Source organism: Lycium barbarum, chromosome 12 (genome assembly GCF_019175385.1).
Source record: "Lycium barbarum isolate Lr01 chromosome 12, ASM1917538v2, whole genome shotgun sequence".
Taxonomy (NCBI): domain Eukaryota; kingdom Viridiplantae; phylum Streptophyta; class Magnoliopsida; order Solanales; family Solanaceae; genus Lycium; species Lycium barbarum.
Window position 1 is genome coordinate 88723828 of NC_083348.1, and position 72089 is coordinate 88795916.

The 72089-nt window shown below is 34.4% G+C and overlaps 6 protein-coding genes and 1 long non-coding RNA gene across 8 annotated transcripts; 5 read left to right on the plus strand and 2 right to left on the minus strand.

The window, feature by feature from the left end:
- Positions 1-13101: 13101 nt before the first annotated feature.
- LOC132623901 (probable xyloglucan endotransglucosylase/hydrolase protein 8) lies at positions 13102-15383 on the minus strand. The gene is made up of 4 exons (XM_060338710.1): positions 15113-15383; positions 14932-15032; positions 14349-14551; positions 13102-13683 (listed from the first exon to the last, which is right to left on the minus strand). The coding sequence occupies exons 1-4, from the start codon at positions 15300-15302 to the stop codon at positions 13281-13283; spliced, it is 897 nt and encodes a 298-aa protein (XP_060194693.1). The 5' UTR covers positions 15303-15383; the 3' UTR covers positions 13102-13280.
- Positions 15384-26963: 11580 nt separating this feature from the next.
- Positions 26964-29819, plus strand: LOC132623238 (pentatricopeptide repeat-containing protein At4g21170). The gene is made up of 2 exons (XM_060337969.1): positions 26964-28966; positions 29507-29819. The coding sequence occupies exon 1, from the start codon at positions 27059-27061 to the stop codon at positions 28811-28813; it is 1755 nt and encodes a 584-aa protein (XP_060193952.1). The 5' UTR covers positions 26964-27058; the 3' UTR covers positions 28814-28966; positions 29507-29819.
- Positions 29820-33432: 3613 nt separating this feature from the next.
- On the plus strand, positions 33433-34769 carry LOC132623365 (probable dolichyl-diphosphooligosaccharide--protein glycosyltransferase subunit 3B). Its single transcript, XM_060338116.1, has one exon. It carries the CDS (start codon positions 33498-33500, stop codon positions 34494-34496), a length of 999 nt encoding a protein of 332 aa, XP_060194099.1. The 5' UTR covers positions 33433-33497; the 3' UTR covers positions 34497-34769.
- Positions 34770-42318: 7549 nt separating this feature from the next.
- Positions 42319-43603, plus strand: LOC132622896 (nuclear transport factor 2B). 2 transcript variants are annotated; one of them, XM_060337578.1, is made up of 3 exons: positions 42319-42501; positions 42643-42993; positions 43278-43603. In XM_060337578.1, the coding sequence occupies exons 2-3, from the start codon at positions 42691-42693 to the stop codon at positions 43350-43352; spliced, it is 378 nt and encodes a 125-aa protein (XP_060193561.1). In that variant the 5' UTR covers positions 42319-42501; positions 42643-42690; the 3' UTR covers positions 43353-43603. The 2 variants fall into 2 exon arrangements, with proteins under 2 accessions (XP_060193561.1, XP_060193560.1); XM_060337577.1 differs by lacking the exon at positions 42319-42501 and having other exon boundaries at positions 42533-42993.
- A 165-nt stretch (positions 43604-43768) lies between these two features.
- On the minus strand, positions 43769-46120 carry LOC132622895 (pectinesterase-like). The gene is made up of 2 exons (XM_060337576.1): positions 45113-46120; positions 43769-44639 (listed from the first exon to the last, which is right to left on the minus strand). Exons 1-2 carry the CDS (start codon positions 46065-46067, stop codon positions 43948-43950), a joined length of 1647 nt encoding a protein of 548 aa, XP_060193559.1. The 5' UTR covers positions 46068-46120; the 3' UTR covers positions 43769-43947.
- Positions 46121-49349: 3229 nt separating this feature from the next.
- LOC132622430 (uncharacterized) lies at positions 49350-52526 on the plus strand. The gene is made up of 3 exons (XR_009575897.1): positions 49350-49660; positions 50606-50656; positions 52144-52526. It is a non-coding gene; the product is annotated as an uncharacterized LOC132622430 (long non-coding RNA).
- Positions 52527-60055: 7529 nt separating this feature from the next.
- Positions 60056-62300, plus strand: LOC132623219 (pectinesterase-like). The gene is made up of 2 exons (XM_060337953.1): positions 60056-61067; positions 61494-62300. Exons 1-2 carry the CDS (start codon positions 60113-60115, stop codon positions 62183-62185), a joined length of 1647 nt encoding a protein of 548 aa, XP_060193936.1. The 5' UTR covers positions 60056-60112; the 3' UTR covers positions 62186-62300.
- The last annotated feature ends 9789 nt before the right edge of the window (positions 62301-72089 follow it).

A 72089-nucleotide genomic window follows, 5' to 3' on the forward strand; every position in this document is an offset into this window, starting at 1 on the left:
TTAGCCATATTTTCTTAGGGAGGAGATAAAATTCACACACCAACAGGGGAATGTTCATATTCCAATCACATAGCAGAATTTCAAGTGTTCACTAATTAATCTCGACAAAGTGTAGAATAAACTTAAAAGGGGCAGAATTAACTTTGAATACTTTTACCCATTTAAAGGAACATATTCTGAGATGTTTAGACATTAAAACCAACATCTAATTAACAACATCAGCCACATAGTTTAAACAACACTCTTAAAGAACATGCAAACAGTCTGGATCAAATATCCTTCTCAACTCAGAGGTCTAAACTTTATACAATCATAGCTTCAGATAGACCAAACTGAAACTTAAACACAGAGATACTATCATGCATCAAGCTGAAAATTAAACCAAATTAAGATAGGCACAGATAGATATCATTAACTGCCCAATCAAGATTAAATTAACTGGAAGAAAACAGTAGCATGCATAATACTACTAAGGTACTGAACTGAACCTAACCAACTAGAAGTGGAACAAGGTTTAATACACAACTTGTTAAGGGAACTAAACACAGAATTCGGATTTAGAACCAAACAGAATTCAGCAGCCAATACCAACATATTGTATAATCATTTTATCGTATTTAAATCTAAATGGATTACGTTCATGACAGGGTATAGTATTTAAACAATATAGAGTAAAGAAGAGACAATGCTGGCCTGTTCTAATCATATAAATAATATACCTAAGATATACACACGGGGGTGTGTATATCAGGTGTATATCATATGTATATCGAATGTATATTCTCTTTCTTACCTTGGCATCCCACTGTATATCCTATGTATATTCGATTTTAAATAAGTTCTAAGTTCTGGAATTTCAGTCTGAGCATCCGAATTACAGTATAACTTTCAAATTCATTTAGCAGTTAATATCTATCCTAACAGCACCCAAACATCGAAGAAATAATACAACGACCCAGAAAACTACATAACTACTAAATAGCAGAATCAGTTAAAATTTAACTAAAAGCAGAAATTAAAGACTAGAAGTGATAAATGTATCGAGGTTCACCTGTTTTGTGCGCAATGAACTGAGGCGTCGAAGTCATCGAATCTACACTCTCGTTATGAATAGACCCGAACGCGAGCGAACCTCAACTCGTCTATGCTTGGAATCGAAATTTAGTAGCAGGGGGAGAAAAAGAGCAAAAATATGGTTTGCTATTTTGAATCTCTACCCCAAAGCGTTAAGGTTTAAGAATATTAATGTTTTCAGAGGAATCTAAGTGGCTAAAAAAACAGAATTCCCAGCCCAGGAATTCTCAAAATCGTGTTCAATCCCTTTTTTATTTGATTTCCGGGTTCTTCTCGATTTGTTGTGTTTCCTTTTTCTCTGAAAACCTGAGTCCAAATCCCCCCTCTCTCAAACCCTGAATACTCATATATATATAGGACTAAGAGTAGGGTTTTGATTCCAGTTTAAGAAAGGAGAGAGAGGAGCGTATGAGACAAGGATGAGTGGGTGACAGAGGCGCGAGGTGAGTGGGAATGGCAGAGGCGTGCAAAAGGAGTATGGGAGAGACAGAGAAGGTGGGGAACAGGGTAAGTGGAGGTGGCAGGGATGAAGTGGGTGTCACGTGAAGTGGGGGGAGATGTGTGGAACGTGAGGGGCAGAGAGATGAGGGAGGCGAAAGAGAAGAGGGGTAGGGAAAGAGATGGAGGGAGGCGGCGGGCGTAGAGAAAGGGCGAGAAGAGAGAGAGATGAGGCGGAAGATGAGAGGAAAGAAAGAGAGAGGGAGGAAGGGTTAGGGTAAAGAAAAAGAATAAGTGGGCCGGGTAAAAATAGGATTGGGCTGGTCCGTTTGGGCTGGCCCATTAATTTAAATATGGGTTGAAAGAAATGTGGGTTGGGTATAAAATAGGATTGGGCTGGTCCGTTTGGGCTGGCCCATTAATTTAAATATGGGTTGAAAGAAATGTGGGTTGGGTATAAAATGTGGGTTGTTTATTTGGATAGGGAATAATATTGTATTTGTATTTCGGGTCATTAATTTGGCTGAAAATTGTTGGTCTTTCCTCCTCTATTTAATTATTTTTTGGGCTTCTAATTTAAGTACTAGTACAATATATGCTATGTAAAGACGATAAAGTTTTTTTACAAAGTGTTGTCTTGTAATTAATTTGACGATTCCAAACCCGAACATGAAACGATGACTAACCGTTTAAAATTTGTGATAAAGTAATGCTCATAATGTTGAAAATAAAAGTAGTGATATTAGTAATAGCAATAAAATATTATAAAAAAATAAAACATTTAGCTCGTCAAGTTAATCTAGAAACCCCGAGTAAATTAAATAAAAGAGGGACAAAATTGGGTGTCAACACCCTATGTGGACAAGTATTTAGTTTTAAGCAAGGAACTGGTAAGGATGGTGGAACGGGTACACTAAATGCTCATATGAGAACCAAACATATGGATGTTTGGGGAGAGCAAACGGGTTCAAATGTGGGGGGGATTCAAATGACGATAGACCCACGAATCGGTAGAAATTTTAAGTATGACAAGAAAAAAGAACGCGTAGAAATAGCTAAAATGGTAGCTTATGTCACGACCCAACCCCGTAGGCCGCCACTAGTGTCCGTGTTGGACACCCATACGTACCCAATAACCCAAACCAACATATTAACAGAATATATCAATACAATGATCAATTGGCACTGCTAGTTGTCACAGATGAACAGTTATAGCACAAGGAAGCCGATAAGGCTATCACAGATCATATCAACCCAAAACATATACAGAACCCACACAAGTATGTCTACAGACCTCTACAGAACATGACAGAATCATAAGGCGGGACAGGGCCCCGTCATACCCCTGAATAGCATACATATATACAACAGCAGCAGACTGTACCAAGGTATAGGCTCTGGACAAAAGAGCTCTCCAGAATAGCAGAATAGATGTCCTAGACAGGCAGGTCCGCAAATCTGTTGTCAGTACCTGCGCGGCATGAAAACGCAACCCCCGAAGAAAGGGGGTCAGTACGAAATATGTACTGAGTATGTAAAGCACGGAACGTAATAAACAAAGTCATAATCAAATTAGAAGATACAGAAAATGAACGAAATATCCAGATTAGCAAAATGCTGATCATAAAGCATAAGTAGTACTTGCAGAAAACGTTTGTCATACCTGGTTCCATTACGGAACAAAATCATAACCGGAACAGAACGTACAGAAAAGTGAGTGTGATATCCAGAGTATTAAATGCATATTTTCAAAACATAAAGAGTGAGTACAGAAACATATGCCATATCATATCCGGCCCCTGCCAAGGGACTCGGCAGACAGAACGTGCTCACCCCCCGACGCTGGTGCCACAACACATAAGGATCAGAAAAGGGGGAATAAGCCCGTAACATAACATATCATATCAGATGGCCATATCAGATCATATCAGATCATAATGTGTGTACATGGCACATCATACTCCACAACCCATGTACATGTATACCTGCCCCCTCACATCGAGGCATGGCGAACAATGCAGAGGAATACGCTTGAGAACATATCCTGGCCCGGGCTCAGTGGGGGAAAACATTGAGGCATCCACGAACAGAGTAGTGAGAAACTAAATGCAATAAAAATACCATCTAATTCCAGAGACTCAATGAGACATATCGAATGGCAAGTCGAAATGATAAAACCGGACAGAATTATAGTAAGCGTATTTCGGATGTCATAATGGATTACGGAGGCATAATTTTTCTGAAATCAATTCCAAGTTCCAAAACAATTTACAAGACTTAACGGAACATTTAAAACAGTTTTTAATTAATAGCTAGAGGAGTAGTTAAAACATTTCCTTTAAAGCCGCTCGTAGACAAGTCATAAACACAAAAGGGTAAAATCGGAAATAGTGGACCCACCTCGGGACAAACGAAGCGGTGGGCTCAAATTACGTATTTTAAGCTTATAAAGTCACCTACGGAGGTTCTGGGGACATTCCATGATTTTCTAGGCAATTTGCGGAAGTTTGCACAATTCTTTCAATAAAGCATACTTATAGGGTTCAATATAGGACACAATATAACACAACTAGTCTCTTTCCGACATAATGCAAGAACTTTCATTCCGACTTCCCATTTCCAAACCAATCTCAATGTTTTCATATTCATTATTAATCTAGATTATCACAATATAATTTGGAAGCATTTCATATCATTTTCACAAAATATTCACAAGATATACAAAATATACAAACTTTCCACCAAAGTCATAATTCATCCAAAACTTCTAATATTCAACCTACATATCCATAACATATTTCCATCTTCCAATTTCATCAACCATAATCATAATTCACATCTTAACAACTTCATTTCCATAATATCACAAAATCATTCTAAAATGACATAATCTTCTACATTCCAACTTCAACCAAAATTCATTCAACTTTCATTCCCAATATAATTTTCACCATAACCACAACTAGAATACAACATAAAATTCAACTCATATATGTATACAACATATATACACTCACGGCTACATATATATATGTATATATACACTTTGTAAACTTCCATATTTCCATAGTTTCTACTCATTTCCATATACTACAACACAAACAAACCTTCATAACATAATGAAAAGGTATGAATTCTTACCTTTTTCTCCAATCTTCTTCACTTGTCCAAAGTGTGAGATTGATGAAACTAATGCTCAATCTTCCAAAACAACTACACCAAGTTGTAGAGGGACCTTGAATTAGTAGGAATTCAACAAGAAAATAATTTTAGAGGCAAGATTTTGAGGGATGATTTTTCTATGACCAAACCCGAAATGGTCCTTATGTTGTTGCTCTTGTTTTTCTTCTTCTATGCTCTCTTTGTTTCTTGAAAGTTCTAATAGATAAGGCCTTATATAATTAATTAGGCACATGAGAAATATAATTAAACCATGGGTTGGGCCTCACTTGGCCGGCCACCCCTTAAACATTGGGCCTAATTTTTTTTCTTTTCATTTTTTTGGGCCAACTCGGTTGGTCCCGAGTTGGGCCTAGCCCACTGACCTTTCGACCTTAAAACGTTCATATCTCCTTGTGCCGACGTCACCGGGGAACCCACGACCTATGGATGGAAAGCTAATTCAATTATCTACAACTTCTATTTCTTGGTATTTTTCCAAATTACAAACTTATAATACCGTTTTTACCCCTCAAAGTCAGGTCACCCGAAAACGTTTTCTTAAAAATATTCGTTTGGAGGGCTTCCACTTTGATTTGGCCCAAGGGCACTTCATGAGTCGTGTTTAACTTTACATATGTGATTCATATAACTTTTCAGATGTTCCAAAAAAATCTCGGTGTGTGGGCCCCACTCCAGCAGATACTCCGAGGTTCAAAAATATGGGATATAACAGCTTATGATTGTTTACCATTTTCCCTTCCCTCGGGTTTGGGGTTTGTTACTTACATTCAACGTTGTTATAACCCGTTATTTGAGGGTATTCCTAGAAGTACTTGTAGAGCCGATGTTATAGATTTGTTTAAAAAATATAGATTTTATTTGCGCCATGTATTTAATTCTTTAAATTGTAATGTTTGTCTTACCGCTGATTTGGGTCTTAGTATTAACCATTTAGATTTTTTTGCTATTACATGTCATTGGGTTGATGACAACTGGGTTATGCAAAAAAGAATTATAGCTTTTTTATATGACGAAGGAAAAGGTCGTCACGATGGAAATTTTTTAGCCGATTCAATGTCTACTATAATGAGATTTTTTAACATTTATAGAAAAACACTTTGTATTGCTTTAGATAATGCTTCTAATAATACAAAGGCAATTGGTCTTTTAAAAAGAGAAATAAACCCTCCTCTAAGAAATATTTTTCATGTAAGATGTAGTTGTCACATTTTAAATTTAATTGTTAAAGATGGTCTTGTGCATTTTGATGATTCTGTTCAAAAAGTTAGAAATGTTGTTGTGTTTCTTTTTGTAATGCTAATAGGGGAAGAATTAGAGATTTTAAGAATGCTTGTGTGGAAAATAACCTTAGACCTAGAAAAATTCAAGTAGAAATTGAGACTAGGTGGAACTACACTTACATTATGCTACAACAAGCATATGAGTATAGGATTCCCATACAACAAGTTCACAACAAATATAATACTGATAGTGAGGATTGGTTAACCTTCAGGCATTGGAAAGATGTTAAAGAATGTATTGAACTCTTAGAATTTTTTTATAATGCAACTCTTGCTTTTTCTAGACAATTATATCCCACGGTAACCGGAATTTTAGCCTACTTAGCGGAAATAGCTAGAGTTTTACAAGAGTATAAATATAAACCCGATTATCAAGTGGCTATTTTTGAAATGATAATCAAATTTAAGAAGTATTTTTTTCCCATCCCAACTTTATTTATATTGGGTTCCCTTTTAAATCCTTGTTTAAAAGTGTCTTATACTAAAAATTTGGTTAGTCAAATTTATACATTTTTAGAAATTGAAGAGGGAGTTCAACCATCTTTAGCTGAAGCCGATCTCGCTATTGATGATGAGTTTAGAAGAGTTTTTACTCATTATTCTAGTTTGGAAGAACGTGCTACACCCGTTGCTCCACGCCCTACTACTTCTCAGAGTAGCAAAAAGGGCTTGTCGGGTTTAAAAGTTTTACATTCACAGCCAACTTCTTCTTCTACTGCAAACTTTGATGAATATAACTTTTATTTGATGCAGCCAAATGTGGATATCAACCAACTGGATGAGGTGGACGTCTTAGCATGGTGGAAGAAGTACAAGGCAAGCTATCCGGTACTTTCAAGAATGGCTCGAGATATCCTTACGGTTCAAGTATCAACCGTGGCTTCGGAGAGCGCATTTAGCCAAGGAAGACAGCAAATTGGAGACCATAGACATTCATTATCCGGCTTTAGCTTGCAAGTACTAGTGTGCATTCGAGATTGGATTAGATCGGAGCGACGCAACCAAAACTCAGAAGCGGAGGAAGGCGAAGAGGAAGAAATTGAAGATTTGATAGCTAGTGGACCGGACCAAATGGAAGACTTTGAAGATATTTCCATGACCGAATATGATGTGGGGGAAATTAACGAAATGGTTCAAAATTGGTGATTTTATTATTCTACTATTTTTGTACAACTCATGTATTATTTGCAAGTTAAAAAAAAATACAACTTGCAAATAAATGTTATCCAAGAATGATTAAAATATATGACTCATTGAGCTTTCTTCTATTTACTTGTGTTCATATTTTTACTTTTATTAAGTTAGGAATATACCTAAAATATACTAAGAATATACTTATAAGTATATTAAGTTATATAGTATACTTAAACATATATAAGTATATATAGAAAAAATAGTATATATAGTATATAAGTATATATAGTATATATACTATATAAGTAAGTATACATATATATAAGTATATATAGTATATATAGTAGATATATTATATATAAATATATATACTATAGTACATATATATATAGTACATATACTATATATAAGTATATATAGTATATAGTACATATATATACATATATATAGTATATATATTAAGTTATACATATATTTAGTATATAAGTATATGTAAGTTATACATATATATGTATACGAAAAGCACTATTCTGTATTGCTGACTTGCTGTTAGGCTGTTAGTCAGTAAATATTTAAACTTTAATTATAAAGTTGTATAACATATGTAAATATACCTACAATATACAAATAAATACTATAATATATATATATATATATATATATATAATACAAAAAACAAAAAAAAAAGATTTTAAGCACTCCAAACCGGACCGGTTCCGGTTTGGAGTTTAAAACCGGTTAAGCGGTTCCGGTTTTTTAACCGGAACCGGCCGGTTAACTAATCGGTTACCGGTCCGGTTCCGGTTGGAACCGGTTAACACCTTTATATGTAATTATATGCATTTATTTTATGAGTTATAAAAATGTAGATAATAAAACATAATCTTTTCTAATTATTGAAAAACTTAGTTTAACATGCGAAATCAGAGGTTAAATTATACTATTTTCTTTCTCTTTGTGATTTTCTTAATGACATTCTTTGTGCATGATTCATTTGTGTCAGATATTCGTGATTTAGTTTCTTCGTGAAGTGTTTCGTCCAAATATTGTTCAGTAGTGACCAAATATTCTTCGACAATAGGAATAATATTTGTTATTTCAAGAGTAGAATAATATTCTTCATGGAGTATTATTAGTTATAATGAATATAAGTTTCTTTTCGCACATCTAAGTAAATCTCAAAAAGTTAGTGTGCTTCTGCCATAGCAATTGAAGATCGTGTCCATAAGATATTATTGCTGGCAGTCAAATTACATTTATTTAAGTTCATGAGGTATAGATTATAAGTATGTTATCTAGTTCTATCTCACCTAATAATTTTCAAAGAGGTATATGTTTACCAACACAACTTCTACAAACTTTAATTAAATAGGATTTGACTATTTTGAATATGTGTTTATATCAATAACTGACTACGTTTGTGGCCTTTTTTCAGTGATAATTCTGTTCTGTTTTAGTAGAAGTTAAAAGTACCAGTTATTGAGTTATGAAATAGAAATCGAAATATGTAGTAGTAGTACAAATCTAACTTCATAAACTTCAACCTTCTCTCATTCAAATTAATGATAGAATACATGTGCTTATTTCCTTACTTGATAGAGTTTGTCATGCTATAGTTGTCGTTAATTGGTATCATCTCCACCTTCGTTCTAGTGCGAAGTTCAATAAAGATAGAAAGTTTTACAAAGTTGGTAGATCTCTTTATGTTTTCTTATTTATGGAATAAGTGGAATATCATTTAAAACAAAAAAATATATATATAATCAAGAAGATGCATGTGTCTCTTTAATTTTTACTCTAATTCGGGAAAGACTTGTGAAAATAATAGGTCTCTTTAGTTTTTACTATAATTCTAACTCGATTTTATTTGTGTGCCTAAAGTGTCATTTTTTTCCAGTCAATTGAATATCAAACATAATGAATATATCTACTTGAGTGAATGGTTTATTTTTTAAAAGGTATAAAAAATCATCAATTACGGCGGTATAACATAACTGCATGTAAGGACCTTTAAATTTTAAATTATTTATTTTATATGAACTTTTTAGCAGTGAAGATGAATTAGTCCTCCAAATTTCAGCACGTAATGGTTCAATTATTTTCATAGAGTAGCACAACCACCGAGGAAAAAAACTTAGAATGTTTTATCTCATTTCCATAGCAACAATGCACAAAATTTATCAATATCTATTAGAGTGTCTCATGAGATTACACAACTGAAAAGCATACAAATAAATATCTAACTATAGATCCCGGCTTTTCCCTAGAAACAAATATCTAAAACAAGAATACCTCCAACTCTCCAAGTAAAAACAGTAATTAATTAACGATTAAAAAAACAAATGCATGACAAAGCTACAAAGAAAAAATAAAACCACATGTAAATAAAAACTAAATGAATTTAGCAATCAAAAGGGATTGAAAACTTACCAAAGTACGTGTTTGGAATATTGGCCAACAACCTATTAACTGTTGGTGTGAAAGAGGAAGAAAGCATGAAGTGAAATATATACTAATTAATATCTACAATGCTTCCTAATTGAATTGGACTCCTTAGGCATTTAGAGATTTAAAACGTAACCTATAACAAATTTGACGTAGTGACTTGCGGCACCAGGAAGAGTGAAAAGAATGTTGTGTCTCATTAGATTTAGAATTCTTGTTATAAAGCACTTTGTAATTCTTTTATCACAATTTTAATTAATTTTAATGTCTTAAATATTAGTACAATTCTATCTTCAAAGGGTATAAAAGTCGTTCAATATTTGAAGGATATTTTGGTCAACCAACATTTATATTCATACTTTTAAAATAATATAGATAGATTAAGTTTGGGATACATTTCCTGTATTTTAAAATTAACAAATACTCATTATACTATGAAAATCATACACTTATACCATTATATATATATATATATATATATATATATATATATATATATATATATATATATATACAGAGTATTGTTAAAGGATAAATTAAAAATGATAAATAAAAGTTTTTACGCACTTATTCTAATGAAATTTTAAGAAGAAGATACATATTTATTTGTTGACGAAACATATAACATCCAAAATTCATAAATAGGAAAATGAACACAAATTTCTTAGTAAGAACCCAACTTTCTTGCACTTTAAACGTGTAAGTTATTTTTTTTTTATTATATAGAAATTTCTTGTATTTATTTTAGTTTGTTTATTTATTCTTCCCTTTCAAATTTTCTTAAATTGATTTGGTTAGATAAAGTTTTATTATATAAGAGGTTTAAATATTTTCTAGAAAAACAGGGATAACATCATTATATTTAAGAGTTTCAAAAGTCAAAATATTTTGCCAAATACGTAAAAAGTCTGGTCATCTTATTAAATAATTTTTGTCATTTCCTATTTAAGAATTTTAAAAGATACGTATGTCAAAGAATATTCATTCTCTTTTCTAATCAAAGTCGATCGTGAATAAAAAATTTAAGCAGATATGGTTATCTTCTTTCTAAAATTATATGTACACAAAATTTTTTGTTTATAGTTTTAATTTATCTTTAAAATACTTAGTTACGAATATATCTCACAGGGGTATAAGTGTAGGATTTTTATTGCATATGATTTATGTAATTAACCCATTTTTAATCTCCTATCTTAAAGTTTTACTTAGAGACAACAAATCTAAATCACACTATATATCCAACATTTTTTTCTATAACATATATCAAAAGAAAAAACAAAAAAAAAGAGGTCCAAATGTATAAGTATTGTTAATGCGAACAAGAGATGGAGGAATTTGCTCTCCTCAATACCAACTTTCACTGCTTTTAGGCTGTACTGATGGAACTACTGGGTAAAGAAAGTAGGAAGAAAGGGTAAGACAAGTTTCTCACTATTATGAAAAGGTTAACACGCATGTCTACTACAGTCTCACATTAAAAATAGGGAAAAGGGTCAAAAATATTTCTTTACTTTGGGAAAAGAGCTAAAAATATCTTCCGTTATGAATTTGGGAAAAGGGCTAATAATCCATACGATCCCCTTATTTCCCCCAATTCTCTCAATGTATTCTATGAGTTATTATTTAGTTGAGTCGGGTTTAAATGATAGAGCGGGCTTAAAAAATGAAATCGGGTCATTTTGGGGGATTTGGGAATTTCCGTCAAGACAGGAGCATATTTGAAAAACTTTAATGTCGGGAGGGGTATTTTTGACCCAAATTCATAATGAATGATATTTTTAGTCCTTTTCCCAAAGTAGAAGGATATTTTTGACCCTTTTCCCTTAAAAATAAAGAGAAGTGTCCTAAAACTAAGAGTGAGACTCTTTTGGGACCAACATGTGTTGTGAGGTCTATTTGACAAATGATCCTACCTTTTAACTATAGGATAGCCCCAAGGTCAGGAGATAAATAAAGAACCATATCTCATTATACTATTCTTGTCGTCTAACATGAAAGATTAATTAATATAGTAATTGAATATGTTCTGTCCGATAAAACTCAAAACTAAATGAACTTCATAGTTGTCTCAATGTTGCTTTTAAGAAAATTTCACCGAATGTCCTTGTAAGCCGGTGTTTAACTATTGCTCTCGTTTTTAAAAAAATTGCAAATATATCCCCAGCAACAGATGACCACTCCTATCTTCACGCTCTTCTTCTTCATCCTCCTTGTTTGAATGAGACACCGGAATGTGGATTTCAAAGGCAATAACTTTGAGTTCATACCTTTTGGTGCTGTTAAAAGGGCATATCCAAGAATTTGGTTTGCAAAATCTCGAATTTGGAAAGTCAAGCTTATAGCATAGATTTATCGAGGCCCATACTAGGCATGTACCATTGTATCTCCGTGACAAGGAAATTGTTTGTTTATGAACACATGAGATGGTGACAAAGAAGTAAATTGTGTGGTCCTCCCCTCCCCATAATTATGATATTCAACAAAAAAATACAAGTTAGGAAATTATAACAACTCACTTTGGTAGGCTCCTCAAATCTAGTGGCGGAGCCAGGATTTCGGCCAAGGGGTTCAAAATATAAAAAAATAAATATACGAAGAAGCCTAAGGGGTTCAACATCTAATATATATATATATATATATAATTTTAACCTTATAAAAACGGTGTTTTTTTCTGCCGAGGAAATTCGGATGAACACCCGTAGTGTAATAACTACTTACAAAATTAATCTTGAAAACCAACATCCACAAGCCGGTGGCATGCGATATGATATCAAGTTGAGTGTGCTAATTAATACGGCTAGATGAATTCATTATTCCAACTGAGAATCATCATTTCCCGAACTTAAAATCTTCATCTAGGTAGGTGAAATGTCCCTGTCATTAAATTTGTACAGCAACTTCTGGTTGTTTTAATGCCATGTGACATGTCTCTTGAAACTCATCAATTCATCTCACAAGTGTAATCAATGTACTCATCAATTTCACGGTGTTCTTCACTCGTCCGAATACACCTAAAGTTTGAATTGGAAAGATAATAATCAAGAACTTCAACTTCCAACTCTTTCTCACAAGGAAAAGCAAAAGTTATTGAATGCATTCTCGAGCAAAATTCCCAGTAGAACCTAGAAATCTACAGTTTATCTAACCTTTAAAATTCAAAATTGAAATATGAAAGTTACATATTCTGTTTCGTTCCGCCCCCCTCCTGTGTTTCTCTAGCATGTTGCCCTTTGTCTAAATGCATCTAGGATCTTCTGGCAAAGTAAACCACATACTATGACAAAACAATACTGTTCTTCTGTTAAAAAAAAAAAAAATATGCCACGATCCAGAGTAGGAATCTTTACATCTAATCTTTGATATAAAATGATAATGCTCTTGTGGAATTATTCAGGCTCTTTCGTAAACTTACGAGATGTTATTTTATAGAAGTCGATCAGAGGAACCCTTCTTAAACGATTTTGGGATTTTGATATCTTAACTTCTTTGAATAAAACATCAGTACGTATTTATTGAATAAAAGTATCTTAAAACATTTGTAAACATGTAAAGCAAAAACTCTTTCACTTCCCAAGAGTAGTAATGTCATTCTTTTTCTTAATAGATGGAGTACAACATATCAATCGATCGATGGATCCACCGTGGCTCAATTCTATACACTCAAAATTAAGATCAAAATACTACTACAAGTTTCCTCTTCCAAAAGAATTTTATCTATCTTTAATATTAGTCCAATGGATTTAACCAACACTCCTGAGGCTTGTACCTGTTCCTCACAGTATCCAGGCAATAATTATAAACAACAAAGTTTCTCTGCACCCAAGCATAATCAATCTTCTGTTTGCTTGACAAGTGCCAAGTACTGTACTGATCCCACCAGCGCTGTGTGGCGGTGGAAACACAAGCAGGGTAAGGATTTTTCCATTGACAAGCATCAATAGTAAAATCCTCATAAGACGCTACAAATGGTGCATTTTTCCAGTTTATCTTGTCCAAACCTCCTCTAGTAGCCCAATTATCTGCGTTCCATATGCTAGAAAACACGTACATTGGCCTCTGGGCTGGAAAGAAATTGTTCGTGTGATTCGCGTTCTTGTATACCCTTATCGGTACCTTGTCCACAAAAAACCTGCATTTACAAGAATGCAGATTGAGTCATCAACTATGTCTAAATCATAAATCGGTTGTGCTCAACTTTATGAATATTCTATATCCATTTCATTATGTTCAAATCTATTTCACAAGAATCTTGATGTTAGTTGTAATTGTAAATGGATGTTCTCTCATCAAACAATACTTTCTCATGTAAATCTCTTTATCAAAAAATTGTTACCATAGAGTTGTGGAACCCATATATATGATTAGTGAAACAACAATTATCACCGAGCGATGTGGTGGGTGGTTGAAATCCCTCCGCTCTTATTCCTGAGCAGCGACGGAGCTACTCTGGTCTAGAGGGTGTCAATTGACAACCTTTGCTGGAAAATTCCACTACGTAGATAGGTAAAAAAAAATTGTACGTGTACTATATATTGAAATCCCCTTTGATTTTCTGTGTAACTTTATTTATATATATATATATATATTTATTGACCTGCCTTATTAAAAATACTGAAATGATAAAATACTGAAATGATCCATATGTCTTAGATTTGCACCTTAGGAATGAGAATATTTCAATATAAAACTTTTACCCCTTAATGGACCTACCTGGCATACCGATGCAAATGAACCAATAAATTTCAAATATCGAATGGTTAAACAGAAAAAAGATGAAATGAAAAAAGGACTTACACAATTTGGTGAGAGTTCCAAAGAATGGAATAGGTATGGAAGTCAAGAGTAGGATCAAACCAGAGTTGATGCCTCATCTCACGTCCACCACTCCCATTATTGTACACATTTGTCTGAATAAGGTAAGGTTGTCCTGTTCTGTTTCCCAAGAACTCCAAATCTATCTCATCTCTCAATGGCCCTGCCTCTACTTCCGAGCACATCTGCACCCAATGTGGAAAAAAAAAATCCCCATTACACTATTGCCAAAATTCCCATAACAATAAGGGCCCGTTTGGCCCTGAAATTTTTTCCGGAAAACATTTTCACTTTATTTGGAAATCAACGTTTGACCATGGAAATTTCAAATACAAGTTGTATTAGGAATTTGGAAAACACCAAAAAACTTATTTTCACTTTCAACACATTCAAACAACCACATTCTTTGCAAAAACTATAACCAAACAACTCCAACTCCAAAATACCAAATAAAGTGAAAAATATTTGGTTTTCATGGCCATCCAAAATACCAAATAAAGTGATTCATGGCCAAACGCCTACTAAATATGCACAAAATGTTCAGACTTTTTTCTTCTAAACTTACATAAAATGCTGTCACAACACCAGCAGAGTCACCTCCTACCAATTTCAACTTTGTGCTAAACCAACCAAATCTATAGCTCTGCTTAGTCATAAACCCGCAATCTAACATACCAAGAACATGAACATTAAGAAAAATGTAAGAAATAAATAAAAATGCATTTGAATTCTTGGAGTTTAATCACCTGATACTTGGTCTAATGTGAGATACCAGATCTGTCCATCTTGAGAAGTCTTGAAATGAGTACCAGGACAACTTTTACTGAAGTTCTCTTCGAATGCACCTTTGAGTTGAGCATGTGATGATGAAAAAAGGGTAGCTAAAAGTGCTAACATTAAAAGAAAATCAAAAATTGAAGAAGCATTTCTCTCCATGTTTTTTTCTCTTTTTGAATGAAGCTCTTCTTGGAAGAGAGCTTGATGAGAAGTGAGAAAATAGGCTTCTAAGCTGGATCTTTTAGGAATGATGACGTTTTATATTTAATTATACGCGGCTTGTGACCTTGGTAATGGTGAGGGCAAAAATGGAAATGACCATCTTTTGCTCATTTTTATTTACTACTCTATCTTTTAACCTCGAGAGACGAAATGAGGTTAGGATATACTCCAAAAAGGAATGGACAAAAAACTCTTTTTGCTAACAATTCTAGAGTCTAGACAATAAAAACTTCAACTCATTTGAGAATATTTTTCTATTTGCACTAGAAAAATATTTCAAAATTGAGAAACACCATATTTTTGGAAACTTGATCCAAAATGGCTTTTAGAAACCAAACAATTCAATTGTAGATCTAACCATACAAATAACGTATTTGGTCAAGCTGTCAAGATTTGCTTATTTTGAAAAATATTTTATGTCAAAATTAGTTTTGGTGAATAGCAGTTGTAATTGACTAAACAATTTGACAACATTAGAGCCGTGATTAGTTTTGATCAAAGTTCCAAAAATACTTTGGTTGAAAAACTACTTTTTTCATCTTCTACTATTACTCAAAAACTCCAATTTTTTCATAAAAGCTCTCGAAATACCTCTATTCTCTAAAATAATAAATTATTTTAAAGAAAATAAACACTTGTTTTTCTGAAGCTTTGATCAAACAGGTGGAATATTAATATAACTAACTAGAGAAAAAAAAACTAAAAGAAGGAAATAATGTGCATGATTCTTCTAGTAATAAGTTAATGTTAGTAAATCTTTAGAGGCGACGAATACTCTACTCGGCGACGAATACTCTACTCAATGTTTCAAATTTTAAAAGTGAGGAATTTAGGGATTGATTCCCAATAGCACACATATCCAGAAAGACCTGCAGCAAGCATGAGCCATGCAATTAAAGAATAGCACGAAGAGAGTGAGAGGGTATCCATACTGCCAATTACCAACTGATTTTGGTGACAGAAAATAAAAGTGGGTACCGTGGGGTCTAAGGTGCTTTTATAATATCGCAATATGGCTCCTTCCGAAGAGTCCGGAACAAAATCCCCTCAAAAAAACCACTTTGAACCAAAATACCCTAATAAAAACAAATTATCAAAGTATGTTTAGCGCAGTAAAATACTGCGCTATAGCACTTCACGGAGACGAAATCGTTAAGTGCTATAGCGCAGTATTTTACTGCGTTATAGGAAAAAAAATTCTTTCTATAACGCAGTAAAATACTGCGTTATAGAAACAGTACAAAAAAAAAATTTATAACGCAGTAAGTAAAATACTACGTTATAGAAAAAGTACCAAAAAAAAAATATTTTCTATAACACAGTAAAATACTGCGTTATAGAAACAGTACCAAAAAAAAATTGGCCAACTTTATTTTTTGCAACACTTAGTGTTATTTTTCATACTTTGACCAATGATTAGACTCCGAAACGTCAATATTTTATATAGAACCTGATATTTTTTTCTGCGTACAATAATGTAGGCTCAATACTTCAAGGATACATAAACGTTCGGATCGTCATTTTAGGGGTTGAAAAGGTGCTCGAAGTAAGTTTTGTTTGTAAACTTTAGGTTTAAGTGTTCTATATACATAGACGTCCATTTTTGTTTGAAGACTTGTTATCATTAGCTTAAGTTTTTTTTATTTTTAGGGTTTAGATTTATTGAAAATAAAGTCGTTGCCAAAAGGTTTTTAACTGCAAGAATTTTTTATTTTTTTGTATAGCGCAGTAAAACAGTACCAAAAAAAAAAATTGGCCAACCTTTTTTTTTTGCAACACTTAGTGTGTTTTTGCATACTTTGACCAACGATTAGTCGTATGTCAAGACTCCGAAACGTCAATATTTTATAAAGAACCTGATATTTTTTCTGCGTACAATAATGTAGGCTCAATACATCAAGGATACGTATACATTCGGATCGTCATTTTAGGGGTTGAAAAGATGCCCGAAGTAAGTTTTGTTTGACAAAACTTAGTGTTTGATTGTAAGGTTATTTTAGTCAACTTTATATGTCGAGAAAATTAGTCAGCTTTATTTTCAAAAATTGAAACCGCAGAAGTGAAATTGACATTCACAGCTACATTACCCCGGGATTTTTACGTTGAAATCTATTGCGTATCATCATCTTATAAGTAAATAAAGCTGAAAATTTCACGCCAATTTGGGGGGAAAAATTAAAATTGAATGAGATAAAAGGTGTTTTTTTAAAAATCGGCTCGGCCAAACAGCCTTACGTCCGCGTAGATCTCGAAAAAATACGCAAGTTAAAAAAAAAAAAACGCGTAAAACGGACGTCCGAACGCAAAGTTATGACCATCTAAAGTTTGACGACTTTACAACTAGTTTTTCTCCCTATATTTTTTAGAACTATATTCAAAATAAAGTTATGTCTTGATTAAAAAATAACACGCTTAAATCAAAATCTTAAAAAATAAAACACCCTAAAGTTTCCAAATAAAACTTACTTCGGGCACCTTTTCAACCCCTAAAATGACTATCCGAACGTCTACGTATCCTTGATGTATTGGGCCTACATTATTGTACGCAGAAAAAAATATTATGTTCTATACAAAATATTGACGTTTCGGAGTCTTGACACACGACTAAATCGTTGGTCAAAGTATGGAAAAAACACCATGTTTTTTCAAACAAAGCTTACTTCGGACACCTTTTCAACCCCTAAAATGACGATCCGAACGTCTACGTATTCTTGATGTATTGGGCCTACATTATTGTATGCAGAAAAAAATATCAGGTTCTATATAAAATATTGACGTTTCGGAGTCTTGACACACGACTAATCGTTGGTCAAAGTATGAAAAAAACACTAAGTTTTTTCAAACAAAACTTACTTCGGGCACCTTTTCAACCCCTAAAATGACGATCCGAATGTATACGTATCCTTGATGTATTGAGCCTACATTATTGTACGCATAAAAAAATATCAGGTTCTATATAAAATATTGACGTTTCGGAGTCTTGACACACGACTAATCATTGGTCAAAGTATGAAAAATAACACTAAGTGTTGCAAAAAATAAAGTTGGCCAATTTTTTTTTTTTGTACTGTTTCTATAACGCAGTATTTTACTGCGTTATAGAAAATAATTTTTTTTTGGTACTCTTTTCTATAACGCAGTATTTTACTGCGTTATAATTTTTTTTTTTTGATACTGTTTCTATAAGTATTGTGGCCTCACCAGTGCGAAGATGGAAGGTATGTGTCTCTGGCCTCCACCGCTCAACCATGGCCATGATAAGCGTCCAATCATGCTGTACCCGACCAACGGACACGCAACAGTACATGCCGCCCCGAAACAGTATCTCTAACAGGCGAGGGTGTGGGGGGTGCTCGCGTAAAAGAGTCCACGCTCTCTGCAGCCTACTGGGACGGAGCCTAGTAGATATCCCTATAGTACCGGCCCATAATCACTCTGACCTATGATTGTCTTGCAAAGACAATACTGATCTATCAGCGGGCCCCGGGTGAACAGCGGTCCCCGGGTGATCATCGGGCCCCAGGTGAGCATCGGGCGCCGGGGGAACATCGGGCCCAGGGGGAACATTCGGATCCATGAAAGAGTTCGGTCTGTACAAACTAAATTAGTCATTATTCTTGAAATGAAAGATAAATTATATTAACTAATCGAAATTCAGCAGTAATATTTGTTTGGAACTCTATTTTGAATATGTGATATATTTTTAGTTGACCAAATAGCCAACACAACTACGATAAAATTAAACTAAAAGAGTATATTCGTCTACCACATATTTTCCTATAAACTTTACATTTTTTTCGTTAGCTTATGTATTTACGAAAAGAAGAACTTTAACTATTCTTTTTAAGATAATCTTTTTTTATTTAACATATATATTCACACTTTTAAAATTATATAGATTAACATTTCATAATCGTTTACAACTTGTTTGGATGGTTGTTACCTATTGTATTATATTATGTTGTTAGTTTAAATAAAATGTTTGCTTTGATTGCTACTTTAATTTTATTGTTATGTAACGACGAAAGGTTCTATTTTATGTAACCACTGATTTGGTCCTATACAATACAACACAATACAATAAATGTCAAAACAATACATAATAATCATCCAAACAAAGTGTTAACAACATAATAATTCATTACCAATCAACTTCTTTCAATTCATAAAGAATATTTAACAAATACTCAATTAACAAAATACTAATTCATTAACAATTCATAAATAATTAACCAAATTAACAACTCATAAACATATAACAAATTAACAATTCATAAACATTTAACAAATTAACAATTCATAAACATTTAACAAATAATGGATTAAACAAACAAAAAAAAGGGAACAGTGGCTGCTGAGGCCATTGCCCAGCCCGATCAAACCAAAAAAAAAAAAATGAAATTTATGCATTTTTTTTGGAAATTAACGACAATTAAATGTTAAACATGCATGCAATATAATGTATATCACAAAATAATAACAAAAGTTCATAGTACAAAACCTTAATCGAAGATTTTTTGTAGAGTTATTTTAATCGAGTTGTACGCCGCTTTTTCTCAAAATTCGAACTTAGAATCTTGCTCATTGACTTGAATATACCGAGAATCTAAACTTTACGGACGAAATTTAATAGAAAACGACGTTTTTTGGAAGTGGGGACCACCTTGGCTCGCCTCCAATGGCTTTGTAATTTTTTTTTCGCCACTGGAGGGACCAGTGGTGGAACTCGATCGGGTTTTAGTGGAGTGATATAGCGCAGTATTTTACTGCGCTATAGGAGAGAGACAAAGTCCTATAACGCAGTAAAATACTGCGGTATAGGTGAGAGAAAGTTTTGTATAGCGCAGTATTTTACTGCGTTATAGCACTTAACGGCTCCGTCTCCGTGAAGTGCTATAGCGCAGTAAAATACTTCGCTAAAGGTACTTTGGTAACTTTTTTTTTGTTGGGGTATTTTGGTTCAAAATATTTTTTTTTGGCGCATTTTGGTTCCGAACTCCCTTTTGAATGGTCTTATTATATAAAGGCTTCTTGGATTTGACAAACTGGATTTTGTTAAACCCCTTCTCCTTGTTATTTACTCCTTCCGTCCCAATTTATGCGATACCGTTTAATTTGAAACAACGTTTAAAGAGAAGAAAGACATTTAAAATTTATAGTCTAAAATAAACTTTATATATTTGTGTGACCGCTCATTAAGGGTAAAAAGAGAAATTTTAAAGTTCAGCTATTTCTAATTATAAAAATATGACATTTATTTTGGGACGAACTAGAATAGAAAGGGTGGCATGTAAAATTGCGACCGAGGGAGTGTACACTTTTTATTTTCATGAAAGAAAAAACATCAAGTAGATGAAAGGGCCAACAATAGCCTTAAATTAAGGGGTCAATAAAGCATGGTTATTGTTGAAGTAATCATTTGACTTTACTGTGGTGGATCTCCAAAATTACATATATTAACTTTTAGGCACTTTGCACTTTTTAATTACATCAGTTAATTCAATTTAGGGAAGAAGTGCTAGCTGTTGCTGGGGAACATTTTTCACTTCTTGTTTTGATTACCCGTTTGCCACAAAATCAACACTAGTAACTCATTTGAGAGTACACTAAATTAATTCTTGTCGAAGTGAATACGAAAAAGCAGATAGGAATCTCTTTATTAACAATTCCCTCAACCTTGCTTAGATCTTGCATGTTAAGCATTTTAACGTCACGCCTGTCATTGGTTGGGAAGCATTTTCTGCCACATAAATTCCGTATTATAACGTTATTCGAATTGCTTACTCATCCCAACATGAGTACGTGACAGGATTTCCCGCTGCATTTATGCTTAATGTCTTAAAATTAGTTTTATATTATTACAATAAAATGAGCAGGAAGCCAGAAATAAGATTAATTAAAGAGGCTTATAAGATGCTTTCTCCTAATAAAAAGTTAATAAATCCTAAAGGTAAAGTTCAAATTTGTGACGGGACATTTATAGGGATTGATTCCAATATTACAGACCCCAAAGACCAACAAGTTGGAAGACAACATTTTTCAGAAGAATGGGTCAGTAACCTTAAATCAAGGGACTAATAAAGCTTGATACTTGTAAAATAGTGCATCAAATTTTGACTTTACCCATGGATCTCAATGACTACACATATAAACTAAGCTTTACAGTTTATTTACATTTTATATTGTTTAGCTAAAGAGTGAATTCTATTATTATGGGAAGAAGAGCTGAGTGCAGGTGCTGGTTGCTGGTTGCTGGGAAGGAAGTTGAAGGATGTAATAGAAAATATGATAAGGAGAAAAAAATAAATGATATGGGACCTTCACAATTATTCTTTTCTCAAGATATATATAATATACTAGTTATGTGAGGCCCGTGCTAAGCCCGGGCCCAAACTCAAGATATAAAAGTAGATATTTTAACTAAAAAAATATAATCTGTGTTAGTACAAGTGTACAACAACAACAACCATATACCCATTGTAGTCCCACAAGTGGGTAATTATATAAAAGCAAAATTTTCATTCCACTGCTTTAATATTTTAACTTCCATTTTGATAAAATTATTTACTTCAAATCAAATGCGGAGCCAGAATTTGACATTTATAACTTATGTATCCTAATTTTCTGAAGTTATTTAGTTCTAAATAAATAATCTATACATAGTTAATGAACTTTTAAGACAAATACATAATTTAACTTGTGCAGCGGATGGAGCTGCTCCTCTCTTAATTAGGGATTAGGGATTCGAACATGGATATGAAAAAAATCTTTGGAGGAAGCGTTCCCTCCGAATAGGCGCGATACAGTGCTAATTATCTAGATTAATTGGGCTTAAATGCGGATATCGAGCACGAACCAGAAAATCAAAGAACATGAATGAGGTAGAAGGTTCGATAACTTTTGAAAAGTAGACCTTAAAAATAAAAAATAAAAAAATTGACTTAAATAAATAAGATTAGGACCTAAAAGTAATTAATTAATTTTTTTTAAAAGAATTAGAAATTATTGTAAGGACTACAAAAGTCTCCAGGTTCGATAGCTTTTGAAAAGTAGACCTTAAAAATCAAAAATCAAAAAATTTACTTAAATAAATAAAATTAAGACATAAAAGTATTAATTAAAAAGTTTTTAAAATTTTGGGAAACTCTTGTGAGGACTACAAAAGTCCTCACATTCCCTCTTATATTATATAGTAATGTGAGGCCTAATATGGGCCTTTTCTCTTTCAGCTCTACATGGTCTTTGAGTGCAGTTTTTTCATTTTTTTGCGCGGATTGCCCTTCTTTTGGGGTGGTATTTAAATTTTGTCCCTCATATTTGTGGTCTTTAAATTACGCCCATCATATTGCTGGTCTTTAATTTTTGTCCTTCGCATTGCAACCCTGAGCGTTCACGCAGAAATCATAAGGTTCTGGGTTCGAACCCCCGCTCAAGCATAAATTAAAAAAAAATTGCAAGGCAAGGTTTGGGTCGCGTGTATGCCGGACCCGGCATACACTTATTAAGGAATTACCAAAGTTATGCCGGACTCGGCATACTCATGCCTTATGGGCAGACTTGGCATAAGTATGCCGGGTCCGGCATAACTTTGGTAATTCCTTTACAAGTTTATGCCGGTGGGGGCATACTTATGGGCAAACTTTTAGTTAAGCTTTAACTAAAAGTTTTTTCCTAGTTATGCTTTATGGGCAGACTTTTAGTTAAGGCACAACTAAAAGTATGCCCCATAAGGCATAACTAAAAGTATGCCTCATAAGGCGGAACTTTTCCTTAAGGCATAACTAAAAATTTTCCTTATAAGACAAAGTCTATGTCTTAAGGAAAAGTTATGCCTTATGGGGCATACTTTTAGTTATACCTTAACTAAAAGTCTGCCCCATAAGTATGCCGGATCCGGCATAAACTTGTGAAGGAATTACCAAAGTTATGTCGGACCCGGCATACTTATGCCAAGTCTGCCTATAAGGCATAAGTATGCCGGATCCGGCATAACTTTGCTAATTCCTTAACAAGTGTATGCCGGTGGGGGCATAGCGAAATTTAAATTCTGCCTTGTGAATTTTTTTTAAAATTTTGACTGAGTGGGGTTCGAACCTGGAACCCATGAATTTTAGCCAAAGGGCAAAATTTAAAGATTTCAAATATGAGCGGCAAAATTTAAAGATCACCCCAAAAGAAGGGCAATTCTGTGAATTGCCCCATTTTTTTTTTGCGGATTGTGCTTCTTTTGGGGTGGTCTTTAATTTTTTCCCCTCAAATTGCTGGTCTTTAATTTTTATCATTCGCTTAAAAAAATGGCCGAAATTACTTCGAGGTTCTGGATTCAAACCCCCACTCAATAATAAATAAAAAAAAATCACGAGGCAAGGCTTTTGCAAAAAATCTGCCTTATACGGCATACTTTGTCTTAAGGCATAACTAAAAGTCTGCCGGAGAAGGTAGACTTTGCCTTAAGGCATAACTAAAAGTCTGCCGGAGAAGGTAGACTTTGCCTGGTCTCCGGTATAGGTTCTATGTAACTTCGCCCCAATACGCAGCCTCTGAGTATTTTCAAACCACCTCCATAAGCGAAGGACAAAAATTAAAGACCACTCCATACGAAGGGCAATCGTGCAAATTGCCCCTTTGAGTGAGCTATATATGCTCTCTTCTATCATTTTCTTGTGTTGTTGCATGCTCATTGTGTTGCCTTCTCCTTTTCCATTTTTATAGATTTATATGTATTAAATATTGTTTGCTCCAAGATTAAGTCCACACCTAAGTTGAGATTGACTTTCAATTTTAAATTTCCTAGTCAGGAAAGGAATCACAAATGTCAAACATGAATTCTTGAAATGAAAGTCAGAGGCTCATTAGCCATGAAGCTGAACTGATTGAAAGTGGCTAGCAATTTATGAAGCATAGTAAATAATTATTTGTAATACGAGTCCATTGCAAGCAAGATTTATAAAGTGTTTATGCGGTCACATGGATTCATCAGTGACTCACGTGCTAAAACTGTCCTGATCCCTCTCTTTTTTTCTTCTTCTTTTTTGAACTTTTTTGAAAATTCGAACTGCAAATCTGAAGTGTCGATTCTTGTCGAACACAAATAAATAGAAAAAGTAACTTTTGTTGTCAAACGAAAATAATATTTACAGTATTTACACCATAAAACTAACAAGATTTACATTTTGTAAAGCATGCTAATACAGAGAACATTAACACTGGACTTGAACACAAGCTCAAAACTTGAATTGTATTTGAACCTTGAGATTAATTAATTTCAATACCTTTCTACCTTGTGGAAGCAGACCTTGAAATTGCGCTTGTACTTGTATTCCTTGCATTAACTAGACTAGCTGAGCTAGTTGGCCAATCTAAGCTCATCTAAATTTTCTTTGGGATTTTACACGGTAAAGCTATCTATTAAAATAGGGATAACTACGTGATATAACAAACATATAGTGGGTATTGACATTTAGTAGCTATAGTTTAATTTAATTACTTCTCATAGCAAACATTTGTGTATTAATATCATTTAGTAGCTATATATATATATATACACACAAAATAGAATACTCATCCCACTATTCACTTCCAACCCATCCCTCCCATTTCTCTCCCCCCTCTTCTCCCCACTGCTCCGCCGCTGGCCACCACCGCCGCCGGAGCTTCGGCCAAAATGCCGTGCCCTTTTTTCCACTGCTCCGGCGAAAATGCCGTGCATCTTCTCCGGCGAAAATGCCGTCCCTCTTCTCCCCACTGCTCCGGCAAAAACGCCGGCTGCTTCCACTGAATCCACCAGATCTGAAGCAAAGAGCCTCAAATTCAAGATGGAAGCCAAAAAAGAGATCTGCTCACCGGATCTGAAATGATTATTAGATCCCGTCAGATCTGCTCACCGGATCTGAATCCACCCTAAGATTTTTTTGTTAATATTTTAGATTGTATTCATTTTTTTTAGGGTGTATTTGTTAAATTTTGGAGTATCTATGTTGTCATGTATTCAGTTTTACTCCCCATATTCATGAATACAATGAGCCCGTTTATGAATATAGATAATCATTTCATGAATACAGTGAAAAAAGAAAAAAATTGTATACAGCGGAAAAAAAACTAATACAACAATTATTGGTGTATATGTATTCAGTTTTTACTCGTTGTATTCATGAATACAACAAGCCAATTTATAAATACAGATAGTTATTTTATGAATATAATTGGAAAAAAAAAATTGTTGTATTCATGAATAAAGCTACAAAAATAAAATAAAATTGAATGCACATGTGGGAGCTGGGCTGATTTGCTACAGAACGTAAATATTGAAACATTAGCTATGCAGCTTGATTAACCCCCAAATGTTTGCTATTTATGTAAAATGCCCATTAAAATACTAGCCGAAAAATATGTTGTATAAATATTGGGTCGTTTGCACGTTTACCTTATTTTGTGCTGGTCTTTAATTTTTGGCCCTTATAGGAGTATTAAACAATTTTTTTGCAGAGCATAAATTTATCTTTTGGCATCATAATATCCCACAAATTCAGCCCCGCGCCTTAAAACTATGTATAAGTTCGATTTTGAAAAACAAAAATTAAAAATCAGCCCATTTGAAAGGAAAACCGTGCAATTTCTTCATAAATATTCGGGCAATTCGCAGGATTTGCCTTCCTTTGGGAGGGTATTTAGTTTTTGCCCCTCAAAATATTGGTCTTTAATTTTTGCCCTTCGCGTTGTAATCTTGAGCTTCGCATAGAAATCATGAGGTTTTGGGTTCGAATCCCCTCTCAGACATAAATTAAAAAAAAAATCACAAGGCAAAGGTTAGGTCGCGTGCATACCGGACCCGGCATACACTTGTTAAGGAATAACCAAAGTTATGCCGGACCCGGCATACTTATGCCTTATGGGCAGACTTTTAGTTAAGCCTCTGCCCATATGGTAGAGTTTTTCCTTAAGACATCGTCTAGTTATGCCTTATGGGACAGACTTTTAATTAAGACATAACTAAAAGTATGCCCCTAAGGTGGAACTTTTCCTTAAGGCATAAACTTTGTCTTATAAGGCGGAACCTAAGTTATGCCGGGTCTGGCATAACTGCCCCATAAGGCATAACTAAAAGTTTGCCTTATAAGGTAAAGTTTATGTCTTAAGGAAAAGTTATGCCTTATGAGGCATACTTTTAGTTATGCCTTAACTAAAAGTCTGTCCCATAAGACATAATTAAATGATGTCTTAAGGAAAAGTTCTGCCATATGGGCAGACTTTTAGTTAAGGCTTAACTAAAAGTCTGCCCATAAGGTATAAGTATGTCGGGTCCGACATAACTTTGGTTATTCCTTAACAAGTGTATGTCAGATCCGACATACACACGACCCAACCCTTGCCTTGCGATTTTTTTTTAAAAATTTATGCCTGAGTAGGGGTTCGAACTCAGAACCTTAGGTATAAGGCCATTTTTTAAGCGAAGGACAAAACTTAAAACCACAAATATGAGGGGCAACATTTAAAGACCACCCCAAAAGAAGGGCAATCTGCGCAATTTTTTCTTTTGGTGGTTTGGTTTAGGTTCAAAATGTTTATAGAATTGGCCTCTTGGTGAGCTTTTACAAACTAGCCATCTATTACAAATTTGTCCCCCTAGAAAATGCTCGGAACTCTCTGCAGTTTTCTTCCCAATTGAAACGACTTCTGTTTGCACCATAACTCAAATGACCATTGCCTCTAGAGCTCTCTTTCTCTTCCACAAATCAATCACAATAGCAAGCACTCTAACAACACCAAAACCCCAAGATTGGAGAATTCAATTCGAACAAACCCAATTAGTTTCCCAAATTTCATCTATTCTCTTGCAAAGACAAACAAATCATTGGCCTTCACTTCTCAAGAACCTCAAACTCTCTTCCTCACAACAATTAACTCCATCTCTCTTCCTTCAAATACTTCACAACACCCAAACAAACCCACAGGTCTCTCTACACTTCTTTCACTATGCAAAAAACAATCTTGAATTCCAACCTGATATTAAAGTTCTTTGTACACTTGTATATATACTTCTCGGGTCAGGACTATCCAAACCCGCAAAGCCCATATTGGATTCTCTCATTCAAACATACCCACCACCCCAAATTGTTGGTTTCTTGATTCAATCATTGAATGTTGCTGAAATTGACACTCAGTCTTTAGTGTTGAGCTCGGTTCTTGAATGTTATTGCAATAAAGGTTTGTTCTTGGAAGCTCTTCAGGTTTATCAAATAGTTAGAGAATATGGTTGTTTGTTGTCTATTAATTGTTGTAATACTTTGCTTAAGTTGCTGTTTAGCAAGAATGAGTTAAGACTGGCTTGGTGTTATTATGGTTCTATTATTCGTAATGGGGTTCAGGAAAATGTGGTTACGTGGTCTTTAATTGCTCAGATGCTGTGTAAAGATGGGAAATTTGAGAAAATTGTTGCTATTCTTGAAAAGGGTGTATGTAGTCCTGTTATGTATAACTTACTGATAGATTGTTACTCTGAGAGAGGGGATTTTGAAGCTGCATTTGGTTATTTAAATGAGATGTATAGGAAATGTATTGATCCCAGTTTTAGTACTTTTAGCTCAATTCTTGATGGTGCTTGCAAATATCAAAACGCCGAAGTGATTGAATCGATGATGAGTTCCATGGTGGAAAAAGGATATCTCCCGAATGTTGTGACACCTGACTATGATTCTGTGATTCGAAAGTTCTCTGATATCGGAAAAACATATGCAGCTGAATTGTTTTTCAGGGAAGCTTCTGAAAAAGGGATTAAGCTACAAGACAATACTTACGGCTCTATGCTAAAGGCATTCTCCAAGGAGGGTAGAGCTAAGGATGCTATTTGGATGTACAACATTATACTTGAGAGAAAAATTTGCATCAGTGACAAATGTTATAGTGCCTTCATGAGTGTCCTATGCAATGAAAATCCATCCGATGACGTTAGCAGTTTGTTGAAAGACTTGATAGGAAGAGGATTCGTTCCTCCCAAATCTCAAGTGTCTAAGTTTATAGTTTCTCAGTGTGAAAAGCATAAGTGGAAAGAAGCTGAGGAGCTTCTGAATGTAATTCTTCAGAGAGGATTCCAGTTTGAATCTTTTTGTTGTTGCTCTTTGGTGCGGCACTATTGCTTTAGCAGAAGGATTGATTCTGCCATTTCTTTACATAGTGAATTAGAGAGACTTGGTGTTGCTTTAGATGTAAAGACCTACGGTATACTACTTGACAAACTGTTTAAAATAAGACGGTATGAAGAAGCTCTAAGGATCTTCGATTACATGAGAACTCATGACATGTTAAGCAGTGAAAGTTTTTCAATCATGATTAGAGGGCTATGTCAGGAAAAGGAATTTAGAAAAGCAATGAGACTACATGATGAGATGTTGAAATTGGGGCTTAAACCTGACAAAAAGGCATATAAGCGTTTGATTTCTGGGTTTGGCTAAATAATACATTTTTGCCTCATTTATATTTTATCCTTTCACTTACTATACATACTGTACAGCATGGCTGCTCACCTGAGAGTAGATCTTGGTGATGCTCGCTTTCGGTAAACAGCATACAATGAGAAATGTGAATTTATCCTTTACTTACATAAAGTAATTCATTTCCTTTTCTATTTCCCTTTTTCATTTGACGCAACATTCTGTTCAGAGGGGATTTTCATTCATGTAACTGCACAATTGTTTGACAGCAGAGAACTTCGAACTTTGGCTACACTTGAATGTTTATATACTGATGTCATGGTGGACTCATTTGTTAATTGGCACTAATGATGATCTAATTTATTTAATGTCAGTCCTCTGCATCATTGCCTAAAAAGTTCTCAAGACAAATGCATGTTAGACTGTTTAAGCGTGCTTTCTTAGCCTGGAACCTGTTTCCAGTTGCTTCCTTCTAAATGATTTTATCTCCCCCAGCGGAGCTGTCATTTTTCGGTTGTAATTCAGCTCTCTCTCTTTTTGAAGTCATTCATACTCTTATGATGTGTATGCTGAGGTCGATCAACTTAAACATCTGAGGGTGATTCTAGTGGTATTTGAAGCCGTCTCTGAGCTTCCTATTAATGGGAGAGAAAAAAAAATACTAATATCCTGTCAATGAAGTCACTAATTGCTGTATTCTGACTGCTACCTTAGGCTGCCAAGTTGGTAGGTTACCGACTACTCATCTTGGATTGCATTGGGGGCTAAGCACAAAGCTGATAGCATCTGGGAAGGAGTGATGGAGAAATGTGAAAAAAGGTTAACCAGGTGGAAGAAACAATATGCGGGAGGGAGATTGATTCTTATTAATAGTACTAGTTTCTCTACACGTGCGTTGCATGTGTATCTCCAGTCATGTAGTATACTATTCTGTAAAATGATACTATGTTTAGATAAAATTTAGTAATAATTAGACATTATAAAATAATGTACAAATTTATGTAAATGATCATGTGGACCTTCACATAATTACTTATTGTTCAGGTGAACATTACTGGATATACATGTGAAATGTTGCAGGAGACTTTTAGGAAAAATGTAAAATGAGTGCAGCAAGGTGGTAAAAGAAACTACCTTTAGGTTAGTAATTTTTCTACATAGTGCAAAGGGTTTAATAAAAATTATATTCCCAAGATACAATGCTTATTCAAGAAATTAAAGTTGCATTCTTTCATTTCTTCTGCCAAAAAATTTCAACCCAATAGATAGAGGCTTAGAAATTGGAACACAAAATTAAAGAAAATGGAACATCAATATATTTCCGTTGGTAGGAATGCAGAAGAAGATTCTGGCAGAATATTGGTTTCGAAAAAAAAAAAGAACTGTGGCTACAAACAGGAGAAAAGCTTTTATAGAGATGTGTATTTTGATTTTAAAGGCAACTGAAAATTAAAGACAAATTGAAAAGGTCCATTACCAACATAAGCCTGGTTAGTGCCTCAATGGGTCGTCGTTTCACTAAATGAAGAAGATTACTAACAAATTCGTCACAACCCTTGAAAAAGACACCTTTTTTGTTATTATTTGATTATTATCAAACGCACACACATATATATAATCAATCTAGGTCGTTGATCACGAATTATTGACATACAACTTGTATCGTCAAATAACAAAATTACGTGGTTAATCCTATTTAATGACGTATTAGCGCTGGCTTATAAAAAAAAAATTAGGACGAACTATGAGGAACATATTAGCAACTAATTTAGTCAATAGTTCTTATTTTTTTTAATCAGAAAACACAAAATAATATAGAGATAATGGTAAAAAAAAAGCACTGAACTGTCTCTTTTCGCAAGTTTCACACCCCAACTATTAGTTGTTCCCTTTTCCTATCTAAACTATCACCATCAATGTATTCAAACACACCTTAAGGCTTAATTAGGCTAACCATCAATTGTTCCCTTCGGCCAATAGTTGAGGTATGAAACTCGCGAAAACGTAATAGTTCAAAGTGTGTTTTTGACCAGTAACTCAACAATATATTAATAAAAAGAAGCATTTTTAATTTTAAAAGGTATTTATTCTTTGTCTCAACTTGTTATAACAACTTTCAAGCATAGATGTAGTTCATCCAAATAAAGTACTTCATCTATATCATTTTCATGATCTCGAGCAAATTATCAAATATTAATTACTATTAGTTTTAATTCATGTCTTATAACCTTGAAAAATATTATGTCACATTTTTCATGTATGCTACGGAATATATATCACCAATCCAATTTCATCTGGTAAACAAACAATAGTCATAATAACCTTAGTCATTCCTAATCATAACATGCATGCTTAGACAGAAGATATTTTATGAGATTATGACCATTTATCCTAATATTTATAAACATTAAATTTTATAAATGATATTCAATATAATTGATAATTAAAGTATAAGAAAATAAAGTAGAACCTGATTTTGCCACTTTGATCTTGATTTGTTGATGTAGTCTCCTTTGCCTTCCATATACTCTCGAGCAATATCTTTGATCGGCCTTGAACACATACCTCTGGCGTTTTCTTCTCCTATCAACGCTACATGAAAAAATAGCGTTGGTTTGGGCTGTTTGAAGGGATAGTTTTTTTTTTTTTTTTAAACTATAAGTAGGGTATATTTACGTTCAACTTCGTTACTATAATGAGAAACCGTTGGCAAGTTAGGATTTGGATTTATAAAATTGATGTCATCTGAGAAGTTAGCAAAACCGTCAACGTTGCCATTTAGGTCAGAAGATTTGATGGCAAAATGGGAAGGAAGTGCAAGACCATGGTCATACACATCATTATCTAATTTTAGATTGTTTAAGAAATTTAAGAATTAATTATTTTGGGTTCATAAAATGTTACGATTCATAGAAGTGTGCCAAATATTTGAAACATCCTAAAATGGAAAACGCATAACGCAAAAATGGTCGAGCCTCAGAGGAGTGTCATGTTTTTGGACAAATGTCATCCCATGGTTGCCAACAAATGCGACTCCCTCTCATATAACTATATTACAAAATTAACGAATATAAAAATTGCACAAGACCAACTTTGAACGAAGTGTGTAAGAGATTATAAATATGATGAAAAGGAAAAGAAAAGGTAGCTTCATTTGCTTGAAAGTGTATACTACAACAGGTGTTTGCTTGGACTTCAAAAAGTTAGAGACAGTGCCATAGTAGAAACGGTGGAATAGAGGGATTTGATTAGGAGCCTTTTCGTAGGATTAGTTTTTTTTTTGATAAGTAGATTAACTCAAATTTTTAAAATGGGTATTTTCGTAATTTAACTTTTAAGTTAGAGAGTTCATGTTTTTAATATAGTATAGATAGATATGTTGGATTCACTTCCCACATATGTGATGTCTCTGTTTTTAATGCCTATCAGGATTGATAAAGAATTGACAAACTTGGAGGAACTTCTTATGGCAAGGTAACAAGGAAATGAAGTCGTTTAGTTTGGTGAACTGGAAGTCTGTAAAGACGGAGGATTGGGGATTAAAAATCCCTCCAAGATTAGAAGGGGCTTTCTTTTACTACATTGTACAGTCCCACTAGCACATTCTTTGTGTTCTAATTTGTAAACTTACTTACCTTCTTCAAAAAGAAAATACTTGACTTTGTTGTTATAAATCTGTCATTTATGGTTAGACTGAAACCACTTTTGTCTCTAATTATTCTTGGATTTTCCTAAGGCTTCTATCATCATGGATAATCAGAGTCCTTAATGCAATTTTATATGTATCGATCTGGAGGTACTTCAGAAATAAATTGCAACTCATTGAGATGATATAATATGCATAATGAACTTCTAAACTTGTGATCCTTTAGGACAAGTTGGTTCCTGTATGGCCAGAATGAGGATAAATAACCCACTACATGCATGGATATGACACTTTTTTTTACCACCCGTGTCCTCCAATAAATTACAGTTGAAAAATAAAATGAAATAATTAAATAAATATTCATTAGGCTTAGGCGTGAATATCTCTAGCAGTATAACTCTTGATTTATCCCCTCCTGGATGCAACAGCCCGACAACGTCGTGTGACTCAAACAACTTCGTATTAATTGAAGAGTTCAAAGCTCCACCAACAAGAACACCTTCCTTTAACATAAAAGTAGATTGTAGCGCACAATGCTAAATCACTTATAAAAATTTTATACTCCAATAAAATATATCAGAAATTTTTCGCTTGTTAGCTAAGAATATATTTGTTTAAATTTTATACTACTTTCTCAGTTCAAATTTTATGACTCTTTTTAATCAATCTCAAAACGAATGACACCCCTTTCTATACTTACTAACAATTCAACTTTAAATTTATCTTTTTATCCTTAATAAAATGATTTCTAGTCAAACAAATTTTATTATTTGTTTTAGACCACAAATTTTAAAAGTTTTTCTTTATTTCTTAATTTTTGTGTTCAGTCAAACATCTTCATATAAAATGAGACGGAAGGAGTAGTTTATTTTTCAATTACTTTCCATGGTAAGAGTGATCCAAAAGCTGGCCATCCACCTAATTTTCTCAAAAAGACCCGACCCTAATCAAACCAAATACCCATCTCTTGCCCTTCCAACACAAAAAAGAAAAAACCTTTAATTTTCACATTTCTTCTTCCTGCATGCATGAAACTCTCCAATCTCCATCAAATCAAGAATGGCGATCTCTCCAATTCTACTCATCACCTTCCTTCTCTTTCTCCTCACCCCCATCAGCACCCCTTCCAATGACGACATCCTCTCCGAACTCATCCACCTCCGATCAAAATCCCAACTCGGTCTCATCCACCTCAAAGATCCACTTCTCCAACGTATCCTCACTATCCCTTCCCCTAAACCATTCTCTTCCTTAATCTTCTTTGACGCTAAACAACTCCATTCTAAACCTGACAACTCTCTCCCTTCCATCAAATATGAATTCTCTCTTCTCTCTTCTTCTTTCATCAAAAACAACCCTGAAAACAACACTCAGGTTTTCTTCTTCATCATGGAATATCAAGTATCTCCATCTTCCTTCGCGTTGTTTGACGTTAAGTCATTGCCTCATATACGGTTAGTAGGTGTTAAGAATGAGAGTATGAAAATGGATGCTTCTGGTTATTCTATGGGAGCTGAGTCCATGAAGGAGTTTCTTGAGATGCATGTGAATGTTAACGTGGGGAAGATTAATACACCACCGGTTATACCAAAGAAAATGATGATGGTTATTGGTGCTGGGTTCTTGATTTGGAGTCCATTTTTGGTGAAAAAGATTGTTTTTAGTGACACCCTTTTGCATAATAAGTATGTCTGGATGGTTGGGTCGGTTTTCGTGTACTTTTTCAGTGTTGCAGGGACAATGCATACTATAATTAGGAAAGCACCTTTGTTTTTGTTCGATAGATATGAACCAGGGAAGTTGATCATATTTTACCAAGGTTCGGGGATGCAGTTAGGAGCTGAAGGTTTTGCTATTGGATTCTTGTACACCATTGTTGGATTGTTGTTGGCATTTATGACTCATGTTTTGGTTTATATGAAGAACAGGGGAACACAGAATTTGATGATGGCTTTTGGGCTCTTTATTTCGTTTTGGGCTGTACAGAAGGTGGTTTCCTTGGATAATTGGAAGACTGGCTATGGTATTCATGCTTATTGGCCTTCAAGATGGATATGATAGCAATGTAGTTTGTCTGGCTGATATATTTGGCTGCTGTTCTATTAGGTGAGAGTTTTACAGTAGATGCCACTATCAGGTGATCAAGATTCAACCAAAAAGTAGTTGACAGAAAAATTTATGCTCTTTTCGTTTTAGATTTATATGGATCTTTTATCTTGTGCTGAAGCACTTAGGTGCTAGAATTTGCACTTTGTTTACCAATAATTCCACATTTGATATCTTTCAATTTACTCTCTTTTAGTTACTTAATGATCACTAATCTTGGGGCCATTTCTGTAATCATCACTTATTAGCATCCATCTCAGTGTCTAATATGTAAATTGTTTGTCATACTTCAGGCAAGATGAGGGGAATTATTGTGTGAACAGTCAAAGATTAGAACATGGTCTTGCCTCCCCTGAGAGGTGATAGAATTGCATTTTTAGCAGATATTAGCATTAATAGAGGAGTATTTACCTTCCAACCACCATTACAAGTCCTTAAAGAACTGTGACGATTGAAGGTGTTAAAAAGTTACTAGGTATATCTAAAACTTGACCTTATAAAAAAGAGTTACTACGTATATCTAAATGACTTGGAAGGAAGTTGGCTCAAAAGACCTAGCATCTCTTGGAATAAAGAATAAGACATAATGGAAGTAGAGTATCCATATAGGTAATACCAGCTAGTTGGGAATAAGGCATAATTATGTTTGCAAGCTTACATTTGGACCAGCACTGGCTTGGAGTACTTTTGGTCTGTTTAGAGATATATGGAAGTCAACAAAAAATCTAGAGAACCTTTGTGTTAGAAAACCCCAGGAAATTGAGTATTAAAATGGTCCAAAGGGAGCGAAATGGATATCAAGGATTCATATCTGACCCCAACTGGCTTGGAAGGCTTAGTTGTTTTGTTATCCCCAGCACAACTCTTTAAGGACGTCAAGAAATGACATAGAACCAAACTGTATCTTGCATTAAACGGGAATAACAATTTTAGAGCCCAAGATGAAGTCCTTTTGTCCACCTTGTAGTAGTTGCAGAGAGCTGAAGAAGGTAGGACCAATTGTCAAATGAGGCAAAGAAACTGAAATCTGGGGGACAAAAAGAGTAAAACAATATGGCATTGATTAATTGAAATCAGAAACAACTGATATGTTTTGGTATCACATAGACTTTTGAGGTTTACAACCTGGTAGTTATCTTCCCTGAGATTTGCGGAACAGGTACTTACATCTTTTCCTTTCCCGTTCGTAAATCACTATATAAGTGGCATAGGATTTAATCTGGTTTGATTCCGATGCTGCATATTGTTGTTACTTTGACATAACATGTGATATGGAAAATGTAGCTACGTTTCAGTTAACACAAAAAGGGGGAGTTTACTTGAATTGTTGGTGGTATGCTCTTTTCTTTTCCTTCTGTCTAACAAAATTTCCTTGGTATTGAATTAATTGCAAACTTTCATATATTACTTGGATGGGCTCCTGGATGAGAGAAGGATGGCCCTTGGTTCTTTTACTTCTGAACTGCGACTAATACTTCCTTCTTTACCTTAGTAACTCTAAATGACTACACTTTCCCGGAAATTTGTTTTCGTCATGACACGGTATGTAGATTGAACTTTCTAAAATATAGGTGAAAACTAGTTCGTTTTTTAAGGTACTAAAGAACAAAATAAGCTTGACATTATGTTCTTGTTAACTGAAATATTTCTCCTTGGTTTGTAACATGAAGGGATTACACTGTGTATGTTGTTGTTGTTGGTTTGTAACATGAAGGGATTACACTGGGTATGTTGTTGTTATTGTTGTTGGTTTGTAACATGCTAGAGGGGATGTAAAAGAGGAACGGATAGCAATCTCTTCCTGGCGTGTAACAAGAAGGGATAGCTATACATTAATGTTCAATATTCCCTGCATATTTGGTAGAAGCTAGATTTTGGAAGTTGCTTCCACTTAGTTGTTTCAAATAAGCACTCAGGAAAATCTTACTTTTTTTGGTAAGTGGGAGAAGTACAGCTTATTATTCATCTTCCAGTTGCATTCTGCCATAGTAGCTAATCTCAATCTAAAAGTGGCATCAGGGTCCATTAAACTCTGGAGACTTGAGAAACTATGGTGGAACCAAAATGAGGGTTAAGCGGAAGTCTTAATCGTTTTGTCAACCATGAAGGATTTCATGGTTTGGGCATTCATAGGACAAACACGGTTAAGGTTTTGGATAGAATTACCAATTATGAAGAGGAATGGGTTCCCAGCTATGTATTACAGCTGTTTACCTCATGCTTTTGTTAGTTAAATTATGTTGCTATCTGCAGGAAGGCATCTTCCTGCTTATGTTTGTCCAGAAAGTAGTTTTCCTCTGTTGAAGATGTCACGACCCAACCCCGTAGGCCGTGACTAGTGCCCGAGTTGGACACTCATATTATCTATTAACTGTAGTCATTTGCAATTAGCATGTCATGAACTCATTTGTACATACATAAAAAAAAAATAGGACATTATTTTTAAGCTGTCAAGTTTTGTTTGTCTTAGGCACCTGTCTCCTGAGGAGTTGCACTTTTTAAACAACAACATATATATATATATATATATATATATTCCTACGCAAGCCGACAAGGCTGCCACGATATACAAAATAACAAACATTCATACATATGCAAGCCGACAAGGCTGCCATTACGAATGGGTACGCCCCAAACATAAGTCATAGACGTAAAACACATCAACAACTACAAACAGACCCATACCGATGTCCACAGACCTCTAAGAGTAATGACCGTATCATATGGCGGGACAGGGTCCCGCCGTACCCGAATAAACACTTATAGTTATACCACAAGCTAGGCTCCGGAACAAAGGAGCAGTCCAAAATAGCTGAATAGGTATCCTAAGCCGGCGGATCTCCAAAACGAGCGTCTGTACCTGCGGGCATGAACGCAGCCCCCCGAAGAAAGGGGGTCAGTACGGAATATGTACTGAGCATGTAAAGCTTGAAACATAATAATAGACTTATATTGAAACAAGGTATGTAGGACTCAATGCAACAACCAGAATTTTCATAAAACTTGCCTTTGAACATATTCCATCTATATAATTCTCATATCAATGTCATTATAGAGTTTTGTAATCAAAGCTGCATAATCATTCTGTATATAACATATATATCGTGTCCCGGCCCTTTAATGAGGGACTCGGTAATTATAATCATAGAATCATAAACATAAACATGTACGTGTCCCGGCCCTTTAATGAGGGACTCGGTAATAAGGAATATATGCCCTCCTGGCCGCCATCTCCATATCATAATATCATCACATTATCATATCATCATATATATATATATATATAACGTGTCCCGGCCCTTTAATGAGGGACTCGGTGAATAATGTAGTAAACATGCGCATGAAAACGTGTCCTGGCCCGGGACTCAGTGAAGGATATAGCGGTAAGCACGAGCAGAATAATAAGCAACCACATATATGCAAATCATCTTTTGAGACTCAATAGATAAGTAACTGACCAACTCTAAAATATTAGGATAATAATCATATTTAATTCTTTTCAACTCTCATTACAAGCCATAGCAAGGAACGTTTCAGCTTTCATGTACATGTATCAATTTCCATGATGTAGTTTTTTTTTTTAAAGTCAAGTATGCTTCTATTTGTGCAATTCTTTAAGAGTAGGAACTTATATACATCATTCATTAGTCAATCATATAGTAGGCTTGTGACAATAGCATTAAGGAAATATAGAATCATAAGTCATGCATGGAACTAGAGAATAGAATTTACCCCAAGGTTCATACCATTTCATACTTACGTCTAGGACATGCCAAAAGAACGAAAGAATAGGCTTTACATACCTTTAGCGTTTAGTCGTATTATACTTGTACTTGCTGCCCAATAACACTTATCCTATATCAAGATATCAAGAGCTACGATTAGTTTACGAGGGAATTCGATACGTATTTTGACACTCACAATCCCTTTCTAACATTTAGACGACGTTTCGTTCGCATTCAAACCAACTAGTGCTACAAGCTAATATTGCTAGTCATTCTTTCATGTATCAATCCAAACTTGTATAAACATGATTTAAGGGACTTTGGACAGTCCATACATCATTCAAAACTGTCCCATACTCACGGCCAAACAGCACACACAACACTACAATTTCTATTTCCCAATTTTGCAACTTCAATTACAACGACAACAACACGTTTACAACATTACTTATGCGATTATCGGAACTGTTTCAGCATCATATTTATTCTTATAACAGCCCACAAACCATTTCAATTTCAACTTGAATCATTAAGCTTCACTTTCACTACACGTTCATAGCAACAATCAATATTCAACATTCACTAATTTGCTTCTAACCTTAAAACAGTCAACTGTTTTGGACTGCTTGCGTACTTCAATTTGATTTGTTTCTTTAACACCTAAATTCACATATTCAACATACATACAATATACCACAATGTTCATAACAACAACAATCAAAACTTGGCACAAAACAGTCCATAATTTCCCCTAAAACAGCCCCTTTACACGGCTTCAACACAACTATAACAACTTCATGATTTTCATCCATTCATCCAAACCACAACACATTCAATCCATTTCCAATACATGTACAAGGAGATTAAACATGATTCCATTAAAGCCTACAACACATGGCTCATTTAAATTTTTTAGAAAACAGTCCATTACCACAACATGTCCAAAACAGTCCAATAACATGTCCAAAACAGTCCCTAAACAATGTTCGGAATTCTTGCAAACATTTACGAACATACTAAGCAAACCACCTATGATTCTTACACATTATTTCATGCCTTCTTTTCATATATTTTCAGTAGGTTATGACCAGCTATCCACACGACAAATACAACATCAATTCATACACAACTAAACTACATCGTCATTTCTATAATCCTTACAACAACTCACAAACGACTTTAGTTTCAACTCCAACCATTAAACACCTTCATTTCCATCATGAAATTCATGATAATAACAATTAAAATATCAAGTAAAAACAGTTCACTAACTCCCTCACAAAACAGTCCAATACCAACATACAACATCATAAACCAACTTCTACAATCTTTGTTCATTTACCTATGTTGATACATATTCAATTCATCAACAATACAAGCAAAATGAAATCAACCATGACTTCACCAATACTCACGGCTAACTCTCTACTTCAACTACAACAACAATCCAACAACAACCTTCATGAACTATACATTCAAATCGTCATGAAACACAAGAACAATAAGCATTTTTACCTTACAATCTTGTTCTTCACTTTGGCCGAATCTTCAACACTATTGAGGTGCTACACTTCTTTGTTTCTTTTCAACAACTACTACATATTCTTGTACACTAGATGAGGAGTTGATTTGAAGAAGAAAACTGATTTTTTTGGTGGTGGAGGAGCTGCCATAGCCGTGGCTCTCTTTCTCTTTCTAGGGCTTGAGAGTTTCTCTCTCTAAGTTCTAGTTGGTGGAAGATGATATGGTGATAAATGACTTGTTTTAATCATCCAAGATGATGTTTATGGGCAGCATAAGCTCCCTCACGTGTCCACCAAGAATGTCCCCCTTCAAGATCAGATTTTTGTTTAATAATACCTCCCACTATCAATTGTCCAAGAATATGACTCATATTTCATGAATTTATGTGTCTCCCCTCTCTTTTATATCCATATAATAATAATTCCCCACCACTAAATATAAATATACACTTAATAATCCAATCATGGTTAATTAATCCCTAATCTCCATTAATGTTTCTATACCAAACGAAATTTGTAAGTAAATTGTGACTTGAAACGAAACCGGAAGTTAAAGTCTTAATCCCCACTCAGCCCAACTTGCATCGTCCATATCTCCTTTTCCCGATATCATTTTGACAAGAAGTTTGTTGCGTTACAAACTAGACTCGATGGACTTAATTTTAAGCTTTTGAAACACCTTACAACTCCTCATATACTAGGAGATATGCCTCCTACAATATAGGCTAAAATCGGGTCCGAAAATTTACTGAAGTTGTTCCGATTCATTTCGTTTAACTTCTAATCCTCTTCCAACCTCATGTAACATCTTATACATACATATACACACTTATATACATCAACAAACATCCATATACACGTCTCGAAAGGTCCAGAGAATCACAATAACCTTAAACATAATTAGAGAACTCATATTACCTCATATACATACTCATAACGCGATTTCAAATCCTTTAGGTTACCATGTCACCTCGGGATACTTAAGGCAACCATATATATAACGATATTCTTACTAACTCGATTAACTTTCCTTGAACCTTCATAACTCATTTTTTTTTCTTGTTTTACTTCAAGTAACACGGATTATTATGGAGTGTAACAGAAGACACCTGGATATGGTCCATATGGAAACTAAAGGAAGTCATTTAAATAATTTTGCAGCTATATATTTTCAATGCAGACAATGATCTTTCATTAAAAGAATATATTTTGCGATGAACTAGTGAAGAGAAGGAAAATATGAGAAAGGGTCTCACTTTGACGTAGTACTATTGTATCATCTCAACAATCTATGGAAGTTATGCTGCAATTTTTCTCTTTGTTAATGGATTATATGCATATGAAAGAAGGTTTTCTTGTATTTATCAACAAAGGTGGATGGTTTTGTTTGGGTAAGTTAAGAGAGGGGAGGACAGGGCGACGGACAGGTTTCTTGGTGCGGATGAGAATAAACCAAGTGGAAGGGAATTATCTTAGTGTTGAATGGATTCCTCTTGCTTGCTTGTTGTCCCTTTGGGTGTTACAACATCGAATGACTTGAATTTCTGAAGCATATCAGACTCTTCGTCCTGCTACTTGTAGAGCGAGTATCTTTGATGTTGTTCGTTAATAAGCCTAAGATTTGGCAATTATTAGGTCCCAGGGAAATGAAAATTTTGTGAAATCTACTCAGATATGACTCCTATGTCTCTTCTGATGAGCATAGGTTTTAGGATTTTGCATACCTCACTATCGGTGAGATTTTCTTGTTTCCATCGCATCTTTGATTCTCTTGATAGTGTAGATATAATTTGATTGTGACCAGTTCCATCACATATTGTCATGGAGTAAACATATATATGATGAATTCTATGACTCAGTATTTCATGGTCTTTTAGCCATGAAATATCCTTTGTATGGGTTGACAATAACAATCGGAATGAAAATTCCTTCAGTGTGATCAAGCAATTTAGTCCTCTCTAAAAATTGACCACTGATCACCTCTTGCCACCTTCAGATGCAATGGCTACAACCACTATCTTACTCAGATTTGGACGATTTTTCTCTACCAGTTCCAAGACCTCGGTGATCATATAAGATTATCAGTATTCCTCAACGTTTCTTATACTTAATAATTAGCCTCAATATTATGCTATTGTTTCACGGAGACTTTTCGACATGGCTATTTGACAAAAAGGATTCCATAAAAACATAGAAGGAAAAATTAATCACTGTATAATCGCGGAAATATAAGGTATTTAGATGCTTATTTTTGGAGAAAACGTTGCTTAAGAACTACTCTACCATCAAGAGAGATGCAATATTACATTGTTAAATTTAATCTGGGATATGCTAATTAAGCTCTTGAGGTCCACCGTCCACCTTATATTTTTAACTTTGTGGCATAAAAGGGGCAGTGGGTGGCAAGCGTTTTCCCCTTTTAGATATAAAGTTGGTCATTTGTTCAGCAAAGAATATATTCCTTTGAGCAATCTTTAGTGACCCATCCATCGTCAATCTAGTCATCATTTCATGTGCAACATTACCCTCTTCAAGTATTGTTTGCTTATGTACGTTAATCTTGACAGCATTATATGCAGTCAAATACTTTAAAGATCAAGAAAAATAATTTTTCGCCAAAAAGCCTGCTGGCCGATTTGCTTCAGCAGACCTTGTTGGGTTTTTTTTTCAGCAGCCCCCTGACTGCTTTTCCTTCGTTGTGTAAAAAAGGTACATATGAACTTGCGTATCCATGCAGCAGTTTAGATGCCCTTTTTACATTTTCCTTTTTCCTATACATATTCTTCCCTTGATAGCCAAACCATTTACTTTATTATATTCTCTCAAGCCTTGCCCTCTTTGTGCTTGCAGTTCAATTAAAACATTGATCGAAAGTGAGTTGAGAATTTGAAAGGGAAAATGGAAGAACAAACAGAAATGGTAGGAAGAGCATTTGTGGATCACTACTACAATCTTTTCGACAATGATCGATCATCGATTGGTACTCTGTATCAACCAAGCTCAATGCTCACATTTGAGAGCCAGAAGTTGCAGGGAAGTGAAAATATCTCGGCTAAGCTTAATGCACTGCCTTTTGGACAATGCCGCCATGCGATTAGCACCATTGATTCTCAACCTTCGTCCTTTGCCGGAGGGATCATTGTCTTTGTCAGTGGTAGCATTCAACTTCTTGGAGAGGACCATCCCCTGAGGTTTAGCCAGGTGTCTCTCTCTCTCTTCCCTCCATATATGTAATCAAAGTATATGATTTTATATTTTTTGCGTGTGAGGAAAAATCGCAGGCTTGACTTAAAATGGTCAGTATGACACCTGGTTAGAGTGTCTTTGGGCTAACTTAATTCAATTATATTGTCTTCATAGTTAAGAATCCAAAGAACTTTTAGGCGCATATATATTTGAAACTTGGTTTTCACTCTATCTTATTAATGATGAATTACTTGAAGAAGAAAGACTAAACATGCATCTTGTTTGTTGCATTATTGCAGATGTTTCACTTGATCCCAACTGTGGAAGGAAGCTTCTTTGTGCAGAATGACATATTTCGCCTCAACTATGGGTAGTTTAGCGTTTGTGTGGAGAAAATGTTGATCAAGAGAAACAAAAACAGTGTTTATGAGAGTGGAAATGTCGAAGAGAGAAAATTATTGGTGATGTAATGAGTTGAATATGGTCCTGGCTTAACAAAAGAAATTGGAGCATCACATTATTGATTTGCTAATTGCTTTGTAATACTGGGTAACCTTTATTCAATTTCCAATTACAAGTACTTCAAGTCTAAATAATCAAATTCATACCTTCGTATTGTGACAAATTTGAAGCGTGGAGTAAAACATCACCAACTCAAAGACCATACAATAAATTGATATACTGAGACCTAGAGGTCCAATTTCTTTTGTAGTAAACATCTCTCTCTCTCTCTCTCTCCTATTTAGTCAGGGAAGAAGAAGAGAGAATATAAACAGAGACTAATAGGATATATTTACAACACATGAAGATTATATTATTGATGTAATCATGATTAGCGATGATCGATGGTTCAGTGCCACAACTCAGCAGCATATTATTATAACAAAATAAGCATACAACAGGCAACCAAAACATACTAAAACTTCACTAGCAATACATGGCAAACATATTTTTGATCAAACAAGTTTCTCACAACCCCTCAGTGTAAGCCACACCAGTGGATTTTAACCATGCTGTTCCTTGGATCATCTCGCGGACAGTGAATTTATTTGCCTCTGCTGTAGATATAGCAGCATGATAACCAGGCCACTTCACTCTCTTACTAGTTCCAGCACCAGGTCCTTTGTTCATGTACTCACCATAATACAATGTTTTCAATGCAAAATCACCATCCCATATTGACCAACCTGCTGGATCAATATGGTCTCCAATATTGGACTGCATGACCACAGTCCGTGAATACGCTTTCCATGGTCGGCCCAAATATGTCTTAACGGACCGTTTAACTGGTGCAAGGTCCGAGCTAGGAATAATGTCACATCTCTGGATTGAAGTTCCTGTGTTTTGGTTTTTGTCTTCACGACCTTGGGCTGTAACCATGTTCTTTTGTCCACTCATGGGCTTGCGGGCCGCGAGTTTACAGTTTTGGAACACAACAGCTGCATTACCAAAGATGAAATCAACAGTGCCAGTGATGTAACAATCTCTGTAGAACTGACGGAGACTGTGGGTATAAAGGGTGTCTTGGAATGCATCTATTTTGCAACGGTTGATGACTGAGTGATCTGCTCCAACACGAAGGGCCACTGCTTGGTGCTTTTGTGGGCCTGCTGTGTTTTGAAACCGTAAATCTTGGGCTATGAACCCATCCGCAACAGCAGCTGCATTAAAAATAAATTAGGCAACCAAATTACAGAAGTCAAGCCCCAGTAGAGGAAAATTTTCATTAGCTACATTAAAAGTCAAGAGTTTAAGTTATTACATTGCTACTTGTTAGCGTATTTTTTTTTTTAATATCATTAGATCACATTACGTTTTACGATAACCTGTCTTATTAGTTGAATGTGACATTTAAAAGTTGTTGTTCAAGCCCCAATTGATACAAGACATTTGTCTTGGAAACTTTGTTGTTTTCCCAAATTATTGTCAGAAAACTGTATACCCAGAGTAGTTTAGGACTTCTGCCAAAGAATTCGTTTTCCACCCACCACTCTTCAAGATTTCAATTTTTCAAACACGTTTTTTCTGCACTGACCTTTCTTTCTAAGACACTTTTTTTAAAATTCAAGCCTCTTTGTTAGACCGAATAGCTTAAGTCAAAACAGTATAGTGAAAAAATAAGATAAGTACTTACCAACAGTTGCAGATTTGAAGGTTGTTGAGCCATCCACAACATTCAAGTTACCGGTGATAATGGTTGCATCCATGCCATCACCCACAAGCATTAAATTCTTCTTAGTTTTCCCAATTTCAACATTTTCTTTATATATTCCTTTTTTCACATGAATAACATAACGAGTCTTGCTATTAGCTGGAGCAGAGGCAACTGCTTCTTTTACACTCTTGTATTTTCCACTACCATCTTTAGCCACTACAACATTGGCTTTTATGGCATTAGCAGAAAGTTGCAAAAGCTTTCTATCATTAGTAGTAACCCATGATGGATATTCATCAGTTACTGTTTGGATATCATTAGTCTTTGATGGGTCCATTGCAACCGTCAAGGCCAGGGAAGTCCTTGCTCTTGCTATCAAATCATTCAACATGGGCTTCATAATGGACTGGGCCTGACCATTTAGCCCATCCATGCAAGTAACATGGTAGGTGAGAATGCTACTTAACCATGTATGGACATCAAAGTGGGCTTGGGCTGATAGGTTCCCAAGTGCCATCATGGAGTCCATTAATCTGTCCCTTGACAAATCCATCAACTCTAGACAATCTGCTAGAGTTGCTTGCTCCTTTCCATCATTGATCCTACCGTTCATATTGCTTGCGAAATTGATTGTCTCGTGGATTTTTAACGACGATTTATATAAAACCATCTGTAATAAATCGACTGTTGTTATATCCATCAAACCAGCAGGTGCAACCTCAGACACCATGGCCATGCAAGATGGCTGATCATGGGCCTGATCACAAACATGGGCTGTCAAGGAAGTAAATGGGCTAGTGCCATTGATGGACCAGATTGAAATTAATCCAACTGAGCCCACAATAGCAGCTAAGGAGAGAAGCACATAGAGAGCTTTAGAAGATGAGGATTTTGTTTTTGGAGAGTCTAACAATGGCTGAGAGGAAGTAGCCATAACTTTGTACTAAAGTGGAATGAGCTTGAGTTTGTTGTGTATCTTCTCATTTCTTGTGTTCTTATATAGAGTAAAAACACCAAGAAGGGTCAATGTTCGATACAATTGTAAGAAAAGTACTTAAATTAAAGAACAATTTAATAAAGCTACTTTAGTTTAATACCGAAAATTGAAAAATCGAACCGAACTTCAACGCACCGAACCGAACCGAACTAGTTTGGTTCGGTGTTTGGTGTTCATCTTCAAATAACTAAAATCGAAATAGTCGAACCGAAGTTTGATAACCGAACCGAAGAATCGAACGCCCACCAAAAATTAATACATTACCCAGAATAATTAAAATAGTCCAGGCCTTGAAGTTTAAGCCCAAAAAAAACCAAATTGTAACAAGCCTTCTTTTGCTTTTGTATCCCTAATTTTTCACTTCAGTTGAGAAAATCAAATATCCTTAATAAAGAAAAGTGACTAGGATGTATCTTTAGGATTAATGTATGTCCTTTATGTATTTTCTTAATTATTCTTACGATATGTATATAACACCTAGTAATCCTATAGCATGGTTATGGTTTTTTGTTCTTGTGTATCCTGTTTGTTTGATTTTAATTTCAATTTATCAGTTTTATGTTTTATTGCTTTTGATAATATGAATTACTGTAAATAGAATCGCTTTTAATATCATATAAAAAAAACCGAATTGAAAAAACTGAAATTGAACCGAACTTTCAAAAAACAGAAACCGAAAGAACCGAACCGAACTAGTTGGGTTCGGTGTCCACCTTCAAAAAACCAAAACCAAAATAGCAGAATCAAAGTTTAATAAAACCGAACTGAAGAACCGAATGCCCATCGTGGTGCAGAAAGGTGATCAGGCATTCTCTAAAATGTGAGTATGAAACACAGGCATTCATTTTTCCAATTGAGCTAAAGTCTATCCTTAAATGAGAGCATCTATTGGTTTCTTTTTTATCTTTTTCTTTTCATGGCAAAGCATGAATGGTTAGTCTATATATGGCTAGTGTAGGTGTATCATGACATAAAGATATTTTATATTATCAGAGTATTTCAATTTGCATGTGTGAAAGCAGGTTAAGTATGAGTATTATTTTTATCAGGTTGCAAATAAACTTTTAGTGTATAATTATCTTAAACGTGATTTAATTTTATAAATATTTTTTGTACTACCGCTAAGTAAAATTTGAATTCTCTACACATACATAACTAGTAATTATGCAGCGATATATACTGCAAAAGCTGTAAAGATCTTAAGCACTCGTGATTGTGGTAAAGTATCGGTGTAATAATATCAACAACGACGTAAAGCTATACCTATAAATTATAATTATAGCTTAAAGATAAGATATTTGATTTGAACCGATTGGCCCTTAAAACATTAAAGAGTCATGTGAAGCATGCTTATAGAAATGAAGAACCAGAGTCAATTTGACCAAACCATCATTCATTCACATTCAGCTAGAGCAATATCCACAGCAGTTCTTTCCTTATGGTATAACTTTAACTTGGATAATTAAATATACTCTTGGTTCCCTTTTAATTGTTCTCTATATCAGAAATAACCATTTTTACATATCATAAAAGTTAACTTTAAAAAAAAAATCATTTTACCCGTATCATTAAAAACTAATTTTCAAGCTAATTGAAGTACAAGTAGTAAAATTCAGACTTCACAAGTACCATTAACAAAAATACTTTAATAAAATATACGCTGAATTAACGATTTTCTTAATAAGAGAGTAAGATACATAGTGTCAAAATAACTTAAAATAGATTACTCGATTGACGAGATACACGACGCCATAGATTTATAGAAAGATTCCATGTGCCGGTGGCTTTCATGATCACTTGAGTTGGGGCTGCTGGGCACTGAAACAACCTATCATGCACGTCTTTTATTTAAAAAATGAAATACAGGGAAAAGTAATTCATTTTGCATTATTATATTAGTAATGGCGACAAGAAAGCATGCTTTTCCAAAAAAGAATAATTTGCTTAAATAAAGAATAATTGCACACTGTGCTTGTTAACAGCGAATAGAGGATTTATTTTAGGCGTAGTTTCAAATTTGGAAAGTGGTACGAGGATATATATAATCCGTTTTTTCCTAGAAAGAAGAGTGAACTTTAATTGGTCGCGCTGGTTACTGGTTAGGGCATCAAATGGTGAGAATTATTCAATCGGACAAATAGTTATTTGAACTGAGATGGATTATTAGGTCAAAAAGGCTAAACAGTGAATCATAGTTCAATCCCACCCAAATTTTAAATGATTTTTTTAATAATTTATTTAATTATCAGGAAAAAGTTTCTTTCTTACGGCTCTATATAGCATATCAACTACAAGAAACAAAAATTTAAAAGTATTTTGATAAGGTCTTTCGTGGCCAATTTGAGCTACATATTTAGGTCAAATCAGTTCAATTTCTAAATGATTGAATTAAGCGGATCAAAATGGACTAAGTTAATAAGTGACGGGTCACTAACCCGTCATTGACACTTATGCCCTTATTTTGTGCTAGTCTTTAATTTTTACCCCTCACAACAAATAACTTATTCGCGAGGCATGAATTTATATTTTCGTATCATAATATCACATAGGTTATGCCTGCGTACTTAAAGAACTTATGCCTTCGATTGCTAAAATGGTAACAATTAAAGATCAGCTCATTTGACATGCAAAATTAAAGACCAGCTAGTCCATGTGAATGGGCAAAAATTAAAGACCAGTTGAAGGTTAAAACATGCTATCATTGGGAAATTTATGTGCCCCTATTTTGGGCTAATCTTTATTGGGAAAATTACATAGGGTATTTTGTTATATCCCGTATTTTTTTTTCGTCAGATTATTTGTAAGCTGAGGTGGGGCCCACACATCGAGATTTTTTTTGGACATCTGAAAAGTCATATGAATCACATATGTGAAGTTAAACACAACTCAAGAAGGACCCTTGGGCCAAATCAAAGTGGAAGTCCTCCAAACGAATATTTTTAAGAAAACGTTTTCGGGTGATCTGACTTCTAGGGGCAAAAACGGTATTATAAGTTTGGAATTTGGAAAATACCAAGAAATAGAAGTTGTAGATAATTGAATTAGCTTTCCAACCATAGGTCGTGGGTTCCCAGGTGACATCGGTACAAGGAGATATGGACGTTTTAAGGTCGAAAGGTCAGTGGGCTAGGCCCAACTCGGGATTAACCGAGTTGGCCCAAAAAAAATAAAGAGAAAAATCAGGCCCAATAGGGGACATCCGGCCATGTTCCATAAAAAGGACCCAAGCCCAAGTGAATTATCCATGTGATAATTAAATAAAAGGGACCATTTAATTGTCTTGAAACATATAGAAGTTTCAAGACAAATTGAGAAAGAGTGAACAAAAGAAACAAGAGCAAAAGAACTAAAGGCCATACGGCCATGGAGAAAAAAATTGACCCTTTGAAATTTTATCCCAAAAATTATTTTCTTGTGGTATTTCTACTAATTCAAGGGTCCTTTACAACTTGGTGTAATTATTTTGGAAGAAAGAACACTTGTTTCTTCAAGTTGACAACTTGGTCAAGTGAAGAAGATTGTAGAAAAAGGTAAGAATTAATCCCTTTTTATTATGTTATGAAGGTTGGTTTATGTTGTAGTATGTAGAAATGAGTAGAATTTATGGAAATATGGAAGTTTACAAAGTGGGTGTGCATATATGTAAGTGGACATATATGTATATTGTTGTATAAATAATATGAGTTGAATTTTATGTTGTATTCTAGTTGTGGTTATGGTGAAATTTATATTGGAAATGGAAGAAAATGGTTCAAGTTGGCATGGAAAATTATTGGGAATAGTTATAGGAAATTATATGATTTTAATGAAGTTTTTATGTAATTATAGAAGTGGAGTTTTAAATGTGAATTATTATGTTAGTTGGTGAATTTGGAAGGATAATAGTCCATATTGGCATGAAAGATTGGTTGTTAAGTGGTTATGAGAAGTTTTGTGATTTTATGGTAGATTTATGTAATTATGAAAATGAAATTATTAAGGTGCAAATTATGATTATGGTTGATGAAATTGGAAGATGGAAATATGTTATGAATATGTAGATTGAAGATTAGAAGTTTTGGATGGATTATGGTTTTGGTGGAAAGTTTGTATATTTTGTATATCTTGTGAATATTTGGTAGAAATGATACGAAATGCTTCCGAATTATATTGTAATGATCTTGATTAGTAATGAATGTAAAAACATTGAGATTGGTTTTGGAAATGTGAAGTTGGAATGAAAGCTATTGCATTATGTTGGAAAGAAGACTAGTTGTGTTATATTGTGTTTTGTAGTCATGGTTGTTGTCATTGTGTTGATAGTTTGGCCGGGTTGAATTCCCGGATTGTTGTTGATAAAAAATTGGCTAAGTTGAATTTTGGGGATGGTGTATTTATAGGGGAGATGCTGCCCAAATTTTTGTAGACAAGTATTGGTTAAGATTGAAATCTTAAAGCCTTACAATTAACATTTGGTAATTGTGACCAAATTGTAGATTTTGGCGAACTTGAAACTTGATTTTGGAGACGTGTATGAATCGGAAAAGGTATGTAAGGCTTCACCCTTCCTTCTATGGCATGTCTTAAACGTAATAAGTTGGATACGAGCCTCGAGGACAACTCTATTCTCCGAAATCCGCACCCAAAGTTTCCCCTTTTTCATTCAGTAGAATTGAATTAAATATTGTATGAAATGTTGAAAAATTGCCTAAACATCTAGAACTTGCACAAATAGGACCCGACTACCTTAAAACCCACACAAGTGACGTCATGAAATATAATGTACGTAAATTTGGTACGCCGCCTCATTTGACCCGAGGTGGGCCCATTGTTCCCGGATTTTCCCTATTGCTCCGTTTGACTTATTTTGGAGTAGAATCCAAAGGAAACTTTTGATCCTCGTTCCGATTATCAAACGATAAGTACTGTACCATTCTAATGGAAATATGTATATGTATATAAAATATGTATATGTATATAAGATATGTAAAAGTATATAAGACATGTATATGTATATAAGATATATATATGTTTATAAAATATGTACATGATATACGTATATGTATACGATGAAAGATCCAGAGCGCTATAGACGCTGATATATGTACGTGATACACGTATATGTATATGATAAAAGATCCAGAGCGCTATAGTCGCTGATATACGTACATGATACCAGTATATGTATATGATAAAAGATTCAGAGCGCTATAGACGCTGATATATGTACATGATGTATGCATATGTATACGGGGAAGATGGGAATAAGGGCAGAGCGTTATACACGCATATCCACCTGATCAGTTGGCATTACATGACATGATATCGTCCCGGACGCGGGATGCCCGGACGTGGGATGTGTATTTATGGCTAAATGGATCGGCTGCCGACGCCTCGGCAATATGACATGTTCTATTTTTATATATATATGAACAAGAAAAGATTTTCAACGGAAAGCTAAGCTATGATATGATATGCTATGATACGCTATGCCATGATATGATACGCTACGACAAGCTATGCTATGATATGATAAGCTATGCTATGATATGACAAGTTACGCTATGGCATGATACACTATGACACACTATACTATGACATTGACATGATATAACACGACACGACATGCTGTAGTAAGACATGACATTACACGATATAATATGCCATGATAAGACACGATAGGATACGACCTGATATGCCACGATAGGATACGACCTGATATGCCACGATAGGATACGATAGGGCACGATAGGACACGATACGACAAGATACGACATAATATAAGTTCTATTTTCTACGTTCATGGAGGGGAAACGTTTTTAAAAGGGAAAGACAAGCCATGCATGATAGCCGCCCAAAAAGGGGCCTTCCTATGTACAGGTTACTTTCTTGCCTCGTTATATGTCCTGTGACTCCATGATATTATTAATCGCACTCTATGTTATTTCTTGCATTGTCTTCCATGCCTTACATACTCGGTACACTATTCGTACTGACGTCCCTTCTTGTGGACGCTGCGTTTCATGCCGCGCAGGTCAGCAGACATGTGGACTTGATCCTTAGGAGCTCTACCAGCGGTACTCTACAGTGCTCCAGTTGTTCCGGAGCCTCACTTCCGCGGTACTATTTTGTGTATGTATATTCGGGCACGGCAGTACCCGACCCTTTCTATGTATAAGTGTACTATGTCTAGAGGCTCGTAGACAGATACGTACAGTCAGTCAGGTACAGATATATGTATAGTGTTTTGGCATGTTAATATTGTTGTACAAGGTAATAACGGAGTTCATTAGTTTATGTTCAAGGAAAAAAAAATGGCTCGGTTTACACGGCTTGCTAAGAGGTACAGGTAATACGATAGATAAGGGGTGCTCGGTACAAGTATCGGGTACTCATCACGGCCCCTAGTCGGGTCGTGACATATTTACTTAAGATTCTTTATTACAAAATATATAGATATTTTTCCTTATTTACAAAACATAACGATATATTACTAAACATGAAGGATTTTCATATATTTTTCGTTTTTTATTTTTTCCAAAAAATAATAATTTTATATATTTTTTTTATATAAAAAAAAAATAATTTTTTTTTGCTCAAAGGCTTAAAAAATTACCTCAAATTTTTGTGTATGAAACCTGTATGAAAAATGTATGAAATGTGTATGTGTGAGCGAAATTTTTAATATAATTTTCATACACAAAATTGTGAGCGAAAACTTTAAGTCTTGAATATTGTATGAAAGTTGTTACAATGTTGTTGTAGTTGTATTAATTTTCCAAAAACCTAATATGAACTTTATATACAAAAAATGTGAATGAAATTCTAAGTCTTGAGCAAGTTATACACATTTCATATAATTCTCATACATAAAATTTTGAGCGTAATGTTTAAGCCTTGATCGAGATATACACATTTCATACGTTCTTCATACATAAAATTTGAGCGAACTTTTTAAGCCTTGAGCAAGATATACACTTTTCATACACAAAAATTTGAGCGATTATTTTAAGTATTGAATGATGTATCAAAGTTGTATACAATGTTGTTGTAATTGTATTAGTTTTACAGAAATCTAACTTGAACTTTATACATGAAAATGTGAGTGAAATTTTAAGACTTGAGTGAGATACAAATTTCATACCATTTTCGTACACACAATTTTGAGTGGATTTTTTAAGCCTTGAACGAAATATACACATTTCATACACTTAATTTTGAGAGAACTTTTTAAGCCTTGAGCGAGATATACACATTTCATACAACTTTCAAACATAAATTTTTGAGCGAAAAAAATATTTAATTTTTTTTTTTAAAATAATTTTTTGAAAAATATATATATATTTTTTAAATGTTTTGTATAGGGTTTGTAATGTTATGTTTTGTAAATATAAAACTATAGTCACGTTTCGTAAATATTTTTCCTTAAGATGTATATTTACTTAGTTGTCCCATCTTTAGTTCTTGCGACTCTTAACAAATAACTTTTTCGCGGGGCATAAGATTATATTTTTGCATCATAATATATTACAAGTTATGTCCCGCATGACTAAAGAACTTATACTTCACTAGGCATAATTCCATTGCTAAAGGGAAAAAATTAAAGACAACCCCATTTGAAGAGCAATTCGTGCAATTTATTCGTCTAAACTTAGACGAGTTGAACGAGTTATATTTTCATGGGCAATTTTTTTCACCCCTGATATCGGGCTTACCCTTTAAGGATTCTGAAAATAATATCTCTTTTGATTTTTGAATATGAAAAATTATCCCCCATAATATCAAGATCAATGATTAAATGAGAAAGCCTTTTTTGAGATTTTCAGAATATAGAAAATCGATTATTTATTACTATAATATTTTTAAAAAACGAAAAAAGATAAATACAATAAGATTGTATCAAATGATTAAACTCCAGCCAATCACTAAGTTTCTTGGGTTAGGGAAAACAGACTACTTTAGCTTTTACGAAGGAAATGGATAACTCTCCTTGAGCTAACACATGAGGTAAACCTTACAGTCCTGAAACTCCTGAAACATTTAGAGTTTGCTTTTAGTACTACACAATAATAACATACCCAATATCGTCTCACAAGTGGAGTTTGAGCAGGGTGATGTATGCAGATTTTACCTCTACCTTGTAGGGGTAGAAAGATTGTGTTCTGACAGATCCTCGGTCAAGAAAATCATTTTTCAGAATAAGTCTAAGAAAATGCAATTTTAAAAAGTTATGATGAAAATATTGAAGAAAGAAGAAGTGCAGTTTACTTCTACTACTCACAAACTACTTTAATTGGCATTTTAGTGACAACTTAAAATGAAGGATCAATATGCTCAAATATATGAAAACTCTAAGGAAAAGATAATTACATACTAAAACACAACGTGATTTTAAAAGTCATTACAGATAATGGGGTGCTATTTTGAGCATATAATTAAGTTAAAAAAGGAGCTAAATATATACAAGTACTATTGTACTAGCAGTAATAATTTTAGCCAAAATGCATTCATTTTTAATTTGTTTCATGTTGTGTAAATAAAATTGGTAGGTGAACAAAAATATTAATGCAGTTGGTTCGCTTCGTTTCTTCTTCCGTAGCAGTGCTTAGCAAGGTAGGTGAATCATAATCTGCAATCATATGCTTCATCTGTTTCAATGCACGTGATTTAATTTATTTATTCAGTTTGTTTTAAATAATATTATTTTTTATACTTAGTAACTCTTTAATTTCAATATTTCATATAATATGTTTAAAGTCACAAAATTTAAAAGACATTTTGATACATTAGACATATTTTAAATCTAACCTCACACGAGATTTAGAAACCTCCCTTGCTTTTTTAAACACTATATCCAATCAACCTAAGACACATAAAATAAATTCAAGAGTAAAGATCAGGCAAGAGGGGTGTTTTCTTAATTTCATGGGGAGGGAGGCAAAGATGGAGTTCTCCTTTTACATAATTATCAACTTTAAAAAAGTACTTAATAAAATTATCATATAAATGAGATAGAGGAAGTGGATATCGTTTTCGTAATCCTCTCCTGTTTGCTCTTGTTGGGATGCTTTCGATATATATCCTACAACACTGACATGACTATAAATTTGGATCTCATATTATATCTCGTGTGAAGACATGAACGTGAACTACCCTGGTATCTAAAATGTTTATTATTTCAAAAAGTGGATAAACGACAAGATGATTCCCCTATCCAATAGACATCACAAGTCACAAGTCACAACCATTCTTCTTATAAAAACAACAATCACGTGGCGACTTTGAAAATGGTTAATAACTTAATTCATTTACTTACCTATTGCTTACCTACCAACGTTACCAATGCAGGGCGAATATTGTGGAGTAGTTTCTATGATTAAACAAGCCAAGCTTATGTGATTGGAATCAAACTTAATATATCAATTTAATTTGTATATATCTACAAAATTAAATCATTTAAAAGGAATAATAGAAAATGTAATTTTTAATTTTGAAAAGAAAACACACAGAAAGTTTATTTTAAGTCTTAATTAAATACAATTTGCATTGTGAAAACCTGTGAAATATAAAATAATATTTCCTCCGTCTACAGACTAATATTACTGTTACTACTTAAAGAATCAAAGTGTTTCTCTCTTGGCTTTAATTTCTTTATTAAATTCAAATTTTAAATTAAAAAATTATAACTCGTAGAAGTATGGTGTAACAATAAATATGTCTGAGTACCTTGACAGGATAAATAATAAATATATATGAGTACCTTTACGGAATAGACCTTAACAGAAAATTAATGAGTAACAAGTGATTGAATCTAATAATTCTTTGTATAAAATTATTGACTCTAAAAATATGATAATATGGAAAAGATAAAATCATTTCAACAACCGATCTCACAGGAAGCGCTGCCTTTTCAAATGAGAGGAAGACGAGTTACTCACACTTCAGTTGCTGGTCATATAAAAATTAACAGTTAAGCAGTGAGAATTCTATAAATTCTCTCGAGGAAAATAGAGATGTCTCCTATGTTGCTCATAATATGTGAAAGTATCGATGTATTTCATAGATTCATTTGGTTTGAATGCTACGTGAAGAACACAAGCAAGATGATGGAACTGGAAGACCGAGGATATAAATGGCTCGGAAAATTTGAATTCATATGTATCCATCCATGTAGTACTTTATTCTGCAACATATACATAAATTTCATCTGTATAGATATCATTATCTACCTTCATAAGGACGTATGCTCTAAATTCAGTTTAAAAACTAAATGGCGTAATGTTATTAAATTAATCCGTTTATGGATACTGAGGAAATCTAAACTAGGCCCATAGATATAGATATTCTACTGTGATGGCTGCTCTTATATTAATAAACTTTTAAACAGTGTTGAAACATTGGATAATTCTGACTTTAGTACAAGCAAGACGGTGGAGCTGGAAGACCGAGGATATAAATGGCTGGGAAAATTTGAATTCATATGTATCCATCCATGTAGTACTTTATTCTGCAACATATACATAAAATTCATCTGTATAGATATCATTATCTACCTTCGTAAGGACGTATGCTCTAAATTCAGTTTAAAAACTAAATGGCGTAATGTTATTAAATTAATCCGTTATGGATACTGAGGAAATCCAAACTAGGCCCATAGATATAGATATTCTACTGTGATGGCTGCTCTTATATTAATAAACTTTTAAACAGTGTTGAAACATTGGATAATTCTGACTTTAGTACAAGCAAGACGGTGGAACTGGAAGACCGAGGATATAAATGGCTGGGAAAATTTGAATTCATATGTATCCATCCATGTAGTACTTTATTCTGCAACATATACATAAAATTCATCTGTATAGATATCATTATCTACCTTCGTAAGGACGTATGCTCTAAATTCAGTTTAAAAACTAAATGGCGTAATGTTATTAAATTAATCCGTTATGGATACTGAGGAAATCCAAACTAGGCCCATAGATATAGATATTCTACTGTGATGGCTGCTCTTATATTAATAAACTTTTAAACAGTGTTGAAACATTGGATAATTCTGACTTATCGTACTAAAGTCTTACACCATAAAAAGAAAGTCATGAAATAAAGAATTGCATGTTGCATATTATATTAATAACGGCGACAAAAATACAATATGCTTTTCCAAACAGAGAATAATTGCTTATACAATGCCCATAGTATTGGACTCTGGTTAATTTATTCAGAAAGTGTACGTAACATTATCTAAGTGGAAGTTATAAAATTGGTAAATGTTAAGTAGTTTTCATGCGATCCAGTTTTATTACTAATTTATTTGTTACAAAAAGAAAAGAAAAGAAAAGAAAAGGAAAAGGATAAGAAAAATGATGAAGATATAGTCACACTAATATGTACAGATTAATAAGTTTCATAATTAGACCTTTAATAAATTCATTAACCGCCTCATTCGGCTACTTTAGTGTGTCAGCAATAATTCTCATTGAATTATTATATAGGATTAATAACCGAAAGATGCATCTATTATTGCTCCAAATGACTATTGAATGTTTTAAACGCCTGCGAGATCCATTTAGTATATCTCATGTGTATATAAAGTTATGAACATGTAACCTACCAAACGGTTAATACTTAATTACATTATCACACGGAGTGTTTACACCAAATTAATATATTTTATCGTGGTTAAGTGATTTAGTGAAGTGAATACATACATTAATTAATCATGATTAAGTGATATATCACTAAAAAAACTGGATTTTCCGACCTAAAAAAAGGGCAATTTCCGACCTCATGAGGTCGGTTTTGGGCAAAAACCGACCTCAGAATTAGGTCGGAAAAGAGTGGGTTGGAAATATTACCGACCTCGTGAGGTCGCAAAAATATTCAAACACATGTCTTGTATTAGAAATATTCAAAAATATTAGCCGTGTGATGGGTGACTATCGATAGTTGTATATATTCAAACACATATCTTGTATTCATTGCTTTAGCGTAAACACCCGGTGCAAGTAACTTTTTTTTTTTTGGTTGGAGGTACTAAGTTACCTACCAAACAGCTATAGCACGAAACTAAAATTGAATCACTCACTCTTTATATCTAAATTTATGTGACATACTTTTTTGATCCATTTAAAAAAGATATCACTTTTTTCCATATTAGAAATAGTTTAAATTCAATATCCTTATTTTATTATTAATGAGATGATTTATAGCCACATGAATGTTTAAGGTTTTTTTAAGTTCATAAATTTTAAAAGTTTTTTTTTTCTTTTTTAAAACTCTATGCCAGTCATATAACCATGTTGGATAGTCACCCATCACACGGCTCTCAAATCCAACCTACATAAATTGAGACAGTTCAGTTAATTTACTTTGTAGCACTTTAAAAATTTAGTTCTAGTTTAATATATGTTTTTTACAGGAGATTTTATTTCTCCACATAAATAACGTATATGAGTAAAAGATCTTTACAGAATTATAAAAACCAATTCCTCTAGTTTACCTATTAACTATGACCCTGCACCCAGTTTGTACATGTACAACTATAATAGCCCAACGTGACCAGCACTCGAGACATTGTTTTACTGATCTCTTTTTATTTCAATAAATGTTATTTCAGATTTGGTCCTATTGTTACAATTTGCATTGAAGTAATATGCCAAATTTGTTAGAGGGGCTACTTATGAAAGATTTGTTAGTTTTGTTAATGTTCAAACATTGGTGGTAGCATCAGGGTTAACTATATATATATATATTAACCAAAAAAAAAAAAAAAACCAAATAAGTCTCAAAATTTGTTTGGATAGTTTGATTCAGTAGCGGAGTCAAGATTTTCAATAAGGAGTATCAAAATATAAAGAAGTAAACCTACGAATTGCAAGGGGAGTCAATATATAGTATACACATACATAAAAGAGAAAGTTTTTGTCTCGCTAAAGTTTTTGCCTCGCTACACCGTGAAATTTCGACGAATGGTGTCCGCCAAAATGCCGTAGTATGCACATATTTAAATGCATGTGGCTCCGCCACCGGTTTGACTTAATAAAAAATTTAAGAAAGATTTTTTTTTTTTATATATAAATTTATGATCTTAAAAATGCCATAACTTTTGAATGACTATAAGACTTGAAATTGCTAGTCTCCAAAATGTCATAGTACCGTCTGACTATTAAAGTTTATCACTAACGAAATATACAAATTACTCTTTTTCAAATGGATTAATAAGAAAATAGTACCAAATAAAATCGAATGAATGGAGCTACTTTATCGTAAGTCTGGTGGCAGGCAGGTTAAATTGAATGATCGAGTTAAAAGTGCGTTGATATTTACTTATAACATAGGAAGGAGATGTGTCATACGCATATAAAATGGATTAGTTTAAAATTAATTCGTATTAAATCCGTCAAATCAAATTTGATTAGCGAAGTAGGTAGAACATTTTAATTTGAATTACCCGGAGGTGACATTTTTTTTTTAAAATAAGCATTCCCTTGCTTCCAACTTGAAAGTCTAGTTGGGTCACTTTGGAATTTGCAATTGAGTAGAATAAATCTAGTAAGTGGATCACATGAGTTCAGATAAACACAAAAGGAAAGGATAGCTGAAAAATGCTTGTTTAATTCTCTCTTAACTAGCTTCATTTTGCAAATTAAATTTAAGAAATGAAAATCATCACATTAGCGTTAGTGAATTTTTTTACCAATACAACACAATTACTTGCATGTGCAGCATGTTAATTAAAAACAGTATGAATGTTACTCCTCCGTCTTAATTTATTTTAGATGGAGGGAATATTATCCTGAAACCCTTCCCACCTTGAAAATAATAATTTAAAGTAGCTTTATCGAATTCTAGCTACTTTATGTATACTTTTTTTCTTGCAAGTTGCACGCAAAAACTAATTATGAATATTGACACTTGCTATCTTTAGTCTATATAAGAACACTAGCAGTGACAAGAGATTCACAGCAAACTCAAGCTCATTCCACTTTGGTACTAATTAAGTCATGTCTAATTCCTCTCAACCATTGTTAGATTCTCCCAAAATAAAATCCTCCTCTTCTAAAGCTCTCTATGTGCTTCTTTCCTTAGCTGCTATAGTGGGCTCAGTTGGATTAGTTTCAATCTGGGCCATCAATGGCAGCAGCCCATTTCCTTCCTTGACAGCCCATGTTTGTGATACGGCCCATGATCAGCCATCTTGTTTGGCCATGGTGTCTGAGGTTGCACCTGCTGGGTTGATGGATACAAAAACAGTCGATTTATTGCAGATGGTTTTACATAAATCGTCGTTAAAAATCCACGAGACGATCGATTTGGCGAGCAATGTGAACGGTCAAATCAATGATGTAAAGGAACAAGCAGCTCTAGCAGATTGTCTAGAATTAATGGATTTGTCAAGGGACAGATTAATGGACTCTATGATGGCACTTGGGAACCTATCAGCCCAACCCCACTTTGATATCCATACATGGCTAAGTAGCATTCTCACCTACCACGTTACTTGTATGGATGGGCTAAATGGTCAGGCTCAGTCCATTATGAAGCCCATGTTGAATGATTTGATAGCAAGAGCAAGGACTTCCTTGGCCTTGATGGTTGCAATGGACCCATCAAAGACTAATGATATCCAAACAGTAACTGATGAATATCCCTCATGGGTTACTGCTAATGATAGAAGGCTTTTGCAACTTTCGGCAAATGCTATAGCAGCCAATGTTGTAGTGGCTAAAGATGGTAGTGGAAAATACAAGACCGTAAAAGAAGCAGTTGCTTCTGCTCCAGATAATAGCAAGACTCGATATGTTATTTATGTGAAAAAAGGAACTTATAAAGAAAATGTTGAGATTGGGAAAACGAAGAAGAATATTATGCTTGTCGGTGATGGCATGGATGCAACCATTATCACTGGCAACTTGAATGTTATAGATGGCTCAACAACCTTCAAATCTGCAACCGTTGGTAAAAGACTCCCTCCGATTCAAGTGACTTACTTTTCTTTTTAGTCTATCAAAAAAAGAGTGCTCCTTTCAATATTTAATAAGTTGACAATTCAAATATTCTACATGACATGTTTAACCACACGTTTCAAATACCTACTGTTTTAGCTTATTTACCATTCATAATAATCTTCTAAAAAATACTCCCTCCATCTCAATTTAATTGGTATGTTCTAAAAGAGTCTCTCTTTTATATTTAGTAAGTTAAAAATTCAAACATCGTATATAACAAGTTTATAACCACAAGATTCAAAATATATTTTAGTATATTATACACATCTTTAATTTAAAACTATAAGATTAATGTCTCTTTTTATTTCTTAAACACCGTCCCCAATCAAAATAAGATACATCAATTTTGGTTGCTAATTTTATTTTTTAAATCCAGCTGCTGTTGGAGATGGATTCATAGCCCAAGATCTACAGTTCCAAAACACAGCAGGCCCACAAAAGCATCAAGCAGTGGCCCTTCGTGTTGGAGCAGATCAATCTGTCATCAGCCGCTGCAAAATGGATGCGTTCCAAGACACGCTCTATACCCACACTCTCCGTCAATTCTACAGAGATTGTTACATCGCTGGCACTGTTGATTTCATCTTCGGTAACGCAGCAGTTGTGTTCCAAAACTGTAAACTTGCAGCTCGAAAGCCCATGAGCAACCAAAAGAACATGGTTACAGCCCAAGGTCGTGAAGATCCAAACCAAAACACCGGAACTTCAATCCAGAACTGTGACATTATTCCTAGCTCGGACCTTGCACCAGTGAAAGGGTCCATAAAGACATATTTAGGCCGACCATGGAAAGCGTATTCACGGACTGTGTACATGCAGTCCAATATTGGAGACCATATTGTCCCAGAAGGTTGGTCAATATGGGATGGTGATTTTGCGTTGAAAACATTGTATTATGGTGAGTACATGAACAAAGGACCTGGTGCTGGAACTAGTAAGAGGGTGAAGTGGCCTGGTTATCATGCTGCTTTAACTACATCAGAGGCGAATAAATTTACTGTCCGTGAGCTGATTCAAGGAGCAGCATGGTTAAAATCCACTGGTGTGGTTTACACCGAGGGGTTATGAGAAACTTGTTTAATTATGTTAATCTCTCTCTATTATGTGTTGCTAATGAAGTTTTATGTTTGGTTGTTTTAATTAAGCTTGTTTCTTAATAATATGCTGATGAGTTGTGGCTCTATCATGTGAACGTACGATCGGTCATCACTAATTGATCAAATTAATAAACTTGGCATGTGTTTATTATAAAGAGATAGAACTTATTTTTATGAGTGTCGGTGGAATCATTGAGTAATGTATAATTGCTCTTGAAGAGTTGTCGGTTAAGATTTTAAATTTATGGTATCTTGACCATAATCTTTTTTTCTTATTAAATTGTAGTTAGATTATTTAAATATATTGAGTGAATTTCGTAATAAAGTTAACAAATATGGCCCAAAGCTAGCTACTGGGTAGAAAAATTAAATAAATCGGTACATCAGCATGCAGTGCTCATACACGATCGATGAAGGATCACATCTGGGATATGATATAGTTATGTGGCTTATCTTGACCCAAGCATTATTCTACGACTCAAGTCCATCACCTAGGCCTATAAGTCACACTATGAGAATTTTACCATTACTTTATGATTAATGTTTACTAAGTTATGTTGAATCTATAACTTAAATAGTAGATCCGCCCTATTGGACTGAAATAGAATATCCAACTTCTTGTGTGTGCTCTAGGTGTAGCCCGCAACTTATAACAAACTAGTGTACTTGTCCGGCGCGGTCGCGAAAAATATAATATATTAATAGATTTTGGTGTTATAATTTTTTTAAAAGAAATAATATTTATTAGTCAAACATTTTTTCATGATTCTACTATTTCTTCATAATTCTTTAGAAGATTCATATATACTGTTTTGACTGAAAGAATATAGAGAGACTTTTTGGTCGAACATATATATATATATATATATATATATATATATATATATATATATATATATATATATATATATATATATAGGGGCGGAGCCACATTTGCTCCAGGGGGTTCCCTCGGCGAAAAATTACAGTGTATTTTAAAAGTTAAAGTTATTTTGTTAAGTATATATAGTAGATGTTGAATCCCTGACTTCTTCATGTATTTACCTTTTAGAATTTTTGAACCCCCTGGATGAAAATCCTAGCTCCGCCACTATATATATATATATATATATATATATATATATATATATATATATATAACAAAAAAGAAAAGATAATGTAAAAATTTGTTAATGCAAACCTTGATACCTCCCAAAGTGGACATTCTGGCGCGAATTTGAAATAATCGAGCCCCAAAGGCGACTCCATATCAACGCTCGAAACCGAGATCTCTAGTTAAGAATGGAGGAGTACTCATCATTCTACCAGAGTCATTGATGGTGAAAAAGAATTAGTTCCGTAGCTAAAACAATGAACAAAGTAGAGATCAAACCAAAAAGATTAGTATGAATAAAGCTAAGCCATCTAAATATCCAAATTATAAGAAAATTAGATACCTTGAATGTGGTGAAAAAGTGATCGATTTTTTTTTTTTTAGCAAAGTCACGTTTAAAGAACACTAATTTTAAACTATCCAGATGAAGCAAAGGAAAAGCAGGGTACCAAAAAAAGACAATTAATGTCAATTGGCCAGTGATAATGCTGCTTTTGTCCCTATATATCCACCATTCGGTAGTTTTTTTATCCCCGCAAGAAACAATAAGCTGCTCAACAATCCTCTTCCCGGTATTCCGATCCCCATGGCACCAACAACAAATATTTTCTTCTAACTGATACGCGTTTCCTTTTCCTCTTTAATTTTACTTCCTTCTATCTGTAACGATAATGAAAATTTAAAACACAATCATACATCACATAGGAAGAGAAATATTGCTAGAATATCAAGTATTTGGAAATGAAGTCTTGGAAATATTCTGCAAATGCTACGTTAATGTTGCTTCAAAATGAGAAAATGTGATTTTTAGTTGGAGTTTTTTTTGATCTAGTTGGAGGTTGAGTAAACGGGTTCTGAGCAAGAAAAACCACTGGCATATCAGTGATTAATATCAAGGACAAAACGACTTTAGGCTTTAATTTATCCATGAATATTGCTGCTACGTGGGCTGGGGGTTAATTACTGGAAATTTATCATTTACAAAGTTGTATGTGGGTGGGACCTTGCAAATGTATATTTAATGTATGAGTCTTTTCTTGATCCAATTATTTAGTAAATATTGTAGAGAAATGAAGGGAAAAAGCCAAAGGAGAAAAAAGATAAATTCCAATGAAGGCCATAGAGGGGTGCCACATAAGATTGTTTATGCCTAGCTTTATATTATATATAGATTGGTGGGTACCCATAGTCATGTATGTTGTGATCCAGGACAATGGCGTTTTGGTTTGGTGTCTTTTTTTTCCTCATATCTTGCAATTCATAACGTACGTGTTCCCTATAGCTACCTTTCAATTTTCTGCTTTTTTTATCCGACGAACCGCTACATATAGGTGCTCTAGCAGAGCTACATGCTTTAACCCTTTTAATGAATATAGGTGATCCAGCAGAGCTAATTGCTAATTATGTATGCAGTAAAAACCGGATATGAGGCAAATCGGTGGAACGAGGAATCGGCGAAAGAAAGGAATGGGAATGTGCCGGGTGTTATTCACCCTTGACCAGGGGAACGTTTGGACCGGAGCTAAGCGAGGGCACCGATCGGTCTGCCTTCTTCGTCATTGAAACGACCAAGTCCTTTGATCCGAGCATTCGTAGTTGTTGGCCCGCATAGCCGCTGGTCCGTGTGGCCGTTGCATGCGAGCCACGCGCCAGTAGCGTCCTGTCATGGTCAACTACCCACCATGCGTGTGTCAGACGGCGCCGTCAGTCTAATCCCACCAAATCCGTTCAGAGCTGTCCTTATTATTATTATTATTATTATTATTATTATTATTATTATTATTATTATTATTATTATTATTATTATTATTTTATTAATTCACATTGTATGAAACTCATGGAGGTCACGCTATAAATAGAGCGCATTCCCCTCCTTTGTAAGGGTTGGTGATGAGTCGTGATATTACGGGATATTCGATGCTAATTCGTTAAGCTTTTGTGACTCTTTAAGCACTTTTGTTGTTACTTTTTTGTGTATTTATGTTGTTTTGTAGGATTAGATGCCCGGAGAGCATAACTGAGCAAAATGGACCAAAATAGAGCAAAAATAGAACAATCTACACTTTCTGGTAGCATCTGCTAATAGCACATGCTGCAGCATGTTGAACCCACGAGTAGCACTTGGTGCAACACATGGTGACAGAGAAATTGGCACAACCTGCTACGGTTTTGGCACAACCTGCGATTAGCATGTTGAACCTGTGACTCAACCCGCGAGTAGCACTTGGTGCAGCACATGGTGACAGAGAAATTGGCACAACATGCTACGGTTTTGGCATAACATGCGACTAGCATGTTGCACCTGTGACACAACATGCGATTAGCATGTTGTGCACGAGGGTATTGTTGTCCAAATTTTGTTCCCGTTTTTGTAATGATATAAATACACTTTTAGGGTTTGTAATAGACATCTTTGGGAGTTTTTCATCAAGTTTGGAGACTAGGTTTCTACACCACACTTTGGGGTTGAAGATTTAAAGATTTGGTTGAGTATTTCTTAAACCTTTAATTCATTTCTTCAATTTCTTGCTTTGTATTGATTATCTAAGTGTGTAGTATTTATTTTCTTCACTTGAATCTTGTTTATGGAAATATTCTATGATTAAAGTGTTGAATGAAACTCTTGTTATGCTTATGTATTGAATGATTTTTATTGCTATTGAAGTGGGTCTTTGTTGATTTAATTAATCTCGTTCTTGAATGTTTCCAAAGGGATTAGCTAACCCTAGGACTCACCCATTTACTTAGATTGAGCTCGGAAGAGAAAATCTAGGTTGGGAAAGATTAATTAATAAGAATTTGGGTCATTAAACCCATCTAGTAACTTGAGCTCGGAAGAGGATAGTTACTTGAGATTCAATTGGTTGTGCTTGATATCACACTCTAAGGCTTGGAAAAGCTTAGAGTGAATTTCATTGATTTGGTTGGAAGACTTTCAATGAGATTTTAGAAACCATTATCTATTAACATAAACCCGCTCTTAGTTGTGAAATCGTGAAATACATTGGATCATTAATTGAGTGTAATTTCCTTTGTATCCAAACTTGTGGCCATTGATCATTTTACTCGCTTTCTAGGTTTGTTTACATTTCCGCATTAGTTATAATATTCTCCAAAAACCCAAAATATTATCTACCGTTTGGCTTTAGCTTAGTTGGTGAAAGTTCCTTACTTTCTTAATCGCCTAGCATATTGTTCCCTGTGGGATCGACCCCGACTCATAGTTGGGTAAATTATATTGCATACAACCGTGTACACTTTCTCTTTGAGGAGTGGATTTGGACGTTATCAAAAATGGCGCCGTTTCCGGGGAACAATTTGGCGTATTTAGGTTAGTTTGGGATTTTAAGCTTGCTTGCTTTGGTCCAAACTTGTGAATATTTGTGTAGTTATTTTCTTTGGTTGATTTTATTTTTTATAAAAAAAAATGGCATCATTCCATGAAAATGGGTCGGATGGAAGTTGTTCATACTTTGATGACCCTTGTCCTTATTGTGGAGGACCCCACTCTTGGCAAAATTGTTTAAAGTCTCCTGGGGGTGGATTGTGCGCACAATCTCGAACCCATGAGTGGAGCATATGTGATAGATGTGGTGGTCAAAATGGCCATTGGGCTAATTGTGCTTATGTGTCCTTCCCTTCCCCGAACCCCCACTATGGCGATTCTACTTTTTGTTGTGACAATGATAGGGAAATGGAAGTGGAAGAAGTTGAGAATGGACAAAATGGAGAGTTCAAGCTCATGATGGAATGCCTACTTGAAGGAGGAAATGAAAAGCAAAAAGCCTTGGAAGAGTACTTGGAAACTAATCTCCAAAATGACTTGATGAATGAATACAAAAATCTTCCATGGGCATTTGAACAAAATCAAGAAGAATTATCAAATGCTCAATATGAGGAGAGAATTCCCATGTTGGAGGCCAATCATGAAAAGGAGGAATCAAGAATTGAAAATCCTCCAAACGAATCCATTTTCATTAGAGATGCCAAAGAAGAAAAGAAATTAGAGTCAACCGTTGTCTTAAGAAAAATGGTGGAAGTTTACTCTAGTTTGGGGGAAAATGAGAATGTCAAAATCCGGAAAATTTTACAAATTGGGAGGTTGAAGTCTTACTCCAAGCATTTTTCAACATTGGATTTGTATGGTGATATGGGAATTGAGCCACATACATCCATGTTGGATGGTGAGGTTGAAGTCTTACTCCAAGAATTTTTCAACATTGGATTTGTATGGTGATATGGGAATTGAGCCACATATCCATTTTGGATGGTGAAGAAGAAAGACAAGTGCCTTACATCTTGCAATTCGAAAGAGTAAGAAGGCAGAATGACATTCCTCATTTAAAAGCCAAGAAGTACAAAATGAATAAATTAACGTTTGACTTGTTCATCTACTTACCACCCCCCACCGCTCGTGGTCACAAACTTGAGTCCAAGTTGGGTGCCCAATTCATAAGCTCCAAATGGCGAGAAAAGCGGTAAAGTTGGCAATCGTCGTGCCACGACGTTAAATTAAGCGCTTGGTGGGAGGCAACCCATTGTTTTAAAAATTTTAAATCGTTTTTGAAATTTTATTTTTTAGAATAGTTTAGTTTATGGTTTTTGACTAACCTGCAAAGTTTCAGAATTTTTGGAGTTGTTTTGAGCATGTTGGATTTCCGGACAGCCCCCAAACCAGTAAAGGCTGCTAATTTTATTTTTCAGCTGTCATAACCTGCGTATCGCAGGTCGGGTCGTAAGTGGTGACAGAAAAAAAATCTGGTGACATAACCTGCGAATCGCAGGTCATGCCTGCGAGTCGCAGGTCATGCCTGCGAGTCGCAGGTATTGTCGCAGGTCGTGACAATAAAAAAAAAGTTTTTTTTTAATTGCCCTCAAACTATTTTGTGTTTTGTTTTGATTATGTGCAGTGAGGACACTGCAATGTTTGTAGTTGGAGGTAGAATGTGGTAGCACAATATATTTTAGTTTTGCATAAATTGTGCCTTTGCCGGACTTTTGTCTTATATATGTATATTGTGTGCCCTTGCCGAGTTTGTTTTGTGACTGTTGGTGTGGCTCTGAATAAACGTTACAAATGGAACTTGCTCAAATTTCTAAAAATTTTGTTCTTTTGGCATGTTGTGGATTAGTCACTTTTATTATTTTATTTTCTTTCTTAGCTCTTTCATTAGTCTTGTAGTTTAGGTGTAGGAGCTCCTTTGAGGAAAAAAAATGTGAAAACTCTTGGCTTGTTTGGTACTAATAGAGTTAGTCTCTTGCATGTGAAATTGAAATGCGAATACCCCTCCAAATTATTTTGTGAAAGTTAAAAAGCAAGGCGCATAGGAAAGAATGATCTTTGTGACATCTTTTTGGCTAATTTGGTGACTCTTTACCTACTAGTTGTGTTTACTTTGGATTATGAGATATTGCACTAGTTGTTCTTGCTTAGGAAGTGAAATTGATCCATCTTGACTAGTTCATATGCCATGTGTGGTGAGTGTTTGTTGAATAATTTGTGTTTACTTTTATCATCTAGAACTTGTTGGTTAGTCTTTCAATGCTAATTTTGATTATGTTGGTTGGAGAGATGACATTAGGCTATCTTTGTGATTTTTGAAAAAACCTCTTTAGCCTTTCTAGCCTACCATTGCATAAATAATATCGCTAGTAACCCCATTTGAGCCTATGACCTTTTCTTTTATTGCCACATTACAATCATTTATCCTTTTTGATGAGAAGTCTCTCTTTTGAACCTTTCCATCCTTGAGCATGAAATTGTGAATTTGAGGCCAAAAGCCTAAGTTGGGGGTGTTAGTGTTGCTGGAGAGTGGTGAAGGTTGGTGTTGTGGAAAAGTCAAAAGAAAGGAAGAAAATTTAAAAAATACAAAAAGGTTGCAAAATTTTTGTGCAAAAAAAAAAAAGTGAAATAATTGGGGAAACTAGTATGCAAAGGAAGGAGTGATATTTTGAAATGAAGAGGAAAGTGGACAAAAGGTATTGTGTAGTGTTCAAGGAGGGCGTAGTCACTTGTATCCCAAATACTTAGCCTACCCTTCCCTAAGCCTACATTACAAGCTTGAAAAGTCCCTATGTGATCTCCAACCGAATGTTTTTGAGTTAGTGATGAACGAAAATAAAGGCAAGCTCATGGTGTGATATTTGTTAGCACTAGAACTTCTTTGTTTAGTGTGAGCGACTTTTGTGTATTTTTCCCTTGCGTCGTTGTTGTGAATATAGTGATTTTGGGACTTTCTTTCTTGTGAGGGCATATGGATTACGATAGATTGGTGATGTTGAAAAATTCAAAGTTGAGTCAACTGAGCATATCTAGTAAGCTAGTGGTTTTGAGTCACTTATTGAGGCTTTGAGTGTAGTTGCTTGAAGGTTTTAAATCTCTATTACATTCGTAAAATTGTATTTTGAAATGAGGGAGTTATTTGGTTGAAGCTTCACATGCTTGTAGCCTAATTATTGGTATCAACCAAAGTCATGTTTTTGTGCTTAAAGTGGATCCTCATTGAGATTTTTGTTTGATTTGCTTGAGGACAAGCAAAGGCTTTAAGTTGGGGGTGTTGATGAGTTGGGATATTACGGGATATTCGATGCTAATTCGTTAAGCTTTTGTGACTCTTTAAGCACTTTTGTTGTTACTTTTTTGTGTATTTATGTTGTTTCCATTTATATTGTGTTTCTTCCATCAAGTATTCAACATAGCTTCTAAACGTTCATGCCCATAGCAAATTAAGCAAATTATCGTTATTAGTCGTTTTATTACTAAATACTCACACACTTATTTTCCACTATTAAATATACATCAAGATACAAACACATATCCTATACCCGCGTACAAATTCAATTGATTTCCCAAGTTCGGGGTAAACAGTTTGGCGCCCACCGTGGGGCTAGGATAATAGTGATCTTTGGTCTTGGTTTCTATCATATTCATCAAAATCAAAAACATCACTTGTCCGTCCCTGCAAAAATGAACTGAATAGCTGGCATCGAGCAATCTGGCCCGTCAACAATGTTATACCCCATTTTAACCAGGTTAAAGTAGAGTACAACATATTGGTGATTCCTCTTTTTGTTTATGTTAAGGAGTCGCCACCTAATTATTTGTGGTGAATTAGGACACCTAAAGTTACTAAAGTTATTTTAAAGTTAACTCTGTTTTAAAAATCTGCGAAACTTAAGACTCTAGGTAAGGGTTCAATTAGTCTAAAGGGAAGGTATTAGGCGCCCTTTAAGACGCATTAATAATGGTTAACCGACCGGCCTTATGATTAGTTAAGCTAAGTGTAAATATAGTATTATAGGAAAGAACATAACTTTGTAAATATAGCTAAAATTACAGATAGATATATAAGAATGTTATTTGAAAATAGGATTTGTCGAAGGTAATAATTAGTATAAAAGAAGATTTTAAATGCTATTTAAAAGTAAGACTTATAAAAGATTATTGTTCAATATAGACTATGTAAGGATTATTTTAACAAATACATGTTTCAAACGTTGAAAAGAGCTAAAGTGAAAGAGTTATCCGTTAAATTAGTTTGCCCCCTTTTTATTTCTCAGAAATTTGTGATGTTTTAAATTTCTAAGATAGTAAGATTGAAAAGTGATCCCTTTTTGCTTAAAATATGTAGTCATGCTATTTTTGAAAAGATCAATTATTCTAGTAAATGAATAACTATTATGGATACTATAAATAATTTGAACGTAAAGGAGATTGAAACCTATGAACTAATTGTTAGTTTTTCTTTTAAAATAACTACCCATCATACTAAAACTAACCCACTAATTCCATAAGGTTTATTCTAGCTAAGAAAACAAACCAAGTAAAATGTTAGTTGCATAATACAAATTAGATGCATACAGAAGACAATGATATTAAATAGGCTCAGCCCACTTTGTGACTGCTGGAGTTATGCTGCTGCTGGGCTTCGGCCCAATAGTATGAAATCAAATGAACCGACCCATTTAGGCTGATTGCTGCAGATTGACTACTGTTGTTAGGCTTTGGCCCAGTAACGATTTTTATATGCTGCTGCGGCTGGACTGATGGGGAGAGAATTTCATGTTGGGCTTTTAGCCCAACGCCAAATGTGGAAGGAGACGAGTCCGAGGGACTCGTATGCGATAGTCATGCATAAAAATGAAAAGACAAGGATTAGTATATTATCAATGAATAAGGTTAAGCATATAGAATGTAAACTCAGAGAAAAATAAATAAATCAGTAGCTTGTGTATATTGTGTGTATCCTATGTATATCACATAGCGGTAGCATAATATCAAAGAGGAAAAGGAGAGTAGATGAGTTTCACATCAGTTCAATATCAGTACACACATACATAATGGCACACTTTGACATAATACTCTACACAAGCATTTGTCGACGATGGGAAACTCATGACCAGTATAAGAATAACATGGAATGAACCCTTTGCCTTGTTTCAGTCATGAAGATGTTCAAGCATGGATAGATTATAATCTAAACTATCCTAGAGGGAAATGACTCTCCAGTCCCTTAAACTGCAGGATGGGATAGCCACAGAATAAGAGGCAACAAACACCAGAAAAACAGGCAAACTTGCACAGTAATGGCAGTGAACAACGCAAGAAAACTACACAATATGCCACGGCAAACTGCATCTGCACAGCAGCGTCAATGGACAACATTAACTACAAACATGCCTGGGCGACAACAAATGTTAGCGGTGACACTGAACTTTACCAATAAAACATACACTAACATTCATACAGAAATTATTTAGAAAGACATGCAGGAGAGGAATT

What these genes read in the sequence shown, in the direction of transcription:
- LOC132623901 (XM_060338710.1), bottom strand. Translation starts at nt 15,302, where the DNA reads ATGGAGAGAAATGCTTCTTCAATTTTTGATTTTCTTTTAATGTTAGCA. An exon ending in CACATTAGACCAAGTATCAG is followed by an intron (nt 15,033 to 15,112) that starts GTGATTAAACTC and finishes TTGGTATGTTAG; the next exon opens with ATTGCGGGTTTATGACTAAG. An exon ending in GTGTTGTGACAGCATTTTAT is followed by an intron (nt 14,552 to 14,931) that starts GTAAGTTTAGAA and finishes CATTGGGTGCAG; the next exon opens with ATGTGCTCGGAAGTAGAGGC.
- LOC132622896 (XM_060337578.1), top strand. Translation starts at nt 42,691, where the DNA reads ATGGAAGAACAAACAGAAATGGTAGGAAGAGCATTTGTGGATCACTAC. An exon ending in ATCCCCTGAGGTTTAGCCAG is followed by an intron (nt 42,994 to 43,277) that starts GTGTCTCTCTCT and finishes GCATTATTGCAG; the next exon opens with ATGTTTCACTTGATCCCAAC.
- LOC132623365 (XM_060338116.1), top strand. Translation starts at nt 33,498, where the DNA reads ATGGCGATCTCTCCAATTCTACTCATCACCTTCCTTCTCTTTCTCCTC.
- LOC132623219 (XM_060337953.1), top strand. Translation starts at nt 60,113, where the DNA reads ATGTCTAATTCCTCTCAACCATTGTTAGATTCTCCCAAAATAAAATCC. An exon ending in CTTCAAATCTGCAACCGTTG is followed by an intron (nt 61,068 to 61,493) that starts GTAAAAGACTCC and finishes TTTTAAATCCAG; the next exon opens with CTGCTGTTGGAGATGGATTC.
- LOC132623238 (XM_060337969.1), top strand. Translation starts at nt 27,059, where the DNA reads ATGACCATTGCCTCTAGAGCTCTCTTTCTCTTCCACAAATCAATCACA.
- LOC132622895 (XM_060337576.1), bottom strand. Translation starts at nt 46,067, where the DNA reads ATGGCTACTTCCTCTCAGCCATTGTTAGACTCTCCAAAAACAAAATCC. An exon ending in CTTCAAATCTGCAACTGTTG is followed by an intron (nt 44,640 to 45,112) that starts GTAAGTACTTAT and finishes TTTTTAATGCAG; the next exon opens with CTGCTGTTGCGGATGGGTTC.